The sequence below is a fragment of the Salvelinus fontinalis genome, chromosome 27 (assembly GCF_029448725.1).
Source record: "Salvelinus fontinalis isolate EN_2023a chromosome 27, ASM2944872v1, whole genome shotgun sequence".
Classification (NCBI taxonomy): Eukaryota; Metazoa; Chordata; class Actinopteri; order Salmoniformes; family Salmonidae; genus Salvelinus; species Salvelinus fontinalis.
In genome coordinates this window covers 17,303,360-17,375,448 of record NC_074691.1, presented here as the reverse complement: position 1 = coordinate 17,375,448, position 72,089 = coordinate 17,303,360, and the positions used below count along the sequence as shown (strand labels likewise).

Here is a 72,089-nt window from a genome sequence, read left to right as displayed (position 1 = left end):
TAAATACAGTATCAACATTGTTCTGAAACACATTGGCTGGAGTTGTGCTGTTATCTAACAACCAATTACACTGTAATTACATAGCAGTTATTATGTAAGTACAAAGTGATACCATGTTTCCTAATTAGTTTCCAAGTGAACAGTAAGAAAGCATTTTTATCCAGCACTATCACACCTGAATTGACTGGCCAACAAATCACAAAGCCCTTCATACAGCCTAATGCAATCCGTTGTATCTGATGTGCCTGAGATAGATTTAAAATAGACAGAATATTTATTTACTGAACCACCAATACCTTTCAGCACCAATATTAGAGTCACATCTCTATAATCAGCATTGGAGCGCTCTGCAAAATATCACACAATCTTCAGCGCTAACACTCATACAATGATCCTATCACCAATATCTACTTATTAACTTTCACTTTAAAATAGAAACAGAAATGCACACAAAGTGCATAGGTTTAGTGAGACACGCCCAGGGAGTGTTGTGTTCCTGGCTGGCGGTCATACGTTTGCCATACTTAGGATTCAACGACCAGGCTGCCATTACTGGAAATTGTGTCTAAGGCACCTTCACTTCTCTTGTCCTCTCAAGGCATGGCAACCTTTACAAATAATGGGACTGTTCTGGCCACTGGGAAACACTGGCAATTTATAGGGAAAACCCCACCCAACTGGGCGCAATCACACCAATAAAACAGTCGATTTGGGTATTCCGTATTGTTTAAAACTTCTTGTCAATAGGGGGGCGCTGTTTTCACTTTGGAAAAAATCGTGCCCAAATGAAACGGCCTCGTACACTTTTCTAGATCATACAATATGCATATTATTATTACTATTGGATAGAAAACACTCTCAATTTTCTAAAACTGTTTGAATTATATCTGTGAGTAAAACAGAACTCATTTTGCAGCAAACTTCCATACAGGAACTGAAAAATCTGAAAACGAGGCTCTGTTTCAGGGCCTGCCTATTCAACTAGCTTTTATTTATCGATATGCATGCACTTCATACGCCTTCCACTAGATGTCAACAGGCAGTGGAAGGTGGAATGGGGTGTCTAGCTTGATCTGAGGCCGAACAAGAGCTTTTGGAGTGACAGGTCCGGAATTTTCTTTGTCTTCGAAGGCGCGCGGCAGAGCTCGACATTGCTTTCTGAAAAGCGTTCGGTTTACAATATCTCGCGATATTGCGAATATCTCCGTCTCTGATTTTATTTGATACATATGATAATAACATCATAAAGTAGGTTTTTTCAACCGAGTTTTATCAGTTTATTCAACGTTTATTGGGACTTTTGGAGTTTTCCGTTCTTTGCGTCAAGAGAGGATGGGAATGTTAGCAACCTTGGCTAGCATTGTGGCGCGAATTCGACAGAAGAAATGGACATTCTAAAACCAAACAACGATTTATTCTGGACCAAGGACTCCTTGTACAACATTCTGATGGAAGCTCAGCAAAAGTAAGAAAACATTTATGATGTTATTTTGTATTTCTGTGTAAAATGTTGACTCCTATTCTCCGCCGTTTTGGTGAGCGCTGTGTCACAATAACGCAAGCTATATGTTATGGTAAAGTTATTTTTAAAAATCTAACTCAGTGGTTGCATTAAGAACCAGTGTATCTTTCATTTGCCATACAACAAGTATTTTTATGTAAAGTTTATGATGAGTTCTTTGGTCAGATTAGGTGAGTGTCCAAAATATCTCCGGAGATTCTGGTGAATCGATGCTACGTATTAACAATGTATAATCAGGATTTGTAGCTCTAAATATGCACATTTTCGAACAAAACATAATTGTATTGTATAACTTGATGTTATAAGACTGTCATCTGATGAATTTGTTCAAGGTTAGTGATTAATTTTATCTCTATTTTGTCGGTTTTGTGCAAGCCATTTTTGCGGGGAGGAAATTGAGTTGTGTGTTTGGCTACTGTAGTGAGCTAATAGAAATATATATTGTGTTTTCGCTGTAAAACACTTAAAAAAAATCGGAAATATTGGCTGGATTCACAAGATGTTTATCTTTCATTTGCTGTACACCATGTATTATTCATAAATGTTTTATGATGAGTATTTATGTATTTCACGTTGCTCTCTGTAATTATTCTGGCTGCTTTGGTGCTATTTGTGATTGTGGCTGCAATGTAAAACTATGATTTATACCTCAAATATGCACATTTTTCGAACAAAACATAAATGTATTGTATAACATGCTGTATTGGACTGTCATCTGATGAAGTTGTTTCTTGGTTAGTGACTAATTTTTTCTCTATTTGGTCGGTTTTGTGAAAGCTACCTATGCGGTGGAAACATGGTGAAAATATGCGGTTGTGTGTTTGGCTATTGTGGTTAGCTAATAGAAATACATATTGTGTTTTCGCTGTAAAACATTTTAAAAATCGGAAATGATGGCTGGATTCACAAGATGTTTATCTTTCATTTGCTGTATTGGACTTGTGATTTCATGAAAATTATATTACATGATATCCCTGTCCCATTAGGCTAGGCTATGCTAGTCAGCTTTTTTGATGAGGAGGATCCCGGATCCGGGATGGGTATTAAGTAAATTAATTAGAGAACAATTTAAAAGTGAATCGTTATATTACACATGTACTCTTCATTACATAAAGCAATTTGTTTTCCAACATATTTATGTACAAAGAGGTTAAGCTACGCATGACTAAGTCTGCTTAATGAAGTATATTTAGGCAAATACGTTCTGGGGGGGTGTGGTATATGGCCAGTATACCACGGCTAAGGGCTGTTCTTACGCTCGACGCAACGCGGAGTGCCTGGACACAGCCCTTAGCCGTGGTATATTGGCCATATATCACAAACCCCTGAGGTGCCTTATTGCTATTATAAACTGTTTAACCTGTCTAGGATCAGCGTGGCGCTAGCGGCACACCCCCCCCCCCCACTGAAAAACCAGTGCCGCGAAATTCAAAAAAAATATATTTTTTAAATATTTAACTTTCACACATTAAAGTCCAATACAGCTAATGAAAGACACAGATCTTGTGAATCCAGTCAACATGTCCGATTTTTAAAATGTTTTACAGGGAAGACACAATATGTAAAGATGTACATCTATTACCTAAAAACACATTAGCATAATCCACCATCTTTTATTTGTCCACCAACACCAGTAGCCATCACCAATTCGGCTAAACTAAGATATTTATAGCCCCTAACCAACAAAAAAACTCATTAGATGACAGTCTGATAACATATTTATGGTATGGGATAGGTTTTGTTAGAAAAAAGTGCATATTTCAGGTAGATGGCATAGGTTACAATTGCACCCACCGTCACAAATGGAATAGAAAAACTACTTAGAGCAACGTGTTTACCTACTTACTAATCATCAAACATTTCGTAAAAATACACAGCATACACGAATCGAAAGACACAGATCCTGTGAATACAGACAATATTTCAGATTTTCTAAGTGTCCTACAGCGAAAACACAATAAATCGTTATATTAGCATAGCACATAGCACATAGCAGCCCAGCATTGATTCTAGCCAAAGTGAGCGATAACGTCAACATCGCCAAAAGATATTAATTTTTTCACTAACCTTCTCAGAATTCTTCCGATGACACTCCTGTAACATCATATTACACAATCCATATAGAGTTTGATCGCAAATGTTTATATTTAGCCACCAAAATCATGGTTAGACAATGTGAAATGTAGACAAGCTGGTCAGAAAATGTCCTTGCGCCACTTAGACAGTGATCTACTCTTATACATAAATAATCATAAACGTGACTAAAAAATATAGGGTGGACAGGGATTGATAGACAATTTAATTCTTAATACAATTGCGTTATTACATTTTTTAATTTATCCTTACTTTTCAATACAGTTTGCGCCAAGCGAAGCTACGTCAAAAAACATGGCGTCCTAAGCCACTAAAATGTTTCGACAGAAACACGATTTATCATAATAAAAATGTCCTACCTTGAGCTGTTCTTCCATCAGTATCTTGGGCAAAGGATCCTTTCTTGGGAGTAAACGTCTTTTGGTGGAAAGCTGTCCTCTTGCCATGTGGAAATGCCAACTGCGTTCGGGATGAACTGAAAAGCGTGCCCAACTATTCACATCGTTTCAAAAATAAATGTCCCAAAATCGCACTAAACGGATATAAATTGCTATAAAACGCTTTAAATTAACTACCTTATGATGTTTTAACGAGTGAAAAGATGACCGGAGAAATATAACAGGCTAAACTAACGCTTGGAACAGGAGAGGGTCGGTGTCCTCCACGCGCGTGACGCACCAAGAAAAGACTTGCTAGCTACAGGGTTTTTTGATTTATAGGGCCTGTGAACGCGCAATCGACCCCATTGGAATCGTCATCACGTAAAGGCATCCAGGGGAAGACGTAAGAAGTGTCCGTATAGTCATAGCAATATCAGTGCCCTTTTAACTGACTTCAGAACAGTGGCCAACATTTCTGAAATCTGAATCCATGTCAGGGAAATTGCTGTAGAATGGGCTCTGTTCCACTTAGAGACAAAATTTCAACTCCTATAGAAACTATAGACTGTTTTCTATCCAATAATAATAATAATATGCATATTGTACGATCAAGGATTTTGTGGGAAGCCGTTTCAAAAATTACCCAATTAGCATAAATAGTCTAAACAGCGCCCCCATCCCCAACAGGCTAACAATGGAATTAGAGCAGTAGAAAGAAGTGTTTTGTCATACCCGTAGTAAACGGTCTGATATACCAAAGCTCTCAGCCAATCAGCATAGAGGGCTCAAACCACCCAATTTATAATATCATATATTATTAGATAATATCATAAGAGGACTATAATACATTACCAAAAGTATGTGGACACTGAAGGTCATGCAAGCGCCAGTCCATTGAGTACTTTGTAGGTGAACATGAGCAGTTTGAAAGTGATCCTGTAAACCAATAACACTTGTCACATACAATAGATTGCATATACAGTTGAAGTCGGATGTTTACATACACCTTAGCCAAATAAATTTAAACTCAGATTTTCACAATTCCTGACATTTAATCCTAGTAAAAATTCCCTGTCTTAGGTCAGTTAGGATCACCACTTTATTTTAAGAATATTAAATGTCAGAATAATAGTAGAGAGAATGATTTATTTCAGCTTTTTTTTCTTTCATCACATTCCTAGTGGGTCAGAAGTTTACATACACTCAATTAGTATTTGGTAGCATTGCCTTTAAATTGTTTAACTTGGGTCAAACGTTTCAGGTAGCCTTCCACAAGCTTCCCACAATAAGTTGGGTGAATTTTGGCCCATTCCTCCAGACAGAGATGGTGAAACTGAGTCAGGTTTGTAGGCCTCCATGCTCGCACACGCTTTTTCAGTTCTGCCCACAAATGTTCTATAGGATTGAAGTCAGGGCTTTGTGATGGCCACTCCAATACCTTGACTTTGTTGTCCTTAAGCCATTTTGCCACAACTTTGGAAGTATGCTTAGGGTCATTGTCCATTTGGAAGATCCATTTGCGACCAAGCTTTAACTTCCTGACTGAGGTCTTGAGATGATGTTTCAATATATCCACATAATTTTACTCCTTCATGATGCCATCTATTTTGTGAAGTGCACCAGTTCCTCCTGCAGCAAAGCAACCCCACAACATAATGCTGCCACCCCGTGCTTCACGGTTGGGATGGTGTTCTTCCGCTTGCAAGCCTCCCCCTTTTTCCTCCAGAGATAACGATGGTCATTATGGCCAAACAGTTCTAGTTTTGGTTCATCAGACCAGAGGACATTTCTCCAAAAAGTACAATCTTTGTCCCCATGTGCAGTTGCAAACTGTAGTCTAGCTTTTTTATGGCAGTTTTGGAGCAGTGGCTTCTTCCTTAATGAGCGGCCTTTCAGGTTATGTTGATATAGGACTGTGGTTTTACTGTGGATATAGATACTTTTGAACATGTTTCCTCCAGCATCTTCACAAGGTCCTTTGCTGTTGTTCTGGGATTGATGTGCACTTCTCGCACCAAAGTACTTTCATCTCTAGGAGTCAGAACGCGTCTCCTTCCTGAGCGGTATGATGGCTGCGTTGTCCCATGGTGTTTATACTTGCGTACTATTGTTTGTACAGATTAACATGGTACCTTCAGGCGTTTGGAAATTACTCCCAAGGATGAACCAGACTTGTGGAGGTCTAAAAAAAAAATCTGATGTCTTGGCTGATTTCTTTTGATTTTCTCATGATGTCAAGCAAAGAGGCACTGAGTTTGAAGGTAATCCTTGAAATACATCCACAGGTACACCTTCAATTGACTCAAATTGTGTCAATTAGCCTATCAGAAGCTTCTAAAGCCATGACATAATTTTCTGGAACTTTCCAATCTGTTTAAAAGGCACAGTCAACTTAGTGTATGTACACTTCTGACCCACTGGAATTGTGACACTGTGAATTATAAGTGAAAATCTGTCTGTAAACAATTGTTGGAAAAATTACTTGTTTCATGCACAAAGTAGATGTCCTAACCGACTTGCCTAAACTAAAGTTTGTTAATTAACAAGACATTTTTCCTTTTTGGAGTGGTTGAAAAACTAGTTTTAATGACTCCAACCTAAGTGTATGTAAACTTCCGACTTCAACTGTATATTTAGTCATAAATGGATTACAGATACATTGTCACGACCTCTGCCGAAGTCGATGCCTCTCCTTGTTCGGGTGGTGCTCGGCGGTCGACGTCACCGGTCTTCTTGCCATCATTGATCCATTTTTCATTTTCCATTGGTTTTGTCTTGTCTTCCTACACACCTGGTTTCAATCCCATGCATTACCTGTTGTGTATTTAACCCTCTGTTTCCCATCATGTCTTTGTCAGAGATTGTTTTATGTTCAGTGTCGTGTTGTTTGTATTTGGTGCGCGACGGGTCATCGTACCCAATTTGTTTTATTTGTATTTATGGTTTTGGAGTTATGTTTTGTTTTATTAAATTACTTAATTTTACCAAGTTAATTCTCCTGCGCCTGATTTCCCTGCCACCTATACACACGAATTGTAACATACATTTAGTCACATCAATAGATTACAGGTAAATTGAGTCAAATTAATAGATTACAAACACATTTAGTCACTTCAATAGATTACAGATACATTTAGTCAAATGAATAGATTACAGACTGAATCTAATGTTGTTTTTAGTGTTCCCTGTTGTAACGCTCGTCTTTAGGTGGAAGAGAGGAGGACCAAGGCACAGCGTGGTGAATGTTCATGATGTCGAATTTGAATGATATCCAACAAAACAGAACACTGACAAAATACAAAATAACAAAACGACGTGAACAGACCTGAACTTGAGAACATAAAACATGAACACACGAACAGGTAGGAACAAACGAACGAACGAAACGAAACAGTACCGTGTGGTGAAACAAACACAGACACAGCAACAATCACCCTGTCACGTTCCTGACCTGTTGTCTGTTATTTTTGTATGTGTTTAGTTGGTCAGGGCGTGAGTTGGGGTGGGCATTCTATGTTTTGTGTTTCTATGTTTAGGCCATTGGTAATTAGCCTTATATGGTTCTCAATCAGAGACAGGTGTTTGTCGTTTCCTCTGATTGGGAACCATATAAAGGTAGGGTGTTCACACTGTTTGTTTGTGGGTGGTTGTCTTCCGTGTCTGTATGTATGTTTGTACCACACGGGACTGTAGCGTTTTGGTTTGTAGTCTATACCTGTTCGTACGTTCTTCGTGTTATTTGTAAGTTCTCTAGTTCAGGTCTGTCTTCGTTCGTTTTGTTATTTTGTAATTATTCCAAGTGTTGTTTCGTGTCCGTCTTCGTCGTTTAATAAATTCATTATGTTTTCTAAACCCGCTGCATGTTGGTCTGATCTCTACTCCTCCTCTTCGGACGAAGAGGAGGAGAACAGCCGTTACACACCCACATACAAACAGTGAGAACAGCCTACCTTAATATGGTTCTCAATCAGAGGAAACGTAAAACACCTGCCCCTGATTGAGAACCATATCAGGCTAATGCAATGAACCCAACATAGAAACACATAACATAGAATGCCCACCCAGTTCACGTCCTGACCAACTAAACAAGGCTAAACAAAGGAAATAAGGTCAGGAACGTGACACCTGTAATGTAGTATGTAACATTTGACATTTGATATATGCATTATGTACATGTGCATTCGGAAAGTTTTCAGATCCCTTGATTTTTTGCAGATATTGTTACATTACAATAAAACACTTAAAAAATCTGAAATATTGGCTGGATCTGTGTCTTTTACAAAGGTGCATCCTGTTTCCATGATCATCCTTGAGATGGTTCTACAACTTGATAGGAGCCCACCCGTGGTGAATTCAATTGATTGGACATGATTTGGAAAGGCACACAGATGTCTACATAAGGTCCCACAGTTGGCAGTGCATGTCAGAGCAAAAACCAAGCCATTAGGTTGAAGGAATTGTCCATAGAGTCCCGAGACAGGATTGTGTCGAGAAACAGATCTGGGGAAGGGTACCAAAAAGTGTCTGCAGCATTGAATGTCCCCAAGAACACAGTGGCTTCCATCACTCTTAAATGGAAGAAGTTTGGAACCACCAAGACTCTTCCTAGAGCTGGCCGTCTGGCCAAACTGAGCAATCGGGGGAGAAGGGCCTTAGTCAGGAAGGTGACCAAGAACCTGATGGTCACTGTGACAGAGCTCCACAGTTCCTCTGTGGAGATGAAAGAACCTTCCAGAAGGACAACCATCTCTGCAGCTCACCACCAATCAGGCCTTTATGGTAGATTGGGCAGATGAAAGCCACTCCTCAGTAAAAAGCACATGATCGCCCTCTTGGAGTTTGCTAAAAGTCCCTTAAAGGACTCTCAGACCTGAATGCAAAACGTCACCTATGGAGGAAACCTGGCACCATCCCTATTGTGAAGCATATTGGTATTAGCATCATGCTGTGGGGATGTTTTTCAGCGGCAGGCACTGGGAGACTAGTCAGGATCGAGGGAAAGATGAACGGAGCAAATTGCAGAGAGATCCTTGATGAAAATAATTCTCCAGAGTACTCAGGACTTCAGATTGGTGAGAAGGTTTACCTTCCTACAGGACAATGACCCTAAGTACTGTCGTGTCTTTGGCTATGCCGGATTAAGTGATATGACATGCTATTCTATAAAATCCTTTCTCTGTAATTAATATTACGTGATTGAGCTAATTATGTAATTGTAATTAACTAGAAAGTCGGGGCACCACAAAAGAGTGTTATAGAGCTGTTATCTTCCAAATAGACTCATAAAGAACTAGTAATATTTTACATCAATAGCAGTCAATATTAATCGTCACCTTATTTCAGTCTCATCTGAAAGTTGTACATTTTTGGTTATCTTCACGAACCCTGGCTAACAAGTTGAATCAGCAATACAAAATTGGGTTTAATTATTTATTTACTAAATACCTAACTAATCACACAGAATTACATATACACAGAATGAATCATACATTGATTACAAATTATGTCATAAAGGAAAACGTCCCTAGCGGACGGAACAGATATGACAGATGGTTACACAAAGGAAAGGGGGTTGGGTTTGAGTGAAAGAGCGGGAAGACTGAAGAACAAAGGGAGAAGCTCTGCTATCGTAAATACAGTATCTTATGCATTCTTAAGTACCGCCCATTTGGAAAAGGAAAATGCAATAAATATTTACTCTGAGCTGCGCTTCAATAGGTTGGTGGTAGATGGAAGGCCGTGTTGCCCAACAGAGATCTTGCTGTCCTCGGAAGAATGTCTCTGGTGGTAACTGGATACTTTGTAGTAATGTCGTTGTGTGTTAGACGGGATAGGTCGTCCGTCCTTTCCTAGCCCATGTTTACAGCTGCTGTTGCTAACTCAACGGCTAGGATGTCTCACTTCTTTAGTGAATAAGAGTTCAAAGTTCATACCATTCACAACCAAAGCTCGCGCTGAGGTTGGCTTAGTTCTGTAGTTGACATGTTAGTCCTTTTTAACGTATGGACCATTGTCCTATCGTCCTCGGAACAGAAGGTTACATTTTCGTCAAGGGCTTATATAGTGGAGGGAGAGAAGGGTGTGTTTCATAGTTTATAACCCATGTCTCTTCACAGGGGCGGGCCACTGATTGAGCAGAGCTCTAACCTTATGAAAACCCAATTCTCTCATTTGGAAGCTAAAATTACATTTATCTTTTCACAAATAGTTTCATATTCAAACATTTAAATTGCACAACAATTCCATGTGAATCTGATAACTAGAATGTGTAGACTTTCCCAGATACAGTTTATGTCGTCCTGTCATCAGTCATGTCTCAGATGACAACCGAACTGACATCATATTCATTACGTACCAACGCATATTTTCAACTGGTTCTATTACCGAAATATGGTTCCTTTCCCCCCACTTGTTTGATGTTCCCAGACTGTCTATGTTTAACAAAGGCTATTCAAGAGTCCTTCAGTAGAGTCAGAGAGAGAGGGAAGAGGGAAAGGTATTTATGGGGGGGTCATAAACCTTAACCACAAGCCAACGTCATGACAGTACACAGCCAAGACAGTGCAGGATTGGCTTCGGGACAAATCTCTGAATGTCCTTGAGTGGTCTAGCCAGAGCCCGGACTTGAACCTGATCTAACATCTCTGGAGAGACCTGAAAATAGCTGTGCAGCGACACTCCCCATTCAACCTGACAGAGCTTGAGAGGATCTGTAGAGAAGAATGTGAGACACACCCCAAATACAGTTGTGCCAAGCTTGTAGCATCATACCCAAGAAGACTCAAGGCTGTAATCGCTGCCAAAGGTAATTCAACAAAGTACTGAGTAAAGGGACTGAATACTTCTGTAAATGTAATATTTCAGTTTTTCTAATTATAATAAATGTTTATAAACCTGAATTTGCTTTGTCATTATGGGGTGTTGTGTTTGTAGATTGATGAGGGGGGGAAATGATTTAATACATTTTAGAATAGGCTGTAACGTAACTAAACTGGGAAAAAGTCAAGGAGTCTGAATACTTTCCGATTGCACTGTATGTTATCCTTTTCTCAATAGGTGGTGCTGTTGGCACTTTGTAATAATTTCGTTCCCAAATTAAACTGCCTCATACTCAATTCTTGCTCGTACAATATGCATATTATTATTACTATTGGATAGAAAACACTCTCTAGTTTCTAAAACCGTTTGAATTATATCTGTGAGTAAAACAGAACTGGAGTTAGAGCAATTTTCCTATGAGGATGTGTGTGCTGAAATATGCAGGCTGTTCTGAGATCCGTTTATTAATTTGCCTGTCTTCTATTGGTTGAGATGCACTGCATACGCCTTCCCCTGGATGTCAGCGAATAGTGAGAATTGAAATGGTGTTGCTAGGCAGATCTCAGAGCTTATAAGTCTGCTGGCAACGTGGGGTCCGTCCTTTGTTCTCTTCGCCATGACGCAAAAAGGACCTCTGGATGTTGTTCTAGAAAGCTCCCTTTATAGCCCTTGGATATATCCGGCTCTGTTTTATTCGATATAGGTGTTAAAGACATCATAATGTTGTTATTTTAAACCGAGTTATATCAGTTTATATCAGTATATTGCGATTTTCGGATATTTATTAGTGCTGCGTTTTAGTGATTTGGGCACGTCTTTGCCACATGGCTAATGTTTACTGCTAATTCGAACGTTGAAGACGACAATCTACAACCGAGCAACGATTATTTTTGGAAAAACAACTTGCCCAAGATTCTGATGGAAGCTCATCAAATAGTAAAAACTATTTATGATGTTAATTCGTTGTTGTGTTGAAAAATGTTAAACTCATATTCCGCCATTAATCTCGGTGCGGTCTCGCTTTAACGCACGCTGTATGTCGTAGTAACGTTAATTTAAAAAATCTAACACAGCGATTGCATTAAGAACTAATGTATCTTTCATTTGCTGTCCAACCTGTATTTTTAGTCAAGTTTAGGATTAGTTACTGATTAGATTAGGTGCCTCTCCCAAGATTTCTCCCGACATATTGTTGGCAGCTTGGCTACTTTTCTCATTGTATAACCACGATTTGTGCCGCTAAATATGCACATTTTTGAACAAACTCTATATGTATTGTGTAATATGATGATTAAAGGACTGTCATCTGAAGAAGTTTGAGAAGGTTAGTGAAAAAATTAATATCTTTTGCTGGTTTCTTCGTTATCGCTATTGTTGGCCTGAATCAATGCTGTTGTGTGGTTGGCTATTGTAGTAAGCTAATATAATGCTATATTGTGTTTTCGCTGTAAAACACTTAAAAAATCTGAAATATTGGCTGGATCTGTGTCTTTCATTTGCTGTACGCTGTGTATTTTTCAGAAATGTTTTATGATGAGTATTTAGGTAATACACGATGGTCTCTGTAGTTATTCTAGTTGCTTTGGTGAGAGTTGTGATGGTGGCTGCAATGGTAAACTATGATTTATACCTGAAATATGCAAATGTTTCTAACAAAACATATGCTATACAATAAATGTGTTATCAGACTGTCATCTGATTAACCTCTAACGCCTACCAAACCCGGTACTGGAGCACCCCCATCACAAAAGCTGACTAGCATAGCCTGCCTAAAGCCACAGGGATATCATATAATAAAATGTTCATGAAATCACAAGTCCAAGACACCAAATGAAAGATACACATCTTGTGAATAAAGCCATAATTTCTGATTTTTTAAATGTTTTACAGGGAAGACACAATATGTAAATCTATTAGCTAACCACGTTAGCAAAAGACACCACTTCCATACTCCACCATTTTTTTTACTCCATCAGCAGCTATCACAAATTCGACCAAATAAAGATATAAATAGCCACTAACCAAGAAACAACCTCATCAGATGACAGTCTGATTACATATTTATTGTATAGCATAGGTTTTGTCAGAAAAATGTGCATATTTCAGGTATAAATCAGAGTTTACTATTGCAGCCCCCATCACAACTCTCACTAAAACGACTAGAATAACTACAGAGACCATCGTGAATTACCTAAATACTCATCATAAAACATTTCCTAAAAATACACAGTGTGCAGCAGATGAAACACAAAGATCCTGTTGAATCAAGACAATATTTCAGATTTTCAGAAGTGTTTTACAGCAAAAACACTATATAGCGTTATAGTAGCTTACCACAATAGCAAACATCACACCAGCATTGATTCAAGGCAAAAATAGCTATAACGTATAAACCACCAAAATATATTAATTTTTTCACTAACCTTCTCAAACTTCTTCAGATGACAGTCCTGTAACATCATATTACACAATGCATATAGAGTTTGTTCGAAAAGGTGCATATTTAGCGGCACAAATCGTGCTTATACATTGAGAATAGTGTCCAAAATCTCAAGCAATCTGTCCGGCGACATCCGTTCCACGGTCTTATATAAGGCCCCAGATTGCGCAATCGACGCCATTCAAATTCTCACCGCTTACTGACATCTAGAGGAAGGCGTATGCAGTGCATGTAACCCGATGGCTTACATGGGGACTTATAAACTGACCTTAGAACAGGGACCTCGATTTCTGAAATCTCACTCCCTGACAGGAAATGTGCTGCAGAAAGAGTTCTGTTTCACTCAGAGAAATAATTCAAACGGTTTTAGAAACTAGAGAGTGTTTTCTATCCAATAGTGATAATAATATGCATATTGTACGAGCAAGAATTGAGTACGAGGCAGTTTAATTTGGGCACTATTTTTTCCAATGGTGAAACAGCGCCTCCATATTGACAAGAAGTTAATGATATTTAGATGCTAGTATTTACTTGTGACGCTATGCTAGGCTATGCTAGTCAGCTTTTTTACTGATGGGGGTGCTCCCGGATCCGGGATTGTGATGAAGTAGAAGTTATCCATGCCAAGCTCTCTGTGTCTTCCCTGTTAGATGAATGTGGAGGAAAAGGTCTGTTCCCCTACTCGTCATTAGATGTCTGGGGCATGAGTTAACCATCAAGTGACCGTCATTTTTTGGAAACATTCAGCTGGAAGACATACTGACAAAGGCAGGGCACTTATTATTAATGGCAGTAATGTCCTGTAACTCATAGTTTTGCCTTGTTATTCAACATTCACCTTTGATATTCCTCTTTCAGATCTTTCTTGATAGCCTGTTAGAGTACCTTAGCAATAGTACTTTTGTACATTGCTCCAGTCCCCACCAGACGTGGCGAGGGCCAGCCAGGCCCCAGTAGACATCCAGTCACCCTAAGAAGTGGTGAGGGCTATCCGGGCCCCAGTGGACCTCCAGTCCCCCCAAGGAGTGGCGAGGGCCAGCCGGGCTCCAGTGGACCTCCAGTCCCCTCCAGATATGGTGAGGGCCAGTCAGGCCCCAGTTGACCTCCAGTTCCCCACCGAAGTTGCCAGGGCCAGCCGGGCCTCAGTGGACCTCCATTGCCCCCCAGACGTAGCGAGGAACAGTCTGGCCTTAGCGGACCTCCGGGGCCCGCCAGACCTCTAGTTCAATCTACAGCTGATCAGCCAGTGGGTCTACATTCTCCCCAATCATTTGGTAGCCATTTTCAAAAGTCTGTCCAAAATATGCTTCTGCAACCACATTGCAACTAGTGAAGACCCTGCAGCAAAAACAAAAACAGAGTTGTTGACACCAAAATGTTCAGTTGAGACAAATCATATTTCAGCTACATTACTGCAGGGGAGAGATCGAGGGGGCTGAGCTACAAAGTAGTAATGCCTACCTGTCTGTGGATGCAGGGGAAGGCTATTGGCCATATGACTGCTATGTGGTATAATTATCAATTTCACTTCTTTGTTTCAGACCTTTGTGGTTTCTTCTGGGTATCCTGCCTAGAATACTTTTCTGGTGGGTCCACTTCTCTTCACTCCACTGATAAACAAAAAGGCCATATTTTTCCTCATCATCCTTGCTGGTTCAGCTAGTAGTCCACTACACCTGTCACTCATATAAACAACCCTGAACCCTTTACAAATCTTTGTATTCAAGACCAAACCTTGACTGAAGTAGCCCTTGTGAGGATCCGAAGGATCAAGTTACAGTGGGTCAGCTCTACAGCGCCCTCTCTCTCCAGCAGAGGGATAGAGGGATGAGGTTGGCCCGGTTTTATGACTTAACAACCAGATCGTAAATACCTTGCAGAAACTCTGCCTTTGGGCTCTGCAGTATTGGAAATGGAATGTCTGAGTGTTACAACACAGAAACACTTGGCCAAAATTGTAACATCAAAAGGTTGGATATTGAAACAATATTTCGAACATAAATAATGTGGGAAATGGTTGGTGGAAATGTGTGTGATGTCATTACCTGTATCAAGCAGAAACTCTTCATAGCAATCCTCTTTTGTTGTGGCAGGAGCTGGTGCCAAAGGGGAGCCTGTAGGGAGGACCACTGTTAGAGCTGGGCCTGCACTGCTGGGGCCGGATCGGTCTGAGCAGAGAGGAGAGCCAAAATGTCATTCATGTCGTTCCTCTCCTGAAATAGAGGCACAATTACCTTTAATGAGAATAATCATAAATCTAAACTATGTGAGTAAGTGAGCGTAGAGTGAACTGTGTGGTCATTGTGCTGTGCTATTTCTTTTTTGTTTCATTCAGTCAGTCACTAAATGTATAATATGGGCTTTTCCCAACTGCTCAGTGTACTCACCCTGGTAATCCCCGGTGTGTGTGTGTGTGTGTGTGCGTGCGCGTGCGTGCGTGCGTGCGTGCGTGCGTGCTCATATGACACAGAAGTTTGTCATTCTGACCGAGTCCTTGTAGTAGGACATTCAGTGATTAGCTTTGGCATCAACTTCTATCAACAGTGTACAGTAAAAAGGATATCAAACATTCAGATCTGTATTGACATAGGTTTAATCATTTGAAATTACAAAACCTCTAGGCCTTAAGGTGTCAACAAGCAGGCTCCTAGCTGAGAAACAAAGAGTGTGCTCTCATACTCCCTTAAAAAATGAGAAAAAAGGGTCCATTTTGAGACACTGTAGCCAGTATTCAAATTTCTTATTAACAAACTATAGTTTTGGCAAGTTGGTAAGGACACCTACGTTGTGCATGACACAAGTTATTTTTACAACAATTGTTTACAGACTGCATCACAATTCCAGTGGGTCAGAAGTTTGTACACATTAAGTTGACTGTGCCTTTTAACCTGTTTGGGCTGCAGCCCGACACCGGTACACTTATGACAACATCCAGCTCAAGTGCAGGGCGCGAAATTCAAAAGATATTTTTTTTAAATATTTAACTTTCACACATTAACAAGTCCAAGACACCAGATGAAAGGTGCACATCTTGTGAATCAAGCCAACATGTCCGATTTTTAAAATGTTTTACAGGGAAGACACAATATGTAAATCTATTAGCTAACCACGTTAGCAAAAGACACCAATATTCTTACTCCATCAGTTTTTGACTCCATCAGTAGCTATCACAAATTCAGCCAAATAAAGATAAAAAATAGCCACTAACCAAGAAACAACCTCATCAGATGACAGTCTGATAACATATTTATTGTATAGCATATGTTTTGTTCAAAATATTTGCATATTTCAGGTATAAATCATAGTTTACATTTCAGCTACAATCAGAAATTGCACCGAAAGCAGCCATAATATTTACAGACACCAACGTCAAATACCGATTACTCATCATAAAACATTTCTGAAAAATACACAGTGTACAGCAATTGAAAGACAGGCATCTTGTGATTCTAGACAATATTTCCGATTTATTAAATGTTTTACAGCGCAAACAAAATGTAGCGTGATATTAGCGTAGCCACAATAGCCAGAAACACTTGGGTGCCCACGACCAGTTCACATGCACGACAGATATTAGAAATAGCATCATAAAATGTTTCTTACTTATGGTGATCTTCCGTCAGAATGTTGGACAAGGTGTCCTTTGTCCAGAACAATCGTTGTTTTGATCTGGAACGGCAAATATCCCTCTTCATTTAGCATGGGCACTTGCCAAGTGGCACGGATCACTCCAACGTCAACAAAGTTAGAAAACGGAACACGGCAAAACTCCCGAAAAAATTTCAATAATCTGATTAAACTATATTGAAAAAACATACGTTACGATGATATGGTCACATGTATCAAATAAAATCTAAGACGGAGATGTTCGTCGTTCATAACGGCAGCTAAACAGAAGGCATATCCATGTCCTTTTTCGCGCGCTCCAGAAACAGGATATGGACGGTCACGTCAAACAAAGACCTTTTATTCCACCTCAGACCAAGATAGACACGAAATTTCTTCTCTCACCGCATCTTGACAACCAGGGGAAGGCATATGAAGTGTATGTAGACTCTTACGTATCACGCCCATGTATAGGTATGCAGTTGAACAGAGCATCGATTTCTGACATTCCACCACCTGGTCAGGAAAAGTGCTGCAGAAGGATTTCTGTTTCACTCAGAGAAATAATTCAAACGGTTTTAGAAACTAGAGTGTTTTCTATCCAATAGTAATAATAATATGCATATTGTACAAGCAAGAATTGAGTACGAGGCCGTTTGAAATGGGCACATTTTATCTGGCTACTCAATACGCCGCCTGCATTTTAAACAGATTGGAAAGTTCCAGAAAATGATGTCATGGCTTTAGAAGCTTTTGATAGGCTAATTGACATAATTTGAGTCAATTGGAGGTGTACCTGTGGATGTATTTCAAGGCCTACCTTCAAACTCAGTGCCTCTTTGCTTGACATCATGGGAAAATCAAAAGAAATCAGCCAAGACCTCTGAAAAAAATTGTAGACCTCCACAAGTCTGGTTCATCCGTGGGAGCAATTTCCAAACGCCTGAAGGTACCACGTTCATCTGTACAAACAATAGTACGCAAGTATGAACACCATGGGACCACGCAGCCGTCCTACCGCTCAGGAAGGAGACGCGTTCTGTCTCCTAGAGATGAACATACTTTGGTGCGAAAAATGCACATCAATCCCAGAACAACAACAAAGGACCTTGTGAAGATACTGGAGGTGATGGGTACAAAAGTATCTATATCCACAGTAAAACGAGTCCTATATCAACAACCTGAAAGGCCGCTCATTAAGGAAGAAGCTACTGCTCCAAAACTGCCAATAAAAAGCCATACTACGGTTTGCAGCTGCACATGGGGACAAAGATTGTACTTTTTGGAGAAATCTCCTCTGGTCTGATGAACCAAAAATTTAACTTTTTGGCCATAATGACCATCTTTATGTTTGGAGGAAAAAGGGGGACACTTGTAAGCTGAAGAACACCATCCCAACCGTGAAGCACGGGGGTGGCAGCATCATGTTGTGGGGGTGCTTTGCTGCAGGAGGGACTGGTGCACTTCACAAAATAGATGGCATCATGAGGGAGAAAAATTATGTGGATATATTGAAGCAACATCACAAGACATCAGTCAGGAAGTTAAAGCTTGCTTGCAAATGGGTCTTCTAAATGGACAATGACCCCAAGCATACTTCCAAAGTTGTGGCAAAATGGCTTAAGGACAACAAAGTCAAGTTATTGGAGTGGCCATCACAAAGCCCTGACCTCAATCCTATAGAAAATGTGTGGGCAGAACTGAAAAAGCGTGTGCGAGCAAGGAGGCCTACAAACCTGACTCAGTTACACCAGCTCTGTCAGGAGGAATGGGCCAACATTCACCCAACTTATTGTGGGAAGCTTGTGGAAGGCTACCCGAAACATTTGACCCAAGTTAAGCAATTTAAAGGCAATGCTACCAAATACTAATTGAGTGTATGTAAACTTTTCACCCACTGTGAATGTGATGAAAGAAATAAAAGCTGAAATAAATCATTCTCTCTACTATTATTCTGACATTTCACATTCTTAAAATAAAGTGGTGATCCTAACTGACCTAAGACAGGGAATTTTTACTAGGATTAAATGTCAGGAATTGTGAAAAACTGAGTTTAATTGTATTTGGCTAAGGTGTATGTAAACTTCCAACTTTAACTGTACATTTTACAGACCCCGTATGTTTTACATTGGTTATCTTGTTATTAGTCCCCCTTCAGCTCCATTCAACCCCTCCCATCTATCTCTTAACACCATCCATTTTGGAATTCGATTTGCCATATATTTTTCAACTGTGCTGGGATGCTTCACAAAAGTACTAAACTTTTCTATTCTCATAGCTTCTACTGATTGTAAATTAAAGATAGACATTTTTGCTAAAATAATTATTATCTTATTGATTGATTGACTATGGCTTTTCAAATCACCCAGTATTGCTATCTGCAGCGTTAGTTCTAGGCAAATCTTGCAATTCTACAGCCATTCCTGGACCTGTGACCAAAAACGAGCTACATATGGACAGTACCAAAATAAATGATCTAATGACTCTGCCTCCTCACAGCAAAATCTGCAGAGCTGGGAAGATTGTATCCCCCATATAGATAACATTCTATTGGTTGCAAGAATTTTGTGTAATAATTTCAATAGAAAAACGTGAAGTTTTGAATCCGGCGTTGTTTTGCATTTCAATTCATAAACCATGTGCCATTGAATGGGTACATCAAAAATCTCTTCCCAACTATTTTGCAATTTATATGGCACAGCTGTCAATTTTTTGGTCCTTAGATGAAATTGGTATATGTTTTTATTTATCTACATTTTCTTTAACCATTTATGTTCTTTAATGCAATAATACATAGATATGCTGATAGCGGACAACCTTGTTTTACGCCTCTTGACAGTTTAACCTTTTCACACGTACAAACAAACGGGTGTGATCTTTCTACAATGGTCCCTGCAGCGTACGCTGAAACCGGTGTGATTAGAACGCTTAATCCAGAGAGGTTAGCAAAAGTATCTAGATCCTCTATGAGGCTGTGTAGGGATTCTAATTGTGGTTTTATAAGAAAACATGAACCGTCAGCGTACAATGACACCTTTGTTCAATCTGTGAGCTCCATTCAGTGAATCATACGTGACTCCATCATTTGTAATAAGTTTCAATATATTTTTTTTGGTAGCGTTTCTATGTTGAAGATTGAAAAAGAAATTGGTGCATTTTTCCCCATATTCCATCCAGTTTGCTTTATTTTTTTTAATATATTACACTGAATCTTTCTTGAATAAGTTCCTCCATCTCTCTTTGTTTTTCCTCGTTTTTCCTCCTTTTGGTACAGTTTTTATTGCTATCTAACTGTACTGCTAGTCCTTCAATTTCCTTTCTTAATATGGACTCTTTTGATCTATATTGCTTTTGTTTTGTAGATGAGTACTGAATTGCATAGCCTCTAAAGGCACATTTAAAAGTGTCCCATACAATATGGGGATCTGCTGTGCCTATGTTATGTCTGAACAAGTCAGTTATACATTCTTCTGTACTAGTTACGTATAAACAATTTATCATCTAGTAGGTTTTGATTAAATTTCCAATATCCTCGCCCACGTGGAAATTCTGTAAGAGTAATATATATGCCAATTATGTGATGATCCGACCGCATTCTGTCCCCTATCAATACTTTTAAAAACTTTTGGTGCCAGAGAGAATAACATAAGAAATTAATCAAGACGACTAGCTTAATTAAGCCTCCGCCATGTATATCTGACTAGGTCAGGGTAGTTAAGCCTCCATATATCCACTAATTCCAATATATCCTTGACTTCCTTAAGTGCTTGAGGGTGATAGTTTGTAGAGTGATTTCCTTTACGGTCCATGAAGGTGTTTAAAACCGTATTAAAATCTCCCACCGTAATAATAGAGTCTAGTGTTGCTTGTAGAGTTGATAAAGTTTGATATATATTTTCAAAGAAGCTTGGATCATCGTTATTTGGACCGTATAGATTAATAAGCCATTTCTGTTTATTATCCAATAAAATATGAAAATAATCCATCTACCTTGATGATCTGTTTGGACAATTTGCACATTTGGATCAAAATGACTGCTAATTAATACCATCACCCCTTTTGAATTTCTTTGCCCATGGGAGAAATTTATTTTGCCCTTCCCCCAGTCCATATTCCACAAAACTTCATCTAAAATTGTTGAATGAGTTTCCTGTAAACAATAGATATTATATTCCTTCTCTTTTAGCCAGGTAAATACTGATCGTCTTTTCTTATTATCTGCTAAGCCATTACAATTATAACTGGCTATACTTATTTCACCACTTACCATGAGACACAACTTTCAATTATTTTTATCAAAATCTATGTTTGTAAACGTACCATTAAAAAGTAACATGGTGATTGAGTGTCTATATAGCTGTACCATGATATTTGCATTGCTACTAAGTAAACCTCCAATTGGTCCCCACTATTCCACCCACTAAAAGCCCTCCTCATCCCGAGTTGGGTTGTCATCCCAATGCCCGGCAGACCACCCCCGACTCCCCGGATCCCAAGGTCCTGGAGAGACCGGGATCCATTCTTCGAAAAGAGCACACAGTGCCACTCACAGAACAGAAGTAGATCAACCGCCAAATGCATTTCCATCGCCCTCACCTCGATTTATGTAATATAACCATTAAAAAAATATATATACATCTAAAAAATCCTGTTTATCTTATTTTCCATAATTAGCTATTCATATTTGTAGTAATGTAGGCAATTTATTCAAATGATTTTACCTCTCACCAGTCTCGCCATTACCAAAATTATGTTATTGCAAGCAATTATTATATTAGCAAACAATTATTGTGAATCATCCTATATTGCCCATAACATCTTTAACTCCCTTGCAATAGTTGTGGGATACACACATACACCCACACACTCATACACACTCATACATACTCATACACACTCATACACACTCAACGCATTTCCCCCACACAGTCATAGACTCACATTCTCAACAGTTGCACCATCCCAGAGCCCAACTCAAGAAAGGTCTTGATTTACGAATGCATATACAGTTGCAGCTGTATGAGAATGTCTGCAAAACTGTGCAAAAAATTGGGCAGAAATGGGGAGATTTGATTACCCATTGCCACGTCCTAGATGATGGATGGTCAGATATACCCCCTTTCCCTGAAATACACACACAACATAGTCCCCCGTATTGACCATATTCCCAAGCATCTCCGTGAAGTCAGACTTTTGATTTTGTGCCACCAGTGCCACAATAATATACCCCCTCTCTGAATGTCCGAGTGTGACCCCCTCCCCATGGGTTACTGCAGCTAGTGTTGCCAGCACTGCCACTGCCTGGGTGGGGTCACCCCACCGGAATCCCCACGGGATAGGTACAAGGCCGTCAAGGTTCTCATTAGCAGCTTTGAGAATTTCCTTGTATAGTATGCTCTCCCTTTAGGGGGCTTTGACTTTGCAGGACCAACCCTGCCAAGCAGGCTCAGAATCTTGAGGGGGCAGTGCTGCTCTAGGTCTCTGACCTCATTTTGGCTGTATTGAGACCGCTTACAGCAGGCCCATAAAATAGTTAGGGACTTCTCCTTAGTATCTGGGTCATTCAGGTGGGTGTCTAGGGTATAGGGTTGTGGTCCGTTCCATCAATATAGGATCATAAATAAATAAAATGTATAATTTATTTTAAAAATGTAGTTCCCAATTCCAGGACAATAAATAAATTAAATGTATAATTTATTTTAAAACGCTGTTCCATCATGATAGGACAATAGATAAATAAATAAGATGTATAATTCATTATAAAAAGTATATCTCTCATCCGAACAACATTGAAAGCAAACCCTGCTCACAGCAATACATTGGTACTGGGATCTGCAACCGTTTCCTTTCACTCAACCTCACACTTTCCCAAACACCAACAAACACACACCACACCATCCACACATAATGTGCCTTCTGTTTACTGAGTTTTTATCTTCACCATGTTGAATTAGTGACAGTGTGTTCCAATTAGTTATATTTGAACATATAGAAAGCAATATTTTTTGTTATATTATTACAATCAATAAGTGGGCAAGAATTGTGTTTCATTATTTGCCTCGTCTATAAGAACTTTGTAATTTTTAATTTGTGTCTTTGAACAACTGGTTATCAATATATAGTTTATCGACGAAACAACTGGTTATCAATATATAGTTTATCAATGACGAGAGCTACCCGTTTCTCTTTTAATCTATTTTCCTTGAAAATTGGATTCAGAACTTTACGCCATTCTACAATTTCCTTCGGGAATTGGTCATTCATGACAATTTCCGTGCCAGCAAGTCTTTTACCCAGGCTTTTAACCATTATTTTATCTTTAAAGAAAGTAAATTTGGCAACGATTGGGCATTCATACCTCTTCCCTCTCTGTCCGAAGCGGTGTACACGTTTGAGTTAGATTTTGTCAATAGTTTCGCGTGGAATGCGAAGCGCTGTAAGGGGGAACTCTCTAACTACAGATTCAGGAACTTCTCCTTCTTTCTCTTGGATGCCTGTAAGTACCAGATTCTCTCTCATGGATCTAGTCTGTATGTTAAGTAAAGCTTCTCTCAGAATGGTGTTCTCCTTTTTAAGTTCATTAACTTCGCTTTCAATCTTATTGACTGTCCCATTAGCTTGTTTGTGTCTTTCTCCAATGTCGCAGCTTTTTCATCACTTATCTCGAGGCTTGCCTTCAACTCTTTTATATCCTTACTGACTAGTTCAAGTATACCCAGTTTGTCATTTATTGATTTTAACAGATCGGTTTCGACCTTTACCATTTCCAGTGGTGAAAATATTAAATTGTCTGTGTCTGTAGAAGAGTCACGTTTTCGTTTTGAAATAGGTTCCCGTCTTACTCTCCATCATGTTTGGGTGTTGCTTGTTTTCGTAATATTTGTTTATACATTTCTCTAGTCTTAAGACTTGTTTTGTGTTGTTATCCAGATTGAAGGTTATCACCCACCAGATTGTGTAGTGCTAATATTTAGTCTAATTTACCGATATTGAAAATTATGTTTTTATCTTGAGTTGGTCTACATAGCTACGTTCAGTCCGCCATCTTTACCACCTTGTACCTGTGGACAAGAATTTAGGGTTCGGATTCACAATTACTCGAATGGCGAGAGACAATGTCATGTTAATTTCTCTACCACTGTCGTTTTAGAGAATTTGGCAGTACGTCCACCATTCCTCACAACCAGAGATCATGTGTACAGTGGCTTGCGAAAGTATTCACCCCCTTGGCATTTTTCCTATTTTGTTGCCTTACAACTTGGAATTAAAATTGATACTTTGGGGGTTTGTATCATTTCATTTACACAACATGCCTACCACTTTGAAGATGCAAAATACTTTTTTATTGTGAAACAAGAAATTAGACAAAAAAACAGAACTTGAGCGTGTATAACTATTCACCCCCCAAAGTCAATACTTTATAGAGCCACCTTTGCCAGCAATTACAGCTGCAAGTCTCTTGGGGTATGTCTCTATAAGCTTGCCACATCTAGACACTGGGATTTTTTCACAGTCTTTAAGGCAAACTGCTCCAGCTCCTTCAAGTTGGATGGGTTCTGCTGGTGTACCGCAATATTTAAGTCATGCAACAGATTCTGAATTGGATTGAGGTCTGGGCTTTGACTAGGCCATTCTAAGACATTTAAATGTGTCCCCTTAAACCACTCGAGTGTTGCTTTAGCAGTATGCTTCGGGTCATTGTCCTGTTGGAAGGTGAACCTCCGTCCCAGTCTTAAATCTCTGGAATGTGTGCTTATTTCTTTCTTTAAGCAACGGCTTTTTTTGGCCACTCTTCTGTTAAGCCCAGCTCTGTGGAGTGTATGGCTTAAAGTGGTCCTATGGACAGATACTCCAATCTCCACTTTGGAGCTTTGCAACTCCTTCAGGGTTATCTTTCGTCTGTTGCCTCTCTGATTAATGCCCTCCTTGCCTGGCCTGTAAGTTTTGGTCGGCGGCCCTCTCTTCGCAGGTTTGTTGTGGTGCCAATTTCTTTCCATTTTTTAAATAATTGATTTAATGGTGCTCTGTGGGATGTTCAAAGTTTCTGATATTTTTTATAACCCAACCCTGATCTGTACTTCTCCACAACTTTGTCCCTGACCTGTTTGGAGAGGTCTTTGGTCTTCATGGTGCACCTTACTGGGTGGTGCCCCTTGCTTAGTGGTGTTGCAGACTCTTGGGCCTTTTGGAACAGGTGTATATATACTGAGATCATGTGAAAAATCATGTGACACATAGATTGCACACAGGTGGACTTTATTTACAGTTAAAGTCGGAAGTGTACATACACCTTAGCCAAATACATTTAAACTCAGTTTTTCACAATTCCTGACATTTAATCCTAGTAAAAATTCCCTGTCTTAGGTCAGTTAGGATCACCACTTTATTTTAAGAATGTGAAATGTCAGAATAATTGTAGAGAGAATGATTTATTTCAGATTCTATTTCTTTCACCACATACTCAGTGGGTCAGACGTTTCCATACACTCAATTAGTATTTGGTAGCATTTCCTATAAATTGCTACACTTGGGTCAAATGTTTCGTGTAGCCTTCCACAATCTTCCCACAATAAGTTGGGTGAATTTTGGCCCATTCATCCTGACACAGCTTGTGTAACTGAGTCAGGTTTGTAGGCCTCCTTGCTCGCACACGCGAATAGGATTGAGGTCAGGGCTTTGTGATGGCCACTCCAATACCTTGACTTGGTTGTCCTTAAGCCATTTTGCCACAACTTTGGATGTATGCTTGGGGTCATTGTCCATTTGGAAGACCCATTTGCGACCTTCCTGACTGATGTCTTGAGATGTTGCTTCAATATATCCACATAATTTTTCTACCTCATGATGCCATCTGTTTTGTGAAGTGCACCAGTCCCTCCTGCAGCAAAGCACCCCCACAACATGATGCTACCACCCCCAGTGCTTCATGGTTGGGATGGTGTTCTTCAGCTTGCAAGCCACCCCCTTTTTCCTCCAGACATAACGATGGTCATTATGGCCATACAGTTCTATTTTTCTTTCATCAGACCAGAGGACATTTCTCCAAAAAGTACGATATTTGTCCCCATGCGCAGCTGCAAACTGTAGTCTGGCTTTTTTATGGCGGTTTTGGAGCAGTGGCTTCTTCCTTGCTGAGTGGCCTTTCAGGTTATGTCGATATAGGACTCGTTTTACTGTGGATATAGATACTTTTGTACCTGTTTCCTCCAGCATCTTCACAAGGTCCTTTGTTGTTGTTCTGGGATTGATGTGCACTTTTCGCACCAAAGTGCGTTCATCTCTAGGAGACAGAACACGTCTCCTTCCTGAGCGGCATGATGGCCGAATGGTCCCATGGTGTTTATACTTGCGTACTATTGTTTGTACAGATGAACGTGGTACCTTCAGGTGTTTGGAAATTGCTCTCAAGGATGAACCAGACCTGTGGAGGTTTACAAACATTTTTCTTAGGTCTTGGCTGATTTCTTTTGATTTTCTCATGATGTCAAGCAAAGAGGCACTGAGTTTGAAGGTAGGCCTTGAAATACATCCACAGGTACACCTCCAATTGACTCAAATGATGTCAATTAGCCTATCAGAAGCTTCTAAAGCCATGACATAATTGTTTGGAATTTTCCAAGCTGTTTAAAGGCACAGTCAGCTTAGTGTATGTAAACTTCTGACGCACTGGAATTGTGATACAGTGAATTATAAGTGAAATAATCTGTCTGTAAACAATTGTTGGACAAATTACTTGTGTCATGCACAAAGTAGATGTCCTAACCAACTTGACAAAACTATAGTTTGTTAACAAGAAATTTGTGGAGTGGTTGAAAAACTAGTTTTAATGACTCCAACCTAAATGTATGTAAACTTCTGACTTCAACTTTAACTAATTATGTGACTTTTGAAGGTAATTGGTCGCACCAGATTTTATCTAGGGGCTTCATAGCAAAGGGGTTGAATACATATGCAAGCACCACTTTTCCATTTTCTATTTTTTCTATTTTTTTGTAACAAGTTATTTTTTTCATTTCACTTCACCAATTTAGACTATTTTGTGTATGTCCATTACATGAAATCCAAATAAAAATCTGTTCAAATTACAGGTTGTAATGCAACAAAATAGGAAAAACTATAAGGGTGATGAATACTTTTGCAAGGCACTGTATGGCGTTGTGTGCACGAGTGATTTGCTGATGTCAAGCGCTCATGGTGACGGTGGGCTTATGTTATGGGCAGGCATAAGCTACGGACAACGAACACAATGGCATTTTATTGATGGCAATTTGAATGCACATGGCATTGCAGGCAATCTCAATGCTGTGCGTTACAGGGAAGACATCATTCTCCATCATGTGGTACCCTTCCTGTAGGCTCATCCTGACATGACCCTCCAGCATGACAATGCCACCAGCCATACTGCTCGTTCTGTGCGTGATTTCCTGCTAGACAAGAATGTCAGTGTTTTGCCATGGCCAGCAAAGAGCCCGGATCTCAATCCCATTGAGCACGTCTGGGACCTGTTGGATCGGAGGGTGAGGGCTAGGGCCATTCCCCCCAGAAATATCCAGGAACTTGTAGGTGCCTTGGTGGAAGAGTGAGGTAACATCTCACAGCAAGAACTGGCAAATATGGTGCAGTCTATGAGGAGGAGATGCACGGCAGTACTTAATGCAGCTGGTGGCCACACCAGATACTGACTGTTACTTTGATTTTGACCCCCCCTTTGTTCAGGGACACATTTTTCCATTTCTGTTAGTCACATGTCTGTGGAACATGTTCAGTTTATGTCTCAGTTGTTGAATCTTGTTATGTTCATACAAATATTTACACATTTTTACACATTTTACACAGTTTGCTGAAAATAAACGCAGTTGACAGTGAGAGGACGTTTCTTTTTTGCTGAGTTTATATTCCCAATCTTGCGAAATCCATAGATTTGGGCCTAATGAATTTATGTCAATCGATTGATTTCCTCATATGTAACTGTAACTCAGTAAAATCTTTGAAATTGTTGCAGTTTGCGTTCATATTTGTGTTCGGTATAGATACAGAGCATTAGGAAAGCATTCAGACCCCTTCCCTTTTTCCACATTTTGTTACGTTACAGCCTTACTTTAAAATTGATGTAATCATTTTTTCCCTCATCAATCCCCATAATGACAAAGCAAAAACAGGTATTTAGAAATTTTTGCAAATTCTTTAAAACAGAAATACCTTATTTACATAAGAATTCAGACACTTTGTTATGAGACTCGAAATTGAGCTCAGGTGCATCCTGTTTCCATTTATCATCCTTGAGATGTTTCTACAACTTGGTTCTACAACTTGGTCCTACAATTTAATTGATTGGACATAACTTGGATTGGCACACACCTGTCTATATACAGTGGGGAGAACAAGTATTTGACACACTGCCGATTTTGTAGGTTTTCCTACTTACAAAGCATGTAGAGGTCTGTAATTTTTTATCATAGGTACACTTCAACTGTGAGAGACGGAATCTAAAACAAAAATCCAGAAAATCACATTGTATGATTTTTAAGTAATTAATTTGCCTTTTATTGCCAAGTCAACCAGCGTTTTTCTCTTAGGTCCTGTTTTTCCCCAAGTCTCTGTTTTTCTCGTCCTCCTGGTTCTGACCCTTGCCTGTCCTGACTGAGCCAGCCTGCCGTACCACTCTGCCTGCCCCTGACCTCGAGCCTGCCTTCCGCCTTTTACCGTTTTGGACTCTGACTTGGCTATGAACTCTTGCCTGTCCCCGACCTGTCTTTTGCCTACCCCTTGGACTATAATAAATATCAGAGGTCAAACCATCTGCCGCCTGTGTCTGGATCTGAGTCTCGCCTTGTGTCGTTATAACTCGCATAAAAAGGTTACATGGAAACCTGTTTACTGTAACAAATTCTTGCTGAAAGAGAGATACAGTAAGTATGACACACACTCCACATTATGACAAACGTTTTAACTTTAATTGGTTGATTTAAGATTTTACATAATAGTAAATGTACTGGTTACACGTGTTATGTTTTAAAAACAGCCACCAGAGTACATGTACAGTATACCTCAACTTCAACGTTTCAGACTCGTTCTATATGCTTACCTTCACACTCCTACATTAGACCCAACAGCGATGTGGACAGCTCAAACAACACTTCAATTCAGTCCAACAAAGTCCAGAGCAGCTGCATCTATTTTACCCTTCGCAAAGTCCAGAATACTTTAGTAGCGATTGTCCTGAAAGCCCCCCATATCATCCTGGTATTATGCCCAAATAGAGAATTTCAAGTCTAGCACCAGAATAGCTTGATATGATTGGCTTGGCAAAAAGTCAGTCTGTGTTCCTTTCCTAACATCTGTGAGTTGAATACTGGCACTTCACAGCAACATGTTTTTTGGTGGTGCTTTTTTTAAGATGTTGAATTTAAAAGGAACTATAGTTGTACATTGTTATTTTTTAATCAAGTACCACAATCCAGAAGATGACTGTCCGATTCAAGTAGAATATGGAGCAACTATGCATATCTTACATCCAGTAAGATGGTCTCATTACACCAAGCTGGGACATATCAGAATGCCCTTGAAATCATGACAAACATAGTTGCTAAGAAATCAAAAAGCTAAAAAAACAGAAATGGTAATACTCAAAATAAATGTAGAAAAAAAATATGTGTGACATGTAAGTAAACAGCATTTCAAAGAGACATTGAAGCACATATGGCAGAATGCATACAGATGAAATGGTTATGTTACTCAAAGAACAATAATTAGTGCATCAATCATATTACATACTATTAGTGTAAGACATTGTGCATCATGAGTGTGTGTCGTAGTGTCCCTCATAAAAAAATACTACAGTTTGTTCTAGAATACTACAGTATTTACTATAGAAGTATGTAGTAAACTGTAGTATACTATAAAATTGTATACACTGTAGTATCCCTCGATCATGTGTAGGACTTAGTATAGAATTTTGTAGCACTGTAGAATACTATAATAAATACTACAGTATTATACACAAAAAAGCACTAGTAAATACAACAAAAAAGTCAGCAAAAATGCTACAGTCCACAAAATAAAATATTTTAAACTGTAGTATATACTACAGTATATCATTTGTACATACTGCCCATTCCCCTCCCCCATGTCCCAATTTGGGCCACCCGTAAGTTTGAAACCTACATGCCAAGTTTAGACCATATATTGTGTTCCCTATGGTTATAGAAAAGAGTAGAAGATCTGAACTCTCCGTGTCAGAACCCAGCACTACCTACAGGTTATGGAAAATTTGCTCTTAGTATTTCTCTAGTAGGTTTCTTCAAGGAGAATGCCCCCCACTTCTATGTCAAAGATAATACAACAAAAACACTACAGTACATACTACAGTCTGCAAAAACATTACCGTAATTAATATAGTATACACTACTGTTTGTTTTTACTACAGTATTTATACTATAGTAAACTGTAAATACTACAGTAAAGTTAGCAAAAACACTACAGTGAATACTGTAGTATTCCTACCATAGTGTAGACTATAGTATTTCTTCATGTGGGATGTTTGACATTTATAGGCATTGTGCATGAGAGTGTGTTGTTGAAGTTTGCTTGCATAAATATGGGTTTATAGCACTGGATGACACACCCACAACAATCTCAAAAATGTAAAGAGAACACTTGTTTAATGCTACATTGACACAAGGGCAATAGCTATGGTTTAATGAGCATAATGGTGATGGTGGTGCTATGTCTGTCCAGAACTCCAGGCTGGGTTACAGAGCCTGGCCACTCTGTCCTGCCCTTCCTCCAGGTAGGCAGGCTCCCCATGGGGGGCTGTGTGTGTGTGGGGGGGGGGGGCCTTCAAGAGGTCAGGCATGTGGCTGTATGGTCTGGCCTGGGGGTGAGAGCGTGCAGGATCATAGAGAGAGAAGAGAGAGAATTTACAACTGCCAGGTCGCAGTTGTAAATGAGAACTTGTTCTCAACTAGCCTACCTGGTTAAATAAAGGTGAAAAAAAAGGGAGGCTCCCTGACCATGGTATTAGTGGGGGATTAAGTCAGGCTGCTAGGAATGGAGGATAGCCGATTGGCGGTCATGAAGGCGTGTAGACGACTATCCAGAATCAAGCAGCATCTCACTAGCTTACCTAAGAGTATTTGTGGGGGTGGGGAGAGGAGGAAGCCACACCGAAAAGGAGGGATTTGCAGCAGAAGGAAGTGGGGCGTCCCCTGACCACAGTATAGGTCTGTAGCATCACAGCAGTGGGCCTATAGGAGGTCAGGCAGGTGGCTGTAGACCGAGTCCAGCAGGGTCTGGCTGGCTTCCTGGCTCTTGACCCCGGCAATCTCGAAGAGGCGATCCAGTTTGTCCTCTGCCATGGGGATCGCCTCGATGACGTGCAGCTCGTCAAGGTTTAGGATGTGCAGCATGTCGTCGAAGATGGGCTGCAAGTCGCACGGGTCCAGCCGGACCTGACGCAGCACCGTGTCTTTCTTCTCTGGAAGTCACAGAGGAGAGGAAGAAAATGTCAGAATGAGGAGGATAGCCTGCAACATACTGCGGATGTTAGCTACAGCTTGTTTGTTGTCCATAAAATAGGAAATCATGAATGACTAAATTAGCAGTCACGTTCTGCTGCTGGGAATAAAATCCCAGTCATCCTTATGATGACTTAGACGTATTTCTCAAAGATTTCATAGTTGATGACTTGCTATAATGGAGTATGAAATCAGGTGCACTTTATAACCAGAAGGGGGCAGTAAATACAAATACGTCACCTCTGTAGGAGCCAGTTGCTGAGCATAATTACTGAAACAGAACTGTGTCATAGTATGTGCTTACCTTTGGTGATGAATGAGCCGGTCCTGCTGAGGGCGGAGTCTTTGCTGGAGGTGGAGTCACAGCGGAGCAGAGGCTCTGATTCGTCGGGGAAGAAGCCCTTGGTCCGGTCCACAGGAGACTGCTCCACCACCACCCCAGGAGACTCCAAAGACTTGTGGACAGGACTGTGGCTCGGGGTTACATTCACAGTCATCAGCTGGTTCAGATTAAACTGCAGAGAGGGAGAGGGGAGGAGAGAAAGAGAGGGAGATGGAGAGAGAGAGAGAGAAAGGTATATTATCTACTTCACTTGCTTTGGCAAGGTTAACATATGTTTCCCATGCCAATAAAGCCCCTTGAATTGAATTGAGAGGGAGAGGGGAGGTGAGGGTCAGTGTCCGTGTTGGAAACCAATGGCTGAGAAAGCAGTGTTCGGAGTCACGCTGTTGTCCGGACAGACCACTGCACCAAATACCCCAGTTTCGTACTCCTAGTTATCCGTACACCTCTGAAGGCTCTTGCGTCTTGCTTGCCACTCTGATGATTTAAAGTATGGTATCTGTGATGACTCAAAAGCAATTTGCGACTGTTTGATAGTGGGAACACCACTCAATGGTGACTTTGATCCTGACTGCAATTGTGTCCAGCCAGTGACATGCTGAGAAGTGCCAACGCTAAAGAGATTGCTAGATAGTTGGAAGATATCCTGACACTCACACCTCACCATTGTCATCAGCTATTAGCAATTCAAGAGCTGAGTGCTCAGGCTTGTCATGTCACAGACAGTCAGTGACTTTCTTTAGCAATTGCTGACTTTTGAATCATTTACACATCACGACTTATGCCTACTATGGTACAAGTGGTTATTATTAGGCTTTGGGATACACCTGCACAAGTTTGGAAACAGGCCATTTTACGCAGTGCAGGGAGAGGACAGGGAGCTCCTGTGTGCCCAGCCCCATGCAGCCCGCGTCAGGTGACACAGTGGGCCAACCCACAGCCCCAGACCACCCACTCCCATCCGTGATTCTCTCTCCTTGCCTCAGGGAGTGTACACAACCGGCCAGACATGAAAGGGATTCTGTGGACTTGGACAAAGCAGGAATGTACTGCCCACAGACCACATGGGCCCAGTCACACACTACCAGGTATAGTACACCACTGTGCTTGCCCTAGGGCTCAGGCAAGACATAAATAACAGTCTTCTTCGGTATGGTAATGTAGTGAACTGGTGGTGTATAGACTGGATGAGCTCTTGAGAGACTTACATTTTGACTTCGGAACTGTAGAAAAAAAGGCTCTGCTGTGAGTGAGGCACGAAGGAAATGGTAAAGGGCATTTCATACAGGCGATGGAAATGCAATGGAAAACTTTCAGGGTGCTGAAAATCCAATAGAACAGTTCAATATGGCTTCACAGAAACACAATGGAATTTCATGCAGGTGATGGGAGTGCAATGGAAAACTTCTGATGCGAACATAAAATCCAATATAAAACAGCTTGATGTGGCATCAGACAGACCTCACTTACTTCTGTGTGTGTATATGATCCATATGCAGTCCCTGCTATCTCCCCTATTTGATAACAAGTTCCTCTGTGCACTAGGTCAGATAGGCAGGCAATGACACGTCTACGATGACTGGAGCACTACGCCGCTCTGGCCAAATTATGTTACAAACAGCTGTTACAAAACCGACCAACTAACCCTCCAGAGAATCCCCTGGAGACTAAAAATACTTGAACTCAGATCGACTCATCGTGGAGAATTAGGAGAAAACAGGGGGAAATGGTGTCACCGTTCCAGAAGCTTCTCTGAGTTGTCAGTAGCCAGTGACTGAGTCATTAGAGGAGAGACAGTGATCTGGCTGAGTCACTGACATAGCCTGTCAACACACACACAGCAGACCCCAGGGTAGGGACATTGTCACACATCACACAATCGCGCACACACTCAAACACACAATAGACACGCTAGGGGGTCTGGCCCTGTGTAGGGAGGAACTGCTGAGGCATCAGAGACACAGAGAACATTCACATTTTAATTTGATCACAAATAACACTGATATTTTGCTGAATCTACAGAGTAGCTGTGATTAATTAATGTGAGTAGCTACAAATTTTGGCGCTTAGGAAAGATGTGTTGCATGTTTAGTCATAAACCCTGTTCAGCAGCAAAATACAGCAGGCTATGGAAAAACTGCAATATCAAAAGACATTGTGGGTCAAGAGAGCCTTTACCTGTGTGGGTCAAGAGAGCCTTTACTTGTGACGCTGCAAACACTGATTTTCCAGCTGATACTAAACATCTTCCCCAACAGATGTGATGAAGGGCCTACCTGAAAGTACACGGTGATGAGCTTGATGCTCCTTTCCAATAAATATCCAGGGGCTTATTCTGGTGACATGAAGATAGATGCTTGCCTGCAGTTTGACAAATAAAAATGATCACTCTTTTGTCCATAATAATCTCATCATGTAGGCTATACGCGCACTGTATCTGCCAGCTGTTGGCTAGAAAGCATGTGCCAAGACCAGAGTGGGCACATTCGCTATATAGCGCAGCATTTTTACTGACAAAACCAGTTGAAAAAGCGATGGAAACCCATTTAACTTGTATTTTTTATTTGGTTCATGGGAATTTAACGGCAAAAGTTGTTTTTATGTGCACTACGTCACCACGCACAGCCTTTTATGCGAAACAAGGCAATTTGATAGAAACACATCTCTGGTTGAAAAATGGGCATAATGTTTTTATGCAGATTTTAGAATATTCACATGAACATCAGTCGCCAATTGGATGGAAACCTAGCTACAGTACATATGCATTATGAAAAACCACGCTCTGGGGAGGGGTTGGGGGTGGGATAGAGGGGGGACACAAACACACTAAGATTGGGCCTTTAAATCATTAACTGCTTTTCTGGGGATCTCACTTCCAAGGAGACAAGTGGTGTTTCCCCAGAAAATAATCACTGATTCACGATTGGAGTGTTATATTTGTGTATTGCTCTAGTATGAACTATCAAAAAACAGTATGTATGGGTAAAACAGTATGTAAACATTATTAAAATGACCAGTGTAAAATGACCAGTGAATAATGTTCAATGACTCTATGTACATAGGGCACCAGTCTCTAAGGTTGCACAGTAGAGTACAGGGTGGTAGCCGGCTAGTAACAATGACTAAGGTTCAGGGCAGGGTACAGGGCGGAGGCCCGGCTAGTGGTGACTATTTAACAGCCTGAAGGCCTGGAGATAGCAGCTGTTTTTCAGTCTCTCGGTCCCAGTTTTGATGCACCTTTACTGTCTCCACCTTCTACATGGTAGTGCTGTGAACAGGCTGTGGCTCGGGTGGCTGAGGCCCTTAATGATCTTCTTGACCTTCCTGTGACACTGGGTGCTGTAGATGTCCTGGAGGGCAGGCAGTGCACCCCCAGTCATGAGTTGGGCTGACAGCACCACACTCCGGAGAGCCCTGCGGTTGCGGACGGTGCAATTGCCATACCAGGCGGTGAAACAGGCGTAATCATGCGTGCCACTGTTGTGTCATGAGCAAACTTGATGATTGAGTTGGAGACATGCATGGCCACGCAGTCATGGCTGAACAGAGAGTATAGGACGGGGCTGAGCACGCACCCTTGTGGGGCCCCAATGTTGAGGATCAGCGTGGCAGAGGTATTGTTTTTTAATTTATTTATTTATTTATTTTTATTTTTTTTATTTTATCCCCTTTTCTCCCCAATTTTCGTGGTATCCAATCGCTAGTAATTACTATCTTGTCTCATCGCTACAACTCCCGTACGGGCTCGGGAGAGACGAAGGTCGAAAGCCATGCGTCCTCCGAAGCACAACCCAACCAGCCGCACTGCTTCTTTAACACAGCGCGCCTCCAACCCGGAAGCCAGCCGCACCAATGTGTCGCAGGAAACACCGTGTATCTGGCCCCCTTGGTTAGCGCGCACTGCGCCCGGCCCGCCACAGGAGTTGCTGGAGCACGATGAGACAAGGATATCCCTACCGGCCAAACCCTCCCTAACCCGGACGATGCTAGCCCAATTGTGCGTCGCCCCACGGACCTCCCGGTCGCGGCCGGCTGCGACAGAGCCTGGGCGCGAACCCAGAGACTCTGGTGGCGCAGTTAGCACTGCGATGCAGTGCCCTAGACCACTGCGCCACCCGGGAGGCTGGCAGAGGTATTGTTACCTCAACACCTGGGATCGGCCCGTCAGGAAGTCCAGGGTTCAGAGTCAGGGCCCCGAGCTTATTGATGAGGGTGTTAAAGGCTGAGCTGTAGTTAATTAACAGCATTCTTACAAATGTATTCCTCTTGTCCAGATGGGATAGAGCAGTGTGTAATGCAATGGTGATTGCGTCATCTGTGGATCTGTTGGGGTGTTATGCAAATTGTAGTGGGTCTAGGGTGTCGGGTAAGGTGGAGGTGATATGATTCTTAACTAGCCCACTTCCTGACGGGCCGATCCCAGGTGTTGAGGTAACAATACCTCTGCCAGCCTCCCGGGTGGCGCAGTGGTCTAGGGCACTGCATCGCAGTGCTAACTGCGCCACCCGGGAGGCTGGCAGAGGTATTGTTACCTCAACACCTGGGATCGGCCCGTCAGGAAGTCCAGGGTTCAGAGTCAGGGCCCCGAGCTTATTGATGAGGGTGTTAAAGGCTGAGCTGTAGTTAATTAACAGCATTCTTACAAATGTATTCCTCTTGTCCAGATGGGATAGAGCAGTGTGTAATGCAATGGTGATTGCGTCATCTGTGGATCTGTTGGGGTGTTATGCAAATTGTAGTGGGTCTAGGGTGTCGGGTAAGGTGGAGGTGATATGATTCTTAACTAGCCTCTCAAAGCACTTCATGATGACCGAAGTGAGCGATAGTCATTTACTTCAGTTACCTTCGCTTTCTTGGGTACAGGAACAATGGTGGATATCTTGAAGCAAGTGGGGACAACAGACTGGGATAGGGAGAGATTGAATATGTCCGTAAAATCTCCAGCCAGCTAGTCTGCACATGCTCTGAGGATGCGGCTAGAGATGTCATCTGGGCCGGCAGCATTCTGAGGGTTAATGGGCAAAGTAGGTGTTTAGCTTGTCCGGGAGCGAGGCGTTGGTGTCCGCGACAAGGCTGGCTTTCCCTTTATAATCAATGTCTGGAGTCCCTGCCACATACTGAACATCTTGTGTCTGAGCCGTTAAACTGTGTCTCCACTTTGTCCCTACACAGTTGTTTTGCCTCTTTGATTGCCTTACGGAGGGCATAGCTGGTCTGTTTGTACACGTCCATGTTCTCAGTCACCTTGCAGAGGTTAAATGCGGTGGTTTGTGCTTTCAGTTTTGCACGAATGCTGCCATCCATCCACGTTTTTTTGTTTGGATAACATCCTCTATGCACTTCCTGATGAACTCAGTCCCCAACTCAGTTTATACGTCGATACTATTCTCTGAGGCAACCCGGGACATTTCCCAGTCTACGTGATCAAAATAAACTTGAAGCATAGAGGAGCAAAATGGACGCATGATCTGATTTGCCGAAAGGAGGGCGGGGGAGAGCCTTGTAGCTGTCATGGAAGGAGGAGTAGCAATGGTCAAGAATGCTCGATGAGCGAGTAGCACTGAATATGTGTTGATAGAAGTTCGGTCGCGTTTTCCTCAGATTTCCTTTATTAAAGTCCCCAGCTACAATAATTGCAGCCTCAGAATATGTGGTGTCCAGTTTGCATAAAGTTGAGTGTAGTTCCTTGAGAGCCAGAAAACTCTCTTGGGAGGTAATGCGGTCAGCATTTGATGGTGAGGTATTTCAGATCGGGAGAACAAAAGGACTTGAGTTCCTGTACATTATCACAATCACACCACAAGTAGTTAGTCATGAAACATACACCTCTACCTTTCTATTTCCTGGAGAGTTATTTCTTCCTGTCCGCGCAATGGACAGAGAACCCTGCTGGCTGAATGGTAGGGGACAGTATATCCGGAGAGAGACATGAGTCCATAAAATAGAGTACGTTTCAGCCCCTAATGTCTCGCTGTAAGGAGATCCTTGCTCTGAGCTCGTCTACTTTATTGTCCAGGGACTTAACGTTAGCGAGTAACATACACGGAAGTGGTGGATGGTATGCATGCCTCCAGAGTCTGACGAGGAGCCCACTCCTTATTCCTGTTCTCCAGCAGCGGAGTCTTGGAGCTGCCCCTGGGAAGAAGGGAACTGTCTTGGGGAGTTCAAACAAAGGATTCAATTCAGGGAAATAGAATTTCTGGTCAAATTGCTGGTTGATCTCCAATCTAATATCCAAAAGTTATTTTCTGCTGTAGGTAATAATGCAAGAAATGTTCTGAGCAAATAATATAAGAAATAATATTTTTTAAATACTGCAAAGTTGGCTAGGAGCTAGAAATAGGACAACCATGTCTGTCGGCACCATCTTCCTGTGCAGACTGGAGAATGCACCTGGGCCTCTGAACGAATGAATGGTCCTTTAAATGGGAGTAGTAAACACTTAATAATGTCTGAAATTGGATTCCGTGTGTAGCATTGTGCCTGAAGGGGAGGCTAGAACTCTTATTATGAGAAGTGGCCTTGGTGTGGATGGAAAAGCCCCTACTGGGAGTAGAGGAAGGACCAGAGGGAAAGAAGAAGAAAACAGACAGAGGCAGCTGGCTATGACCTTTAGGACAATACCTTTTCCCAAGCGGGGATTAACACAACAACCACTGAAGCACTAAGAGAGAATCTTCATTCTGTTAAAGCAGTTTGTTTCCGAGAAGTTGACCTGAGGTCTTGCGTGCCACAGAGAGCCAATGTGTTGTGATGTTTAATCTCTTCCTCTAAATGCATCATTCAGATGACTGAGTGCTTTTTTTGAGCAGGCTAAAACATGTCTGTCTGGGGCACAGAGGAGAGAGGGAGGGTGCCCCAGAAATACCTTACATGCTGAGCAGATTGTGGCTCCAACTACACTCATTTCACTTTATGGGGAGGGTGTTTTGTCTGACATAACGTCATGTTGGTCAGGTTCCTTGCTGACTGAAGCATCATAACACGTGCCCTAGACTTTTGCAGCTGCAAAGAAACAGACAGTGAGAAGTAAAAACACTTTATTTTGACCATTAGCTGGGCAAAACTGTTTTTGCGGTGACATTATCAGTAAAAGGATATATCTCTCTGTCCTAGGGTAAACTACTACAGTGTGCCAAGGCCCTTCAGCATCATTGGTCTATGGCTAGGCCTCATTTAACACTGACAGTACAGTGACTCCATCAGTCAGCCCTAACCAGCTGAGACCGAGGGCAGGAGGAGAGACAAAGCTCAGCTCACACTGCAGCTATGGTCATCTGCAAGATTAAACAGGAGGACATGCTCCACATGCATACCAACACACGCTGACACATACAGTACATGCAGACACACACACGCACAAACAACTTGGATCAGCCTCTGTCCTTTCTGCTTCAGGCTCCTTGTCTTACAGCTATGATGAAATCACACTATTGGAATGAGAGAATATCAGCTGGGGAGGCAGATCAGCAATGTTTGGGGCTCACCACCTGTGGTTTGTTTAAAAACAACCCAGTCATGGAGGATAGCTCCAAGATGTGTCTTAATGAATTAACAAAACTGGGGTGGCAGCAGGAAACAGTATCCCCTCCCTCTCTCCTTTCCTCCCTCCTTCGCTCCATCCCTCCCATACATAAGGCAGCCAGCCCACTCTGGTGGAATCACCACACACAGACACCTCATTTATGAATCACACGGATGGGGAAGTCTTACGTCAGTGGAACCACATGGTTGTATATTATACCTCTAAGGAAGAATACCATATGTGTACACCTACAATACTGTCTGTCTGCAGCATTTCTGTCTGGTACCAATAAGAGGCACACTGCATGATGAATGGTCATCCCTCCTTACAGAGTATCCCTCATGAATCACCATTTCCTGGTGGTTTACTCTTAAGTTATTTATAACACATGACCCAGTGCTGATTCAATGGAATGAGGAGAAAATCTGTAGAAATGGCCAAGAGTGTACTGAGGAAAAACAAGGGAGGGAGGAAGGGGAGAGAGCAGCCTCCAGCACACTATGTTCCCTACTCATACTGTGCTTCTGCTTCCCTGTTCCCTCCCTCACCAAATGATTTATTAACTGCAATCTCCTCCACCATTGATTGAGACAAACCACACTAGATATTATCATCATCCAAGGATTATTAAGTAGTGACGACAAGCAGAATTACAATAGGCAGCCTGTAAGATATATCTCCGGGTCTCAATATCTCTCATAAGACGACCATAACAAGCCCTTAACTGTAAGAATCTAACTTTGAGCAGAGAAGGTCACTGGACATGGGGATAATATGATATGTATCTGAGAGATGGGAGGAAGTTAGGAGAAAAGTGGAGCGTGATGAATGATCCACTTTCGCAACTGGCCAGTCTCTCTACGTTGACCTCTGTACTGTACAGTAGCGCCAAGCCAGGACAGTCACGAGGGCCCTTCCCTTAAGGCAGGAGGGCTGGTCACCACTCTTGTGACTTGTTTAAATTAACGTTGTGATCCCATATGTGATTTCTATGTTTGCGTTCACGTTGAGTGACTTTGTGAGTGACTTTGTACTCTAGAGATTTGGTGAGATAAAATGAGAACCTGAAGGCTCATTAGTGAGGAGTGCCATTTAGCCCAAATAGCCCACCTGTGATTCAAGATGGGAGAGTTCACTGGAGGACAGAACAGATTCTCTTTGCCAGTAGGGCTTACCTGAGGATTGTCTTCCATGATGCCCCGTATCTTCTCCACCACGTCAATGCGGCGGTGGCGGTGCAGGGCGTTGATGAGCTTGGCTAGGTTGGCGTCCCCATCGCGGATGGTCCAGTGCTGCAGGGCAGCGTATGCACGCTCGTGGTCTGACTGGTAGCCGTTGGAGAATGCTGCCACTTCACGCTCCGTGGCATTGGCCAGGGATTGGTACATGTCAATCCAGTGGCTGCCAATCTGAGCTGCCACCAACTTCAGGATATCAACACCTGGGTAAAGAGAGGAGAGAACAGGTACATTTTATGCCATGTCTGAAATAGACTGGAGCCATTGATTAACAATGGATGTCACTCTTGACTAATAAGTCAATCACTAATTCACATGGACTCTGTTGATCATGAGACATGATATGATCATTTACCCCTTCAGACTTTTCAGACCTTCCTTCATTTATAGTGATTATGCCCATTAAGTACTTAGAAATCAAATTAAAAGAGCATACAATTATATTACTTGATTTTTCCTTAATTGTAAGGTTGTATCAGTTAAAAGCAATAGTTAACACTATGACTAGTGCAACAACAAAAAATGGGTCCTCTTGAACCACACTGAGCCATTGTTCCTTTCTTATAAAATGCTATTAAGTGAACACAGTGAATCTAAGATTTGTGTTGTAGAGATGTAGAGAGTGAGTTTGTATGTGTGTGCTACATAAGGATTATGACCTCTCAGTTACCCTAAGCCTAAGGTCTCAGTTAGGGGGTAATCAGAACAGTTTTAGCCGGCCTGCACGTCTGGTTGCTGCTTATGAGCGATGCACCGTCATAAACTAGTGGATCCAGGAATACACTCTCTGAAAGTGATCTTTCACCAAGCTTTACCTCAGCAGATGCATCTGAAGTTCTCCACTACCCTCCACCTCTCCGCACCTCAGAACTGGCAGCCCATCTGTTCCCTCTGCACACCCTGTCCAGACAGACTCATAAAGCTGAACTGGTCTCAACCAGATGGAGGAAGTGTTACTTTCAGTATATGAAGACAACCTCCTGATGGGTTCAAAGCCGCTTGAAGAACTGCCTGCCTGTCCTCCTGTCCGGCTTTTTGTGCTTTAAAGTAACACTGCCTATGTAGTTGAAGTAGTAGTAGTAGAAGTAGTAGTAGTATTAGAAGTAGTAGAAGTAGTAGTAATAGTAGAAGTAGTGGTACTACACTGCTGATCTAAGATAGACACTCCATTGAAATGATGTTGAGAATGCTCTTTCAGAATCTCTCTCTGATAATCACAATAGGCATGTGTGAGAGTAGCTGGTGCTGAAACAAAGGTCTTTAGTGCCAGTATGGAACATGGTTAGGCTCAGCTGCAGACTCAGCAGGTTGGTTGTCCTTTTCAGCCAGGGCCACTACCAAGGTATAAGACACTGCCTAAGCTCAGAGAGCCCAGTGTTTCTCCTGACCATGTTAACTGACTGGGAAATAAACCCAGTGCCCTGTAGCTTATAATTAGGGAACAGGGCCTGCTTTTTTCCCTGATGGTCTGGAAAACTACTGGACCTACTCATAGATGTGGCTTTTGATAGGGCAATATTGTTGTGAAAGTGTAAATGGAAAATGTGCAAACTGTAAGACATTGGATCATCTCATGCCTTGACATATGCATACTTGCTTAAGGTCCGCGCAATAGCATGACATGCTATAACTCCCTGCTGTTAATGGCATCTGGATAACAAACAATGCATAAATCCATCTTATGGTCCCCTTTGGTCTTTCATGCTAGAAATATCTATCTTTAGTCCTTACGTCATGGTCTACTGATGAATGTGTTATGATAGGTTTGAGAAAATGCATACTCGTTGGTTTTAATGTAAAAATAGTACTAAGCGGCCTCAATTTGTTTATTGTGAAACGACACAAGAGGAAAAAGAGGACATGGGGTTCTCCTCCTCACCCAACCATAGCCTTTCTGAAGCTGTAGGACCTTATCTGAAGGATATCCTACACCACACCCTGCCTGGCTGGCTCCAGTCACACTTCTGAGGGACGCAGCAGAACATGTTGACTTGTAAATACAAGCCAAGTGGCAGAAATATGTCGGGGGGAGCATTTGTTATAACAGGAAATGTCCCAGACGTGAATAGCCTAACTAATATATATTCAGACTGCCAGGCAGACACAAACATCCCCAGGTGTTAAAACTTTACTCAGTCAAAACAGAACATGTTCGCAAACAGGTGCAGAAAAACCCCATGTCTGTGAAACTGTGCCATCCCTGCAGGTTTCACGTTCCTGACCTGTTTTCCCTTGTTTTGTATGTATTTCGTATGGTCAGGGCGTGAGTTGGGTGGGTTGTCTATGTGTTGTTTTCTATGTTGGGGTTTTGTGTGTTCGGCCTGGTATGATTCTCAATCAGAGGCAGCTGTCAATCGTTGTCCCTGATTGAGAATCATACTTAGGCAGCCGGGGTTTCACGTGTGTTTTGTGGGTGTTTGTTCCTTGTTAGTGTTTCGCCACACGGGACTGTAACGGTAGGTTCATTTTGTTATTTTGTATCGCATATTGTTTTCGTGTTATTAAATTACCATGGAAACTAACCACTCTGCATATTGGTCCGATCCTTCTCGCCTCTCCTCGTCCGATGAGGAGGACGACATAGACTATCGTTACAGCAGGCATAGCCATATTCAATTGAAAGATAAGTATGTGCGTCATAATTCAACTTGAATAAATTAAAATTGAAACAAAACCTTCATTAAAACATGGGGGGGATTTCCAATTTACTAACAAAATGTCACATTCATTCCAATTCATTAATTGAATTGACGGAAAGTGAAATGGAATTGACCCAAACCTCACTCCACAGACTACAAGAAGCCACATTATGCAGACTGAACTATAATGTGCAGAGAAACTGTAACGGCAGCCTTCCTCCTCTTCACGAGAAGAGAGGGTGTAACAGGGATCGGACCAACATGCAGCGTAGCCAGTGCTTAACATGTTTAATATAACGATAAACAGTGAACACTTACAACGAATACAAAATAACAAATGTGGCAAACCGATACAGCCCTATCTGGTGCAGAGAAAACACAAAGACAGGAAACAACCACCCACAAACCCCAACACAAAACAAGCCACCTATATATGATTCCCAATCAGAGATAACACAAAACACCTGCCTCTGATTGAGAACCATATTAGGCCAAACATAGAAACAGACAAACTAGACACACAGCATAGAATGCCCACCCAGCTCACGTCCTGACCAACACTAAAACAAGCAAAACACACAAGAACTATGGTCAGAACGTGACAGTACCCCCCTCCTGAGGTGCGGACTCCGAACGCACCCCCTAAAACCTGCTGAGGCGCACAGTAGGCCTGGTGCGTGTTGCCGGAACTGGTGGTACCGGTTTGTAGACACGCACCTCAAGGCTAGTGCGGGGAGCAGGAACAGGGCACACTGGACTCTCGAGGCACACTATACACCTGGTGCGTGGTACCGGCACTAGTGGTACCGGGCTGAGGGCACGCACCTCAGGGTGTTTGCGGGGAGAAGGAACAGTGCGTACAGGGCTCTGGATACGCACATTAAGCTTGGTGCGTGGTGCCGGAACTGGTGGTACCGGGCTGGAGACACGCACCACAGGGAGAGTGCGTGGAGGAGGAACAGAGTTCTGGAGACGCACAGGAAGCCTGGTGCGTGGTGTAGGCACTGGTGTTACTGGGCTGGGGCGAGGAGGTGGCGCCGGATATACCGGACCGTGAAGGCGTACAGGAGCTCTTAAGCACCGAGCCTGCCCAACCTTACCTGGTTTAATGCTCCCCGTAGCCAGGCCAGTGCGGCGAGGTGGAATAGCCCGCACTGGTCTGTGCTGGCGAACCCGGGGACACCATGCGTAAGGCTTGTGCCATGTACACCGGCCCGAGGAGACGTACTGGAGACCAGATATGTTGAGCCGGCTTCATGGCACCTGGCTCGATGCCCACTCTAGCACGGCCGATACGTGGAGCTGGGATGTATCGCACCGGGCTATACACACGTACAGGAGACACCGTGCGCCTTTCCGCACAACACGGTGTCTGCCCGTACTCTCGCTCTCCACGGCAAGCCCGGGAAGTTGGTGCAGGTCTCCTACCTGACTTCGCCACACTCCCCTTTAGCCCCCCCCCCCCCCCAAGACATTTTTGGGGTTTCTTCTCGGGCTTCCTGGCCAGCCGTGTTCCCTAATAACACCGGTTCCCCTTCAAGGCTGCTTCCGCTCTCCTAGCTGCCTCCACCTGTTCCCATGGAAGGCGATCCTTACCAGCCAGGATCTCCTCCCATGTGTAGCAACCCTTTCCGTCCAACACCTCTTCCCAAGTCCATTCCTCCTGCTGCTGCTGTTGCCGCTGCTGCCCGTTGCTACGCTGCTTGGTCCGAGATTGGTGGGTGGTTCTGTAACGGCAGCCTTCCTCCTCTTCACGAGAAGAGAGGGTGTAACAGGGATCGGACCAACACGCAGCGTAGCCAGTGCTCAACATGTTTAATAAAACGATAAACAGTGAACACTTACAACGAATACAAAATAACAAATGTGGAAAACCGATACAGCCCTATCTGGTGCAGAAAAAACACAAAGACAGGAAACAACCACCCACAAACCCCAACACAAAACAAGCCACCTATATATGATTCCCAATCAGAGACAACACAAAACACCTGCCTCTGATTGAGAACCATATTAGGCCAAACATAGAAACAGACAAACTAGACACACAACATAGAATGCCCACCCAGCTCACGTCCTGACCAACACTAAAACAAGCAAAACGCACAAGAACTATGGTCAGAACGTGACAGAAACATCATTAATAATTCAATTTTGATAACGATCACAGTGATCCCTGATTTAATATCTACTATCAAAGCCCAAACATCCAAAGTGCATAATACAGGGTCAGTTTGGAGAGATTGTAGCTGGGAGATTGACTCGCAGTAAACCTGCAGTGGTTGGCTTGTGACCTGGTCGAGTCCAAGGCTACACTATGGTTGTCCTGCCCTGAGGTCAGAGTCGTGCCACGAAGCGACTTTGTGTTGAACGATGAGACCGACACCTGAAGCATTTTGTGACAGTTCCTATTGAGCCTGCCTACTGTCACCTTCTTTAGAGAGAATTAAAACAAAGTGACAGAGCTAGGCTAGGGGGAAATACAATCTCTGTTTTAGTTGGATATAATAGATGACCTACATGTATAATTCAGTATGCTAGCGAATGTGTACAATAGTCAGTTTCCTTAACCCCAACCCCCTGGCATGATTACAGTGGTGGCAGATTGAATATAAACAAATTACAGGATAGCTGACCGAAAATGGCTGCCAATCAGGAAATAGTAACGGGACGGAGGAGGGTTTAAAACGCTCAAAAGTAATAAAGACTCCAAATTTCATCTGTTAGTTAGATGTAAAACATAGGTTGAGTTTTCACATTGATGATGGTGCATTGAGATGAGGCGACAAGTTGTGTCACAGTTATAACCCACCGTTCCCCGGTAGGCCGTCATTGTAAATAAGAATTTGTTCTTAAATGGCTTGCCTAGTTAAATAAAACAAAATGTAAAATTAAAACAGTTTGTTCACAGCAATGTAGCGCTGCCTGCAGAGCAGAGAAATGTGGCTACTGCAAGGCTTTTCAACAGGTTACTCAGAGTCAACACAACACAAACATACTGTCATGTAGTCTCCATCTATTACAAGTAGAGCCTCTGAGAGGTGGTGAGACAATGTGGAATGTGGTTCATCTCTTATACAGTACCACAGACCCTAATGGGAAGTGGGGGCGCTGTAAAATTTTAATTGGAAAACTCAATTGAGACAGCAAACCAGCCACAGCAGGTCTGAGTTGAGAGGGCTGCATGACAAAAAGGCTACAATAGCAGCCATGCAGTCTTTCCCCTCCAGTCCATCTGCTCTGAACCTCTCTGGGGATTCCTGCTGGTGACAAAGTAAGCTTGTCATTTTTATTTACCCTTTATTTAAGTAGGCAAGTCAGTTAAGAACAAATTCTTATTTACAATGACGGCCTACCCCGGCCAAACCCAGACGACGCTGGGCCAATTGTGCACCGCCCTATGGGACTCCCAATCACAGCTGGTTGTCATACAGCCTGGAATCAAACCAGGGTCTGTAGTGACACCTCTAGTGCCTTAGACCGCTGCGCCACTCGGGAGCCCAAGTCATCATCATGGAAGAGACAAATTGGTCGCATAAGACCAGCTTGCTGCTCAGTCACTTTCATTGTTTCAATCTCTTTGACTCCCCAGGGTTGTGAAGTCTTGCTCAGTTTTTATCATTTTATAGAAAATGTTGCCGTCATTCAAAAAACACTAAACAAAATGAACGTAAAGTATCATAATCCAATCCGTCTGCATGAAAATTATAATAATACAAAATTCACAGCAGGCCCAACTGACTCACAGCCACAGTCCAGGTCCTATCCCTGCTTCCCTGCCTGTCCCTGTGGCCTGGCCCACCCTGGAGCTGAGCAGCACGGCCTCCTATGTCCGTCCCCCCCCCCCCCCCCGTCCCCCCCAGGCGTCGTAAACAGCAGGCTCACACGGGGGATTCATTTCATCTGCACTATGTATACCCTGCTCGCCCTTCACATCACTTTCTGGACTCGTATGAAAGAATTCACTATTTGTATAATCTCGCCTTCTTTATGTTTCCCATTCCACTTTTTATTAGGAGTGTTTTAACTACTCTAGTAAATAGACATTACAGCCTTCAGGGTAGCCAATTATACACCTTGGACAAATTAACAAACTGTTTTGTTCAAAAGAGTAAACAGCTGTGTAATCACACACACAAACACACACATGGTCTGAATGTAAAACTTGGCATCCAGTTGATAAACATTCTATAATCCTTTTTAAAAAACATGCTGTAAATTAACTTGTTGTTTGAAGTTTAAAATACAATTAAATTCTCTTTTTTGGAACTGAATGTAGACAAACAACGCAGTAAAAATGCAGATTATTTGTATATCTGGACATTGTTTATAAAAATCTTACTACTACTACTACTACTACTACTATTTTAAGACAACAGTAAAGAAAAATATGTGAAAAATGTCAGTGCACTTAATTTCTTGATTGCCACTTGTGTGTGTGTGAAAAATGGACAAAACATTTTAAATGCTGAAAATCCTAACATAGCAGCCTGAATCCATGTAAATACCAAAGCAGTTTATCATGGACTTTCCTTGAGGACTTTCCTTGAAGACTCAATTGTTAACAGATTGCTCTCTCTAATGCTTTCAAAATGCCTTTCGTGAGTAACACAAAAGGGAAGTTGAATAGACAATTGTATGTAGTCAGGCTGAATATTAATCACGGTTAGACTACTGATCAAGTTTCAGTTGTCCATTTCTATCTTCGTAATGTCCACATCCCTACTATACACTAACATTCTTGGAACATTCTCACGTGGTGTGAGCGGACAGGTACAATGTGCTAATCTCTTCACTTCACACAGTGAGAGCCCTGACACACGACACCCCCCAGACACCCTACCCATCTTTGACTTGGATAGTTCCATCTGTACCACTGACTTAGTCTGCCTTTAATTCCAGTTTGTCTAGAAATTAATAATTGATATGTTGGATTCATGTCACGTTCTGACCTTTATTTCCTTTGTTTTGTCTTTATTTAGTATGGTCAGGGCGTGACTTGGGGTGGGCAGTCTATGTTTGTATTTCTATGTTTTGCTATTTCTGTGTTTGGCCTGATATGGTTCTCAATCAGAGGCAGCTGTCAACCATTGTCCCTGATTGGGAACCATATTTCGGTAGCCTGTTTTGTGTTGGGTTTTGTGGGTGGTTGTTTTCAGTCTTTGTGTGTCTGCACCAGATAGAACTGTTTCGGTTGTCACTTTTGTTGTTTTGTATTTTGAGTGTTCACCTTTATTAAAGTAAGATGAACAATTACCACGCTGCGCATTGGTCCTCCAATCCTTCTAACTTATCCTCCTCAGACGAGGAAGACAACAGCCGTTACAATTCACGTCTTCATCTCTACTAAAAATCTAAGTTAAAGAATAGAACTAGAGCAAATAAAAACGTATTTAAAGTGCATTTAACATATCAATTATTAATTTCTAGACAAACTGGAATTAAAGCCACATGTTGATCTATTTGATTTAATTTACTAGGATCCCCTTTAGCCGACGCCAATGGCGACAGCTAGTCTTACTGGGGTCCGACACGTAGCAAAAAATACATTACAGACAAAATATTACAATTGACATATATTTAAAAACATTAGCATGCATCTCTCAGTTACACATACAGTACCAATAAAAAGTTTGGACACACCTACTAATTCAACGGTTTTTCTTTATTTTTACTATTTTCTACATTGTAGAATAATAGTGAGGACGTCAACACTATGAAATAACACATATGGAATCATGTAGTAACCAAAACAGTTAAACAAATCTAAATATATTTGACATTTTATATTCTTCAAAGTTGCCACCCTTTGCCTTGATGGCAGCTTTGCACACTCACACAGTCACCTGGAATGCATTTCAATTAACAGGTGTGCCTTGTTAAAAGTTCATTTGTGCAACGTCTTTCCTTCTTAATGCGTTTGAGCTAATCAGTTGTGTTGTGACAAGGTAGGGGTGATATACAGAAGATAGCCCTATTTGGGGGGGTTTCTTATAAATTTTCAAAAATTTCTGTGTGATTGACATTTCTGTGTGATTGATGAGACAAAAAAAAACTATTTAATCAATTTTAGAATAAGGCCGTAACCTAACATGTGAAAATGATACCAATATAGACATTGAAATGATATGCTTCACGTAAAAGTAATCTGGCATTCCAGTAAGAGGATGGGGGCCTAGGTCCAAAGCATAGGTTACACAGATGTCACGGCACACATTCGATAGCCTTCATGTTCCTGTTTAATACTAATAGAAACGCTTCTTTAATTGAAAGGTTTATTCTGGCCTTGATGATTCCAAAATAAATCTACAACTACCGCCACTCAAGAGCCAGAAGAATTTCAGAGAACCACTTTGAGATCCTTGCTGCAAGATGAAGGATCATGGGACGAGCCCTTGAGGTTGCCCCAGAGAAAGCTGAGACCAAGGCCTGCGTGGCTCTCCACAACTACCTTTACACCACAGACGCTTACAACACAGAGTCATCAACACAGTACATCCACTCCACGTTTGTTGACTACTCCACACCCACTGGGGACCTGCATCCAGGAGAGTGGAGACAACTGGTACAAGGGGACACCAGCTTCCTGGACCCAAGATACATGTTGGAAGACAGAGTTGCTATAGAGACGTGCGCAACAACCTCAGGGACTACTTCCTCACACCAGCTGGTCAAGTGTCTTTCCAGCATGCTGCTATCACGGGTGGCACCCTACAGTAAATGTTGGAGTGTGGTTTGGAACACATGTGGCACATATGTTCTCTTCCTCTGGTTGATGACTGTTTTTATGTCATATTGTGAGCTACACACTTGGTTTTGCTGTTAGATTTAGCTGTTTTTCTTATTCACACTTTACAAATCAAAATAAAGACTACCATAATGACAGTCACTTCATCCTTGTATGGTTTTAGTTTGTCATATATTCTTTGGAGGCTAGACCCTCAAGGCATTTACCTAACGTTGTATTATGTGTAGTGGACTTCAAATTAGTGGCTGTCCATCTGTAGACAATAAGGCTAGACCCTTGAGTAATTTACCTAATCAGCATTACACATGACCATGTACAACCTTGTGTTGAGGCCTTTCAATGGAGACCTTCCTACTATGGTACATGGGTGAGAATGGCTGTCCATCTGTAGACAATAAGGCTAGACCCTCGAGACATTTCCCTAATCAACATAACACAAGTGTCACACCCTGACCATAGAGAGCCTTTTCTATTCTCTATTTTGGTTAGGTCGGGGTGTGACTAGGGGGGGTGTTCCTATCTAGGTGTTTTTGTTTTCTATGTTGGCCTGGTATGGTTCCCAATCAGAGGCAGCTGTTTATCGTTGTCTCTGATTGGGGATCATATTTAGGCAGCCTTTTCCCACTGGGTTTGTTGTGGGATCTTGTTTGTGTTTAGTTGCCTTGAGCACTGCATAGCTTCACGTTCGTTTTGTTCTTTATTGTTTTTTGCCGGTTCACGTAATAAAGATGATGAACACAAACCACGCTGCGTTTTGCTCCGATTCTTACAACAACGATCGTGACAACAAGGTTGAACATGGTCATGTGTAGTGGTCTGTGGAGACGTTCCTGCTATGGTAATACACAGGTGAAAAGTGTGATGAAAGGGGAAAAAAAACAAAAAACCCAAAGTTAACACAAGTAAATTACCCAACACCCTAAAGTGTGAATAAGAAAAAAGGCACACAACACCAGTTTTTGGGTTAAGATGGACGGCTCTGTCTCACTCGAGAGTGGACCAAGCGGACACACAGTACTGATCGATGGTCCTGTGAAAGTACATTGTCATGTCCCTGACAAATGGGAGACATGGATTAGGAGGAATAGACACTGTCCATGGTACCATGACCGTGTCTGGACACTGCTGCTGTTTCTGTAACTCCTGCTGGCGTTTCTTTAACTCGCTGCATAATGTCAGTGTCCAAAGGATCCTCAGCTTCTTGGATTTGCAGGGCGTGCCTGGACGGTGTGTTGGGTGTTGGTGAGAAGGGCGTTGGGGAGAGGGGCCAGGAGGTAATGAACCTGGTTGGGGAGATGATGAACCAATGGGCGATGAACCACCTGTAGATGGGCCCTCAGGGCTCAGCTCTGTCTCTGTGCTGTCCAAAACACCACCCCCATCAAACACCGACAAGCATATGGCAAATACATTAGACTGCATTGCAAGCAAATCTTAAAACATCTCCATGGGCTCCTTTGAGTGAAAATGCTTACTCTAAAGAACTGATTTCGTAAACATCTCAATCTAATTAGCCCATACACACACCACAGTGTCTGTTTGTCTGATGTTTGAACTAGTCACTGTATATGCCCCACTCACAATTTCTCCCATCCAGAAAATAGCTGATTCCACATGTTCTAACTAGGTCACCTAAACATAAGATCACAAACACACACACTGTACAAAAGGACTCGGCTGCATAACAAGAGTCCATACCGTATATGACATATTGGTGTCTGTCTGATGATGTTTCACGTAAACACGAAGCCAATCCAGTTGACGGACAATTGGAGGAGTACACACCAGCAGCAGCCCCATTCCTCGTCTCCTTCACTCTTTTCAGATCGCAAAAATACTGGTCCCGAATCTTTTCTATGTTTCTTTGATATCAGTATCGGTGTTAACATTCTGTGATATCTCCTTCCAGCTGTTGTCTTTTGCGTGCTTGGAAGGGTTGTAGAGGTTCTCGTATTGTCTCACCAGCTCGCACAGACGCTCCTCAAAACTGGACAGAGACATAATTGCATGTAGCAAATCTTGAAATAAAAGCACAAAAAAGGAAGCTTGCAAGTAGAATAGCAAGTAGTAGAGGCAAAATAGCAGCACGTCCATCTCTTCCGAGTTTATACCAGAAGGGATACCGGAAAAGATGTGATGTAGACACAGGAACAGTACTTCTGTTACGAAACTCACTCAATACTGCCCCTCAGTCTTCTAAATGATCTGTCGATTCTCAATTTCCAGGTCGAAAAAAACGACAGTATGTCTTTTGTGACGAAAAACAACATTGCAACACTGCGCTACGCTCCGTACCCTCCGTCTACGTAGTGTCTGGATTGGCCTTAAGTGTGTGGGTGTTAGTGTGAGGGTGTTAGTGTGAGTGTGTGTATATGCAAGAGTGTCAGTGTAGGCAAAGGGTGGCTACTTTGAAGAATCTCAAATATAAAATATATTTTATAATTTGATTGCTATATGATTCCATATGTGTTATTTAGTAGTTTTGATGTCTTTACTATTATTCTACAACGTAGAAAATAGTAAAAATAAAGAAAAACCCTGGAATGAGTAGGTGTGTCCAAACTTCTGACTGGTAGTATACATGTAAACAGGGCTGAAAAGTGACTAGTATCAGAAATATATAAATACTTGAGGTAATATTGTATACTAATGGTAACACACACACATATATATATATATATACATATATATATATATATATATATATATATATATATATATATATATATATATATATATATATATATATATATATATATATATATATATATATATATATATAAACAGGAGTAATAGTGAACAGTAGAAGGATAAATATACTGAACAAAAATATAAACGCAACATGTGTTGGTCCCATGTTTCATGAGCTGAAATAAAAGATCCCAGCTTATTTCTATTACATTTTGTGCACAAATTTGTTTGCATCACTGTTAGTTAGAATTTCTCCTTTGCCAAGATAATCCACCCAACTGACAGGTGTGGCATATCAAGAAGCTGATTAAACAGCATGATCATTACACAGGTGCACCTTGTGATGGGGATAATAATAGGCCACTCTAAAATGTGCAGTTTTGCCACACAACACAATGCCACAGATGTCTCAAGTTTTGAGGGAGCGTGCAATTGGCAGGCTGACTGCAGGAATGTGCACCAGAGCTGTTTCCAGATAATTTAATGTTAATTTCTCTACCATAAGCCACCACCAATGTCGTTTTAGAGAATTTGGTAGTACGTCCAAACGGCCTCAGACCATGTGTAACCACGCGAGCCCAGGACCTCCACATCCGGCTTCTTCACCTGCGGGATCGTCTGAGGGAGAGCTGAGGAGTATTTCTGTCTGTAATAAAGCCCTTTTGTGGGGAAAAACTCATTCTGATTGGCTGGGCCTGGCTCCCAAGTGGTCGGCCTATGCCCTCCCTGTCACGTTCCTGACCTATTTATGTTAGTTGTTATGTGTGTTAGTTGGTCAGGACGTGAGGTTGGGTGGGCATTCTATGTTTTCTGTTTCTGTGTTGGTTTTGGGTTGCCTGGTATGGCTCTTAATTAGAGGCAGGTGTTTGGCGTTCCTCTAATTAAGAGTCATATTTAGGTAGGCGTTGTCACAGTGTTCGTTGTGGGTGATTGTCTCCTGTGTTTGTGTATGTCGTTGCGCCACACGGGACTGGTTTCGGTTTGTTTGTTAAGTGTCATTTATGTGTAGGCTTTTTCCCTGTTCGTGCGTTCTCGTGTGTTATGTGAGTCCGTCGTTCAGATCTATTCTACACCGTTTATTTGTTTTGTTAGTGTATAGTCAAGTTCGTGTTTTTTTCGTCTTGTCATTAAATTCATTATGTATTCAAACTCCACTGCGCCTTGGTTCAATCCCTGCTCCTCTTCTGATGAAGAAGAGGAGGACAGCCGTTACAGAATCACCCACCACTCCAGAGCCAAGCAGCGGAGTCGACGGAGAAAGGGACGGGAAAACAAGGATTTCTGGACTTGGGAGCAGATAATGAATGGAGAAGGTCCCTGGGCTAAGGCAGGAGAAAATCGCCGTTCTCAGGAAGAGAGGGGGGCAGCTAAAGCCCAGGAGCGGTGGTTTGAGGAGGCAGCAAGGAGACGTGGCTGGAAGCCCGAAAAGCCATGGGAGCAGCTGGAGGCACTGGGGAGAGCAGAGGCTACCGGAGAGAGGAACCGGAGCTATGAGGGAACGCGTCTGGCACGGAAGCCCGAAAAGCCCGTAAGTAATTCCCAAAAATTTCTTGGGGGGGGGGATAAGAGGTAGTGGGCCAAGGGCAGGTAGGAGACCTGCGCCCACTTCCCAGGCTTACCGTGGAGAGCGGGAGTACGGGCAGGCGTCGTGTTACGCAGTAGAGCGCACGGTGTCTCCTGTACGAGTGCATAGCCCAGTGTGGGTTATTCCACCTCCCCGCACTGGTAGGGCTAGATTGGGTATTGAGCCAGGTGTCATGAGGCCGGCTCAACGCGTCTGGTCTCCAGTGCGTCTCCTCGGGCCGGCATACATGGCACCGGCCTTACGCATGGTTTCCCCGGTTCGCCTACATAGCCCGGTGCGGGTTATTCCACCTCCCCGCACTGGTCGGGCAACCGGGAGCATTCAACCAGGTAAGGTCGGGCAGGCTCAATGCTCAAGAGTGCCAGTACGCCTCCACGGTCCGGTATTTCCGGCACCACCTCCCCGCCCCAGCCTAGTACCTACAGTGTCTACACTACGCACTAGGCTACCAGTGCGTATCCTGAGCCCTGTTCCTCCTCCACGCACTCTCCCTGTAGTGCGTGTATCTAGCCCGGTGCCTCCAGTTCCGGCCCCACGCACTAAGCTACCAGTGCGTCTCCAGAGCCCTGTACAAACTGTATCTTCTCCCCCTACTAATCCTGATGTGCTTGTCCTCAGCCCGGCGTCACCAGTGCCGGTACCACGCATCAGTTATAGAGTGGGCTTTGAGAATACAGTGTGCCCTGTCCCTGCTCCCTGCACTAGTAGGAGGGTGCTTATCCTTAGCCCGGTGCCTCCAGTTCCGGCACCACGCACCAGGTCTACAGTGCACCGTATCCGGCCAGAGCCATCCGTCTCCCCAGCGCCATCTGAGCCATCCGTCTCCCCAGCGCCATCTGAGCCATCCGTCTCCCCAGCGCCATCTGAGCCATCCGTCTCCCCAGCGCCGTCTGAGCCATCCGTCTGCCAGGAGCCTGCAAAGCCGCCCGTCTGCCATGAGCCTGCAAAGCCGCCCGTCTGCCATGAGCCTGCAAAGCCGCCCGTCTGCCATGAGCCTACAGAGCCATCCGCCAGACAGGAGCCGCTAGAGCCGTCAGCCAGACAGGAGCCGCTAGAGCCGTCAGCCAGACAGGATCTGCCAGAGCCGCCAACCAGACAGGATCTGCCAGAGTCGCCAACCAGACAGGATCTGCCAGAGTCGCCAACCAGACAGGATCTGCCAGAGTCGCCAACCAGACAGGATCTGCCAGAGCCGCCAGCGAGCCATGAGCAGCCAGAGCCGTCAGAGAGCCATGAGCAGCCAGAGCCGTCAGAGAGCCATGAGCAGCCAGAGCCGTCAGAGCGCCATGAGCAGCCAGAGCCGTCAGAGCGCCATGAGCGTCGAGAGCCGTCAGCCTGCCATGAGCGTCGAGAGCCGTCAGCCTGCCATGAGCGTCGAGAGCCGTCAGCCTGCCATGAGCGTCGAGAGCCGTCAGCCTGCCATGAGCGTCGAGAGCCGTCAGCCTGCCATGAGCGTCGAGAGCCGTCAGCCTGCCATGAGCGTCGAGAGCCGTCAGCCTGCCATGAGCGTCGAGAGCCGTCAGCCAGCCATGAGCGTCGAGAGCCGTCAGCCAGCCATGAGCGTCGAGATTCGTCAGTCAGCCATGAGCTGCCCTTCAGCCTGAAACGGCTAGATACCCAGAACTGCCCATCAGTCCAGAGCTGTCTCTCTGTCCGGAGCTGCCTTTCAGTCCGGAGTTGCCCCTCTATCCTGATCTCCCTCTCTATCTGGATCTACCTCTATATTCTTATCTATCCCTCTGTCTTGATTTATCTCTCTGTCCCGGTGCTGTCCTTATTAGTGAGGTAATTAAGAGGATTTTGTGGGGGTAAAAAGAGGGTGGACATTCTTAGAGGGAGGAAGCTAGGATGGATTATGGTGGGGTGGGGACCTCGCCCGGAGCCTGAGCCACCACCGTGGTTAGATGCCCACCCAGACCCTCCCCTAGACTTTGCGCTGGTGCGTCCGGAGTTCGCACCTTATGGGGGGGGTAATGTCACGTTCCTGACCTATTTATGTTAGTTGTTATGTGTGTTAGTTGGTCAGGACGTGAGGTTGGGTGGGCATTCTATGTTTTCTGTTTCTGTGTTGGTTTTGGGTTGCCTGGTATGGCTCTTAATTAGAGGCAGGTGTTTGGCGTTCCTCTAATTAAGAGTCATATTTAGGTAGGCGTTGTCACAGTGTTCGTGGTGGGTGATTGTCTCCTGTGTTTGTGTATGTCGTTGCGCCACACGGGACTGGTTTCGGTTTGTTTGTTAAGTGTCATTTATGTGTAGGCTTTTTCCCTGTTCGTGCGTTCTCGTGTGTTATGTGAGTCCGTCGTTCAGATCTGTTCTACACCGTTTATTTGTTTTGTTAGTGTATAGTCAAGTTCGTGTTTTTTTCGTCTTGTCATTAAATTCATTATGTATTCAAACTCCACTGCGCCTTGGTTCAATCCCTGCTCCTCTTCTGATGAAGAAGAGGAGGACAGCCGTTACACTCCCAGGCTCACCCATGGCTGAGTCCTTGCCCAGTCATGTGAAATCCATAGATTAGGGCCTAATTTATTTATTTCAATTGACTGATTTCCTTATATACTGTAAACTGTAACTCAGTAAAGTCGTTGAAATTGATGCATGTTGCGTAGTTGTTAGCATTTTAACAGTCTTATGGCCAGGGGATAGAAGCTGTTTAGGAGTCTGTTGGTCTGAGACTTGACGCGCCTGTACGTACCGCCTGCCAGACAGGCGCATGGAGAACAGTCCATGTCTTGGGTGGCTGGAGTCTTTGGCAATTTTTCGAGCCTTTCTCAGAAACCACCTGGCATGTACGTTCTGGATGGCTGGGAGCTCACCCCCAGTGATGCGCTGAGCCGTCCGCACCACCCCTCAGTAGGGTCTTCTGGTCAAAGGTAGTGCAGTTGCCATATCAGTCGGTGATACAACCAGTCAGGATGCTCTCGATGGTTGCGTTGTCAACCAAACACAATTCAATATTACTTTTGTAATAGAGTAAATAGCCTAAACTTAAGGCTATCTAACAAACTAACATTCAACCTTAAAATGAGTAACACATCCATGGCCACATTTTTAAGTTACTGTTACTATACATTTATTTTTCTGTAATCATTTAAAGCATGCATATTCAAGATAGCATACATAGGTCATCATAGGTTTGTGGAGATCTTCACAATTGCTATAATAATCTGGGCAGAATCTCAAACAACATTGATCACTTGCACCGTGTACTTTAATGTGATCTCAACTGCAGTTCAGGCCATTTGGTTCTACTATTATGAAGCACAGTGATAATAGATGAATCTGTTCTATAAATTAACAAAATATCTGACATTGTGTATCCATTTGAACTTTGCCGTGTTTTTAAATGGTTGAAAGCACCGTGATAGACATTTGGGTGACAACTAAACCCAAATCAGACATTGTTTTTCCATTGTAATTTGGTTGTAATTTTAGATGGTTGAAAGCATAGAGATGATAATACATTACAAATTCAACTAACTTTTGGCTGTCTTTTTGAGTGGGGGAATATAGGTTGTAATCTCATCGATTACTGTCTCAACCAAATATTACCCAACACGCCACGTTGAAATGATGTGGAGTGCCCAGTGGGACATATCTCTGAAAGCAGAGGCCTCTCCAGCCCTCCCTTCACCCTCTCCAGGGTGGCATGTGTCTATGCAATGATAAAGTTGAGCTTCTCTCCAACCACAGAGAACCGGAAAAATCTGGTTTGAACTGAACTGCACTGGGTTGGAGCTCTCCCTCTCTCTCGCTTACAAGCAGATGGATATCTGAGGCTGACATCAGGCTGTGGCAGCCGGCGCTCTTCCTCCTGCCTGCCTGCTGCAGTACTGTGGTTTCACTACTTTAACCAATCAGCCCTATGCGGCCACCCGGGCTCCCATGGTTACACACAACCAGACACATCAGGGAGACAGAGAGGGAATGAAAAGAGGAAGAGAGTAAGGCGTGAGGAGAGGGGGTAAAGAGGGAAGTAGAAAAAGAAAGTGAGACAAAAGAGGATGGGAAAGGTAGAGAAAGAGGAGATACGTGTGGGGAGAGAGAGGTGGCAGTTACAGTCTGTTGCAGACGATGCCCTTGCTTGTGTAACTGCCATACTGTTCTGCTATGTGTAGTGTTCTCTGGCGCAGAAAGAATTGGATTTAGATTCCCCCACTGGTGCTACAACAGATCAACAGATGGTCAGTCTTCTCGGCTGAGAGTCTCGCAAGTCTCGCAAATATCTCTTTGTACCAAAAATAGATATTTTTCTGTTAAATTATTTTCTGTCTTTATAAAGTATACATAGAAAAAGACGTATCACCAAAGTTGCATTTCTTTCTATAAACCTTTGAGAGGTAAAATAAAGCGCCCACTCACCCTGTCCGTTGGAGTAGTAGATCCACTTCTCCTTGGTCTGTCTCGGGGGGCAGGTCTTCTTCTGGATTGCCTTCTCAATGATGCTGCTGGGGTCCTGGACTGGCCCCTTCTTCAGAACTCTGGAGCTCCTCTTCACGCTGCACACCACGATCACCACCAGCACCAGCAGCAGCAGCAGCACGATCATCCAGGGCAGGTGCTCATTGATGTCAAAGTGCGTATGAGTGCTGGGTCTGGGGGAGCCCCTCCGCGTGGGCCTGTACCCTGAGCTTTGCACCCATCTGCCCACTTCCACACCAGCTCCATCCTCCATGCCATCCATGGCCCGGTTTTTGGCTGCCGGGTGGGTGCGGTGGTTATCACTGGGAACAGAGTACTTGTGGTGTGGTAGAGTCCGTGTGGAGTCCTGGGCTTCAGGCGTAGCGGCCAGGTTTAGGACCTCTCCATTGTCTTTGGGGCTGGCTTCGGAGGAGCCTGCTGGGGGGGAATCCTGGCCATGGCTGGGTAGAATCCCTGTGGCACTCAGTAAGAGCTCTAAGTCCTCAGCACCTGCTGTCAGTCTGAAGTTGTCTAACCCACAGAGCCACACAAACACAAATAGAAATGAAAAGAGAGAACGAGGGAGGAGAGTGAGAAAAAGCGAGAGAGACAAAGGGGGAGGGAGATGCAGAGAAAGATAATTAAATTCAGTCCAAAGATAGGCTAAATCCAGACTACAACAACACAGAAGGGAGAAATTGTCAAACTTTAATCCCACGGGCAATCTGCTGGACAGCTGTGGAAGGGAAGGTCCCCGCCCTGGCCAAGCCCCAACTAATCTGACACGAGAAGAGCATTAGATTGCTCCTTCTACAGCTACCACATTGGGGCGGCAGGTAACTAACTTTAGCTCGCCTAATGATGGCAGGGGGCAGCAGGTAGCCTAGTGGTTAGAGCAGTTGCCTGCTGCCCCAATGTGGTAGCTGTAGAAGGAGCAATCTAGTGCTCTTCTCGTGTCAGATTAGTTGGGGCTTGGCCAGTCACCGAAAGGTTGCTGGATCAAATCCCTGATCTGACAAGGTAAAAATCTGTTGTTCTACCCCTGAACAAGGCAGTTAACCCACTGTTCCCTGTTAGGCTGTCATTATAAAAAAGAATTTGTTCTTAACTGACTTGCCTAGTTAAATACAAAATTCATATAGTGTTCTACTAAAGCTGGAGTAAATTCCATTACAGCTCCGGTCTCAGCATGGAAATAAATTAGCTTTGAGTAGAAAAGAAGTCAACAATATATGCCTAAACACATTCATGTGGCAGTTAGTCAATTGAGATAGAACTGGATATTACTGTTGCAACATAAACAAAGAGCAGGCCCAAATGTCAAAGTTACACTGCCTTTATAGGCTACTGTAGAAACAAAAACTGCCAATCAATAGGGGAGATGTGTTTACTTCCACTGAACCTAAATCAATACTGTAAAAACTCCCTAACCCTGAACTGGAATACCCCTGTCTACTATAGTATTTAACAGATTAGATTAGAATTTCATAATGGCATCATATTGGGGGATGCTTTTGGGATTGGCACCCGGATCATTGGTAATCCTTGGGATCCTATTAACAGTGTACAGGTAATCCAGAAGCAAGCTGTGTTATTGGCATATTCATCTCAACTGCAATGCATTCAGTTCCTCACTGCATGGGGACACAGTGTCATGACTTGGTGGCTCTTGTGCAAAAGCCTCTTCCCCATCCCATCCCATTGAGACTGAGGCATGGGGATCTCTGTAGTACATGTGGGACTGGAACACCCCTCAGCCATTCTCACTGAATGAGGGGGCAAGTTAACCAAGTGAAAGGCTATGAATCTACACACAAGACAAATAGCAGTGGAATTAATGCTCCTCTATGGGTGGTTGACATCGTGAAATACTACTGACGAAACTGGGATGAAACTGTGGACAAAAGCAGTAGCCGAACAAAAAAGACAAGAGAGAGTAGTAAAGTCCTGCGAGGGGCTGTGGCATTCATTACATTTTGTTTGCCGGTTATTGTCATGCAAAAGCCTGCCGGTCTCACGGTAACTGATTGTTAATTAACATAAACACGTTTAGCATCTCTAGGCCTCCAAGCTTATAAGACGCTGATGTGCGCCTTTGGAACATCTACATTTAAAAAGTCTAATAAATCAATTGAATATACACCATCACAATAAGTCCATTACTTATTTTAGGCAGGTCCAAAGAAACTTTATGACATGTAGATGTATTTGCATTTCAGAAGAACAGAATATGAGTTGGCCGACTGTATGTTATCTGGCAATGCACCATGCCAACGGCTGTAGACTAGTTCATTTATCAGACAAGATATGCTTATAAATCGCGTGCCATTATTTTATATGATTTTATAGTAAGAAGAATATAATTGAACTCAGCTGAATAAAATAGAAAGGATATTTTTGCCATTCCGGAGTTATGTTGAGCAGTAGGTTCGCCAGATAGCCTAGTGGTTAGAGTGTTGGACTAGTAACCGAAGGTTGCAAGATCGAATCCCCGAACTGACAAGGTAAAAATCTGTCGTTCTGCTCCTGAACAAGACAGTTAACCAACTGTTCCTAAGCCGTCATTGAAAATAAGAATTTTCCTAGTTAAATTAAGGTAAAATATATATATATATATTTAAACGTAATCATTTGAAACATCCTATACGATAGATGTACAGTTATTTGGCAACGTCAGTTGTGAATGATACAAACCGTAGAATGCCTTATAAATAAAAAAATATATGGGCTGCATGAAGCGACTATAGTCTATTGATTATTTGAGAAAAAAAAGCGTGTGCTCTGTTTCTTGCCTCAGGCTGCACACGCTGTTTTTCACTCATCAATAGGCTACTCTGGTCATTTCACTGCGCGACAGGGGATATTCCGCCCAAACTCTGTATGCCATGGGCTCTCCAGCCCAGTTCCTGCAGCTAACCAGTGCTTCATTTGGGAAACCAAGTGAAATCTGTTCGGGAACATCGATAGTAACATGTTTTCACAACGAAACATATTTCATTAAACTGTTGACAGCCTTTCTCTCTGCGAGCTGGATAAAATAATGAAGGAGAGGGGAGGAGATGGACATTTACGGTGGTGAGATATTCTGTAGCTAAAGGTAATGTGTCCGCCTATTAATTATGAAAATATAAAAAACGACCTATTACTATGCTTCACTAAAATCCGCATTTGTTTAATTTAGGCTAGACCAATTATGCACCAAATACATCTTAAATCTGTATATATTTATATTTTGAAATGTTTTTCTGGCATGTGTTTTATGCGGTAGGTTATGTATTGTATAGTGGCACAATCATTATTTTAATTCCGTTTTTTGGGGTCGGGCTTGGACTACGCATAAACTCTAATATGCATATGGGTGTTTTTAATTAATCATCACCTTAGAAAGCACTGTCCATTTGGTTGTGTTAGGCTTTGAAACAACATCCACAACAACCATGTTTTCCAACCATGATTTCCAACCTATTGTTGAACTTCTTTCTTCAAATTGATCGATTACAGTGGTGAGTTTTAAAAGCACATACTGTGCTTTTATTGATGTCACAGTGGTTGGAGAGACAAGATGATTGTTTTTATTTAACCAGGCAAGTCAGTTAAGAACCAATTCTTATTTTCAATGACGGCCTAGGAACAGTGGGTTAACTTGTTCAGAACGACATATTTTTACCTTGTCAGCTCAGGGGTTTCGATTTTGCAACCTTTTCGATTACTAGTCCAACACTCTAACCACCAGGCTACCTGCCGCCCCAGCGAGTTGGGTACTACTAATGCATGTCCAGAGTGCATGGGGGGATCACCATGGCGCAACTGTCATATAGAATTTTACTGCGGTCATGAGTCCGGTGTGCAGGTAATACTGTCACCAACTAAATAGTTAGTCAGTCTCTGAGAACTATGTTGCCATGGTAACATTGTCAGTGAGTGACTACTTTTAACTAATTTCTAGGAGACAAAAGTATTTCAAATTTTTTGAGACTTCCCTTCCCTGCATATAGACAGCCTAATATTTGGTTAGTATAAAAAATAGAAACCTTTGACTTGAATGCTTTTATCTGTTTCAGATGAGCATCCTTCTTGATCATTGTCAATGTGACCTGTTACATAACACTTGGCAGGGAGACAAATTGGGAAGAAATAACAACAGCCCCTACAAAGGAATCTTTCTCTCTCTTGAGCCCCAATGTCTTCCCCTTGTCTTCCTATACATGTGATGTATTTAAGTAAAAGGGCAACCGTTTACCCAGGTTACTCCCCTTTCCCCTCTACAAGCAATTACTCAAATGTTTTACAGACATGACCTTTTACGGACCAGAGTGAGAACAAGGAAGTGAGTAGTCTGGGAAAGGTATGGAAACAACAACATTTTTTCCACCAAAGCAGTGTTGTCTGTGACAAGACCAAACATGTCACCTTATCACTGTACAGCACCTGATAGCCGGACCAATGTTTGACGTGCCAGACTAAATAGGGGAGAATAATAGCCATCTGGGGACAGGTATTTTAGGAACACAAGCCTGTTCTACAGTCTGGGCTTCCTCTAGAGTTTCTACATGAGAATTACAATCCCCCGAGGGCATATCTAGGGTGATACTGAAATGAAAAACAAAATAACCTTGGTGGGGGAGCAACAGATGTAAAGTAGTTGAGGGAGTCTTGTCCACTGCCCCTTACCTTTACGTACTGGGCCATCTAAGGAGGAGGAAGGGGAGGGCTCCTGGACGAAGGCAGACTGTGCAGGTCCCAGGAGGGTGGGGTAGGTGGGAGAAGCAGGTCCACAGATGTTGTCTGTCTCTCTAGTGCCCGCCGCCAGTAGGGGCAGACTCTGGGCCAGGCAGTCTGTGTGTGTCTTGCACCTCAACACACTGGAGGCCATATCAGAGAAACTCCCCCGTGCGCACGCCTTACAGCGCACATCCTCCACATCGTTGCCCCTCTTCTTAACCCCTGAGCCCACAGGGCACAGGGAGTGGGCTGTGCAGCTGTCCCCCTGGGTGAAGGTGTCCGGAGGGCAGGTGCAGATCCGGTCCGAGGTGGCCGTGCAGGGGACCTTTTCAACGAGGGGGGCGCGGCAGGGCCTCCTGCAGCGGTGGCAATGCTGAATCCCGTTCTCTCCGTGAGTGAATGTGCCCTCGTCGCAGCGGCTGCAATCCCTCACGTTGGTCTGGGTACAGTGTCTGGAAACAAAGGTGCCCGCGGGGCACTTGTCACAGACCAGCTGAATGCCTGTGCTGGGGTCTGTGTGGTAGTAGTGGCGGGCAGACAGGGCCTCTGTCTCAGTGCCTCGGCTGGGTGTCAGAGGCTGGCTGGAGGCCTCACCAACTACACTGTACAGTAGCTGAGAACAGAAAGAAACGACAACAGAGACAGTGTTGGGTTTAGACAATGTACTGCAGACAAGACAAAAACACATAAGAGTCGCTGTTAGAGACTCAGCTGATTTACCAAATAAATTGATGTGTGAAAACTACCACAGCTCAGGCAAAGTCACCCCTAGAACCCCCCAAACTGGCTATAGTTAAAGGACAGTGAGTCACAAACAAGCGCATTGAGTCAACATTACAGGACACAATCTCACACCGGGTGCTTAGCCACCTACCGTACTGGCTTCCCCACATACTGTAATATGACATAAGCTAGGCCATGGCCAGGGGTCATGCTCTAACAGTGACATCATCATGGAATGGAGAAGTCTATTATGTCATCAATAAATATAATTCCATAAGTACTAGTAGATTGTTAAGTGTTTCTGGTGTTGTTACTACAACCTTTAATAGATCCAATAAACTAATTGAAATAACTTATTCAACTTCTTTATAAAGAAACTAAATATATATGTTTTAACACGGCATGGTTGTATTTAGTTATTTTCAAAAATGTTAAATATTTATGTTAAGGCAATCCATCCAAGGGACACAAAAATATTTCATATTTTCAGTAGCGAGCACTTGAAAATCCATTCAAATAACTGGTACCACAACTTGGCTGATGTTCTAAACAGCACATTGAGGAATTTCATCAAGATAACATCTGGTGAACACACACAGTACCCAATGTTCTGTTGATGTGTGATGTCCTTCTGTTTGACTTTCACTGACAGGCATTCTTTCAGCACTAGTAAACGCTTCCACTCTGAAGTGATTATGGCTTGATTGTGTTCCATGGCAGTGAAATGCCATCCGCATCCACAACAGCCCTCCACTTCTTTCACTGAATTTACATCCAGTCTAGCCCTATGCAGATCCTACATAAAATTCCTTCTAATGGCAGACCACATGTTCTATTTTCTCTCTTAAATGTGGGGCTGGATGGGAAGTGGCTCTGTTGATTTCACTTTTTTGTCCAGTGTGCCAATTCGCCACAGAAATATGATGTTTGAGGCTATAACCGCCGATATGCAGGGAAAGAAAGGAGAGCTGCATCATCACTTTCTGAACATGCAGAGCCCTGTTAATGGTTTACATACTGCAGTAGACCTACCAGAGAAACGAGAACGCCCTAATTCATCTCAGAGATGTGGGGTGGGGGGTATTAATATTCTCAGAGCATCTCATCAGGAGCGGGACAATAAAATACCAGCCTCCTCCGCTGCTGCTCCCCGTTTGGCTCAGAAGCACATGTTGTTCTCGCTGATGTGAGGGCTGGGGACCTGGCGGGACAATTTTGAGGGGAGGGGGAGTGAGACCAAACTCTGCTGAACATGAATAGAGATTAGCAGTTTTCCCACAAGCCTGATGTCCTAAACTGAACCACAGCAAAACAGACTTGAGAATTGAATCAACATCCCTGGGTTTGAAGTCGGGGGGGTATTAGCTATACTATTAGCCGCTACACATTGACTGTATGTTTGTTTATTCCATGTGTAACTCTGTGTTGTTGTATGTGTCAATCTGCTGTGCTTTATCTTGGCCAGATCGCAGTTGTAAATGAGAACTTGTTTTCAACTAGCCTACCTGGTTAAATAAAGGTGAAATAAAACAAAGAATAAAAAAAACATGAACTAACATTAACTCAGCACCGGGATTAAAAAATATGATTTAATATGTACAGAGGGATCTGTTGGCAGCAAAAGTATTTTATTAACAAAAAGTAAACAAATTAGTTAGATTTGTTTGTTGTTGCAGTTTTATAGCTAATTTCCTGCAATTCTACTATTCTAACTCTCAACATTAAGTTGAGACGCAGCTTTCTTTTTCCCAACGCAGTTAAACCAAAACCACGCCCCGTTATTCAGAGAGGCGTTCTATAATGCTTTGAGCGCTCTCCAAGTCCGGAAGTGAATATCACGTAGCGTGAAATTTCAGTCACTGATCAATAACATTTGCCCTTGTATTTCAAGATTAAAAAATATAATAACATAATGTCATGGACAGAGATAGCCATTACCTTCCCTTAATGCTCAAAGACAGATTCAATGGCTGTAGCATAGCATGTTCGACTGAATGATTAGCTAATAAATATTTGAGAAATTATGAATAATAAGCATATGCTTTTACCTGATAATAGACTACTAATGATAATATAACTTCAAATACGGAGCTAGTTAAGTAGCCTAGAAAACTTAGCTGACCTTTAATTGAGGGAATTCAGCAGAGTTCTGAAACATTTTTACAACTCATTGAATCTCTGAAAATAAATACATGGGCAAATGTTACCAAACATGATAATAATAGGTTCTGCATTACGGTAGGCAGCTAATTGTTCAATTATACTTTCCATCCTTACATGGAAGGCCACTGTCTCTGCGCAGATCGCCTGTGAATGAGACAACGCTAGCTAGCCAATGGGAGCGTTATTTTGGCTTAACTGCGTTGGGGAAAAGAAAGACGCAGTTGAGACACTGACTGAGTTCCAAAAAACAAATCTAGTAACAACTATCTGTTTGTGTCATCATGTGCAAATTGACCCCTGACAAACAATGGACATTTGAAGATAAGTAAGGTGCAACGAAGGGCAACATCACTCAAACAACATGATTTTCAGCCAACACACTGTCTTTTGATGATATGTCATGAGGTACAAAATGTTCCAGCTCCAGCCCTGTCACGTTTACCCAATAAAAAAACAAGTGTGAAACTGGTTATATTCAACATGTGATGCACTGCAGGGACATTGGTTTGGTGGTCTGAAAGTGACAGATATTGACGGTTTGTGGTGTGAATGAATGTGTGCATGCGAGCGAGCGAGTGAATGTCCCTCCCTTCTAGCTCAGATAAGAGAGCAGGCTCCTGTCACTGCATGTCCGGTTTGAAAAAAACACACCACTGGCATCCTGTCATGAGACTGCTGCTGTCTGAGGGACTGCCCACCATAACGCCACACCGCCTGTGAGTGGCCATAAATCACTGATAACTACCTATTACTCTGAATCTACCTCAACCCTCTTTAGCATTTCATACCTGCCATGCAGGATAAAAAGAGAAGGAGAGAAATACTGTAGTCTAATCTGGTTTGTAGATATTGTATACAGCAGTATCCTCTAAATCTAATACATGATGAATGTGTATAGGATACATCTGTTGATAGGACATCATTAATACTAAAGCCATAGCAAGGCTAGTGCTATTACGACTCATATGTTTAGAGCTGAGCTCCAGGAAGTTAGTGAGTGATATCAGGATGCTCCCTCCCTGGCTGGAGGACAGAGAGAGGACAGCCAGCCCATCTATGCCGTGCCACTGCAGTGCTGCTGCTGCACTGGTTGCAAGGCTGGTTCCTGGAGAGACAGCCAGACTCAGCTACATCTGCCCTGCCTGAACACTCTGTAATTCAACCTCCAACAACAACATGCCCGCCCCAAGACACACACACACACAATACTTATGGACCGTACATGATTAGGCATTGGGCAATGGTTTTCAATCATCATTGTTCAGTGACATGTTGAACCAGAATCTTATTTTGGTTTCAACACTTTCTCATCTTGGGATTTAGTGTGAGAGGAGGGGTGATCCATCTTAACCTTTTCTACATGAGACATGTGACAAGATGTTATACACAGTTCACTAAGTATACTGTCAGTTATGTGTCTAAGATTGTATAGGGGTTAAGTACACATGATGACAACCCCTGTGCGCGCGTGAGTGCATGTGCCTATCCATGTGTTAGGTAACACCTCAAAGCTAGGCCAATCGCACACGCAAGCAGATCTCTGAGCAACACACAATGGGCAAGTGAAACCATCCACCAGAACTTTTCTGACATCATCTAAAATTAATCACACATACATACATGTGCCACAACATCCTGCATTTCAAAGAGTTTGTCAGAGCCTCTGGTATCATCTAGATCAGGGTTTCCCAAACTCAGTGTTGGGGGCCCCCCCTGGGTGTACATTTTGGTTTTTGCCCTAGCACTACACAGCGGATTCAAATAACTAACTCATCATCAAGCTTTGATCATTTGAATCAGCTATGTAGTGCTAGGGCAAACACCAAAATGTGAACCTAGGGGGGGGCCCCAGGGCCGAGTTTGGGAAACCCTGATCTAGAACAGGGGTATTCAACTCTTACCCTACGAGGTCTGGAGCCTGCTGGTTTTCTGTTCTACCTGATAGTTAATTGCACACACCTGGTGTCCCAGGTCTAAACCAGTCCCTGATTATAGGTGAACAATGAAAAAATACAGTGGAACTAGCTTTGAGGTCCAGAGTTGAGTTTGACAGGTTTAGAACATCCATATTAGAGCTAAATAAAGGTTAAAAAAACTAAAACACCATCCAGCTTAGAGCCTAACTGTGCTGTTGTAGGCTACATGGAAGGCATGGCTGTTTGCCACAACAGTGCAAAAGTAACTATGTGTAACTATGAGCTTCCCCTAAGCCATTACAGTACCAGATAACAACCAACCCAGCACCTGTTGCAACATGTCATCATGCAACTAAACGGCGAGGAAGAGTGAGTGTGTTTGGTGCAGCCATGCCTCGTTTATCACTGACAAACACCAGTGGTGCTGCCTCCTTCATGGGCCAGTGAAGAATATTCATGCTAATGTCAGAATGTACTGCCAACAACACAAGCACAAACAAGCAGTGGACCTCACCTGAGAGGAGATACACAGAGGGGCCCAAACCACAGAAATGACTGACACACAATTACATTTTAGAATGGAAAATATCATTTTGTTATAATATCTGTTCCATGGTGATACTGGAAGATAAGGATGCCTCCTTTACTGGTTAAATGTCAATAATTGATTACAGTGGATGATGGACTACTGTATCTGTAAGGTTGGCTAGATACCACCCTAGTATCAGAATTTTGCCAAATAATACTTTTTTTAAAAAGTTATAAAAAAATTGTATAAATTGGACATAAAACATGCATAGATTCCTAGATTGTATGTTCTCTCTGGCTGAGAGCACTCATATAAATATTGCCCTGCACTGTATGAAGTGTCGATATTAGACAAAAATACATGGATCTATGTATAAATGAGTACATTACTTAAATATAAGTGTTAAATTGGATTGAGGCAGGGTGGGTCAACATCCAGTACAGCATTTCAACGCAGTCTGTTTTCCCTAAGAGTTTCTCCAGCATTGGAAAAACAAAGCCTGAAGTCTGTATATGAGACTTTGTATTGGATGATTCTAGTAATACATATATGACCTCACAGGTTATAGTCCTATACAAGCTGTTTGAATACAGGGATTCTAAAGATGACACATGTTACAATAAAATTGTGTACAATAAAATAATGTTAGCTAATAACAAGCAATAAATTACATTTACAGGTAGCCTGCAATAAGATGAATAGTAGTGTCATTCTCATGGGGCAAGAGTCATAGCATATAGGCCTATGTGCTATTGTTCATCCATCCTACCATTCTGTTCTGACAATAGATCTTTTTTTATTTAAAAAAACGAATCGATATTGTAGCCTATTATACAAGATTACCTGTAAAATTCACGAATTATAGAAGAGTCAAAGTTAACAATATCTACACTTGGCTAATTGCAGATACGTTTAGAACAGAACAAACGCAAAAATAAAAACTGTCTCTTTAAATCGAGAACCTGCCGGGAAGCACCCCTATAATAAGAACAATACCAAAGACAAAGGTGTCTGGTACTTACCACCACAGACATACAGATCACTGAAATTGTCCAGAGCATTTTCCCAAAATCAACTAGGACAATTTAGAAAATGCGCATCTCCAGTTCTGAGAAAACGTTAGGCTACTTCTCATCGCACAAGGTGGTACATCATCCCTGCATCAGCAGGAAACATTCTAGATATGCTGTACTGGCTAAGGCAATAATAACAATCTACTGCTGGTGTTCCTTCAACCGGCAGTTTTTATAGTCTGTGTCTCGAAGTGGACTGGCTTCAGATAGTATGGGATAAGAGCTTGGTTCTGAAAGAATGGTATAATTCCCATATCGATGATGGATAAGCAACTGAAATTCCGCCTTGTTTGGTCCAGGTTCCTGCGCGGTCTATGCAGCAAAGCAAGGCGATAACTGAAAGGGGCGGGTACTGGCGACAGACGTCACCAACGAAACTCGGCACTGGCGCGCCGCTCGCCCAAAACAGAGATACTGTATATAATGACTAAATGGTCTTGTCTCCGCTTTGATGGGAGTGGTTGTCCCAAAGGCGGAAAGGTAGGTGGTCTGCTTATCGGTCTGTATATTGTGGACAAACAGGAGTAAATCATCTCGCTTCGTCTCTTCTGCCCAAACGCAGTTGACTCGGTTTCCCGGAAGAAATTGCATAGACGGGATTACAGTGGTAGACACTATACAGGTGAACATGTACGTAGGCTAGGCTTCATATGTCCGGTACGTTTAGTTGAAAATACACAAGGAAAAAAAATAACTACCAGGTTAAAACTGAGGTTACATTTTATGTTGATAGTTATACATAGATTATAGATAATTCAATATCGAAATGTTGACGGATAGTCTATTTGTTTCGGTTTAGGGCACAGGTGAGGAGATTGAACATATTCAGTGTGCTTTAATTGTGCCATCCCCAGGCATATTTAAACTAGGCCAAGGCAAATACAATTTCCCTATGTTTGTCTCCTTATGTCAAATGGACAATTATTCCATTGTGGAACACAGAGAGGAGATGTGAATGACTGTCACACCCTGGCCTTAGAGTTAGGCCAGGGTGTGCCATGGGGGATGTATGTGTTTTGTATTGTCTAGGGCACAGGTGTCAAACTCATTCCACGGGGGGCCGAGTGTCTGCGGGTTTTCGCTCCTCCCTTGTACTTGATTGATGAATTAACATCACTAATTAGTTAGGAACTCCCCACACCTGGTTGTCTAGGGCTTTATTGAAAGGAAAAACCAAAAACCTGCAGACACTAGGCCCTCCGTGGAATGTGTTTGACACCACTGATCTAGGGGTTTTTGTATGTTTATGGGGCAGTGTTTAGTCTAGGTGTATGTATGTCTATGGTTGCCTAGATTGGTTCTCAATTAGAGACAGCTGTCTATCGTTGTCTCTGATTGGGAGCCATATTTAGGCAGCCATAGTCATTAGGTAGTTTGTGGGTGATTGTCTAAGTCTATGTGTAAGTTGCCAGTGTCTGCACGTATTGTTTGTATAGCTTCACGTTTGTTGTTTTGATTAGTTTGTATAGTGTTCGTTTTGTTTTCGTCTTCCAACAAATAAGAAGACTGTATTGTTATCACGCTGCGCCTTGGTCCTCCTCACTTAAATCTTACGACGAACGTGACAATGACCCTATTTTATCATTAATAAAAAAAAAAGCTAAAATATCCACTATCGAATGGTGGCTTCACCCATACTTGATATTTTGTAATAGGGGATATGTACAAGTTTTTGCATGCCATTCAAACAGTGGTGTTGGGCTCATATTGGCACAGTCATGTGGATACTGCACATTTTAGGAATAGAAATTCACTATTTAATCCCCAACATTGGCCGCCATTATTACCATGAGACTGCCATATAAGTGTTCTACTAAAAAGCAGATGGAATGGTTCACTTCATGTGTGTCAGTAGAACAGAAATGGCTCAGGCCCAGCATCAGTGATGTAGGATATTGAGCTTTGCCCAGACAGTGACTCCAAATGGAGTCAATTGATAGATTAGCACAACACACCATCATGGCATGTTTTTGGTGTTGTCACTCTGTTTTCTGCTCTGGGGGGGGGGGGTCAGTCTAAGTGGGTTAGCAGAGGGATAGAAAAGGCAGAGATGAAGCCAGATACTGGCTAGTGATTTGCCTGCCTGCCTGGCCAACATTGCTGTGCACTCAAGCTGAGATGTGACTTTCAACATGTATAGCATTCCCTTCGCCTTAAGGCAGGGGTGTCAAACTCATTCCACGGAGGGCCTTGTGTCTGCAGGTTTTTGGTCTTTCCTTTCAATAAAGCCCTAGACAACCAGGTGTGGGGAGTTCCTAACTAATTAGTGATGTTAATTCATCAATCAAGTACAAGGGTGGAGCGAAAACCCGCAGACACTCGGCCCTCCATGGAATGAGTTTGACACCTGTGCCTTAAGGGAATCTCTGTTGCTCTCAGATCAGAGTTACTAGATTGCCCTAAATAAAACCATATT

At 42.7% G+C, this 72,089-nt stretch overlaps 1 protein-coding gene and 1 non-coding gene across 2 annotated transcripts; one reads left to right on the top strand and one right to left on the bottom strand.

The window, feature by feature from the left end:
* Positions 1–28,793: 28,793 nt before the first annotated feature.
* LOC129825178 (tumor necrosis factor receptor superfamily member 21-like) lies at positions 28,794–70,000 on the bottom strand. Its single transcript, XM_055885061.1, has 6 exons — positions 69,623–70,000; positions 63,219–63,882; positions 58,509–59,078; positions 40,421–40,686; positions 31,682–31,892; positions 28,794–31,337 (listed from the first exon to the last, which is right to left on the bottom strand). The coding sequence occupies exons 1-6, from the start codon at positions 69,659–69,661 to the stop codon at positions 31,108–31,110; spliced, it is 1,980 nt and encodes a 659-aa protein (XP_055741036.1). The 5' UTR covers positions 69,662–70,000; the 3' UTR covers positions 28,794–31,107.
* Positions 30,126–30,178, top strand: LOC129825733 (U7 small nuclear RNA). The gene has a single exon (XR_008754933.1). It is a non-coding gene; the product is annotated as a U7 small nuclear RNA (small nuclear RNA).
* Positions 70,001–72,089: the final 2,089 nt, after the last annotated feature.

What these genes read in the sequence shown, in the direction of transcription:
- LOC129825178 (XM_055885061.1), bottom strand. Translation starts at nt 69,661, where the DNA reads ATGCTCTGGACAATTTCAGTGATCTGTATGTCTGTGGTG. An exon ending in AGATGGCCCAGTACGTAAAG is followed by an intron (nt 59,079 to 63,218) that starts GTAAGGGGCAGT and finishes TCTGTGGGTTAG; the next exon opens with ACAACTTCAGACTGACAGCA. An exon ending in TCATGGAAGACAATCCTCAG is followed by an intron (nt 31,893 to 40,420) that starts GTAAGCCCTACT and finishes CCCTCTCTGCAG; the next exon opens with TTTAATCTGAACCAGCTGAT.